We start from the raw sequence: 60,948 nt of genomic DNA, 5'->3' as shown, positions 1-60,948 counted from the left end.
GCTGGGCAACTGAGTGTAAATTTCTTTCTTGAAGATGGCATTTGCTGGGGCCATGCCAATAGCACTACAGTTGCTTAGGCAGTTGTACATTCATTACTTCCTGTTCTTTTTCTGCAACATTTATAGCTGATATTATTTTCCCAATAGCTCCAACAAATCATTTGCTTCTCCATCAGCAGTAATGGTATCATCCTTCAATGAGAAAACCTGGCATATTTTGCAAGTTGTTAAATTCCTGCCTGTGGAAAGTTGGACTGTTATCCCTTTGTAGTGCTTCTGAATTCTGGAGACGGAAAATATCTTATCCAGTGATGTGACAATGGTGCTGTCTGTTGTCTAGCATTTTGTTTCCACCTGGAGAACTGTAAACACCCATCACTAATGACTAAAGCATAATGCTAGAGACCCCTAAGCACAGACTTCTCCCACAGCCTACCAGACTGAAAGTAATAAGAATGAAATGAAAACTTTCCAAATTATTTCTCCATTTAGGATGCTCAATGCATCCTAGTTTTGATACTCTAGGACCATTCAGAGAAGTGTTGCCATTCCTTTTGATTTTTTTTTTGTTATGTATTAAGCCCTTTGTTCTTCCATAATAGTAACCATAACTGAAACAGATACTGCAAAATCTGCACATTTGTGCAAATGGACTTCTCCCCATGGCCTTGAGTTTCATCTTGCAGAATGGATGCACAGATAAACAGCAGCTATAGGACCTTAGCAAAACTAGTCCATGTCTCTGGGAGACTATCAAAGTGGAGTCTTAAATCTGGCCATTCTTTTCTTGAAAGACCTATGATCAGTTTTAAGTTTGTCTCTAGCATGTAAAATCTATTTGTGAAGCTTTAGAGGTTGGACTGGATGATCTTGGAGGTCTCTTCCAACCTGGTTGATTCCATGATTCTCTGATTCTCTTTCTGTGTCATTTCCAGCCATTTGCAAACCTTTATCAAAGGAAATCCAGTCCCTTACAAAGCAAAGAAAATGTCAAATTTTGTTTCATTCTGAGAGTTTGTGTACTGCAAGGCTTGTGAATCCAAGCTGACTGACAGAGAACAATGGATGTAAAATGTTTCCTGGTGTAACTCTTTCACTTTGGAAAGTGCTTGGTCATTCTGCTTTGCAAAGCTAATTGAGAAGGGAGTGTTCTGGTCCTTCCAGCACAGCACAACTCACTGCTATGTTTTGATTGCTTTTGCTCCCTAATTGTTTTAATTTAATGAAATGCCAAGTAAAAAATAGTTATGGCAGACCACCATTACAGGTTCCAAGGGACCACCACACCAATCCCACCTAGGGATGATAAAGGTTTGTGTCTCTGACAGACAGCAGTGTTATCAGCTATCTAGGGAAAAACTGAACAGTTCCACTTCCAGGAAATCAGGCTGGACATGAGGAGCAAGTTCTTCACCATGAGAGTGGTGAGACCCTGGAATGGGTTGCCCAGGGAGGTGGTTGAGGCCTCGTCCCTGAAGGTGTTTAAGGCCAGGCTAGATGGGGCTCTGGCCAGCCTGATCTAGGGTAGGGTGTCCCTGCCCATGGCAGGGGGGTTGGAACTAGATGATCCTTGTGGTCCCTTCCAACCCTGACTGATTCTATGTTTCTATGAAATGCTTTGGTACACATTCACAGAACATTTTAGCAGCCTGAACCTGTTTACTGATCAGAAACTTTGTGAGGCAGAGAAGGGATCTCTGTTATTGAATGGACTTCAACAGATTCTTCCTCTCTTAATGTATTGAAATGCACTTTGAACTTATATGAACTTCCAGCAACTGCAACATCCTGCAGCAAGTCAAACAACAGATAAAATGGTTTAATTTTGACACTAAAAGACCCATGCCATTTGATTTTATTTCAGAATTTAATTCCTCTTATCATTTTGGGTTTCATTCTATCATGGATTAGGATTTTTTAATTAAAGATTTTTCTGTAGAGGAGAAATCTGGTGCATGCCCAGCTGTATTTATGGGATTATACTACTTCATTTGAAGGAAAAAATAGGTAGTCTTATGATTACAGATAATTTGCTGTAATGCTCTTATTTTATAGCAGTCAATGGGAATAAAGATGAAATAAAATAACAGGCAGAAAAATCCTATGTCATAATTCATGTAATGGAGCAAATGGAAGAGAATTAACAGCTGACTTTGCCATAAATTTTCCTATTTCCTCTTTTTCTAAAAGCATTATTGTTTGTAATTTGAAGGTTACATGAATGCAAGTTTTTATACATTAGTCATTTCTATCACACATTAGATTTTACAGCTGCTTAATACCTCAGTCGGCAGTAACACAGAAGAATCTCAAAGTGGGCCAAAGTTTATACAAAGTTTTAATGAGCAGCACTCAGAAGTCCAAAGAAGTCCCACACTGTTCCAGACTTCTCAGGCTGAGAGTGAAGCTGAATACATCCCAGTAGAGCTCTGGCTTTAAGCTGCTGAGATTTCCTGATTTCTGAAGCAGCAGTCTTCTGTGATTTCATCCTTTTCTCTCCTCTCTCCTGAGTTAGAAGAGAAATGGAAGATCATAAAAACGTTAAAATAACAAAATGTAAGTGTAACAGGAAACTTATGTTTTGGGGGGAAATCTTCAGAGAAGTTGCCTTTTTTTCCAGAACTACTTTGTCTCCAGTGCAGAGCTGACATGTGAGTGCATTGGTTATAAACTGGCTGATGAAAATCCTTAACGTGCTTCAAATGTCAGCTGATGATGTCAAATCAACAGCTCCGGTTCATAATCTAGGCATTATTTTTCTTTATGGCACAGGGCAAGGACTGAATTTGAATTTCAACATATGCCAGGGAGAAAATACTGGTCAGGATTTTAGAACAACACAGTGCCTGCTGAGATTAAACGATTCAGTGAAGACCTGTAAACTGTGATTCAAAGAGACATGAGATTATCTGTGTAATCACTCAAATTTAAAGAAATAGCAGAACCATTTTTGGTTTGCCACTGTTAGCCTCTCCCACAGAATATATATAGTGCCCTGTCAGCACGACCTGCCTGCTTCTCTCACTCTTCTCATGGCAGAGGTGCACATCTGTCACTGCAACCACATCATGGGCAGCAGATACTGATATTTGGACACTGATGTTGTATTTCTCCACCTGCTTTGTCCTGCAAACCTGCAATCTTGAAATGACTGACAGCATCAAAAACCTTGGGGAACTGTATCATTACCAAGAGAAGAATTCAATTTTTGTCCAATTACTTTGCTTCTTTTATTTGTGGAGCAAATGAACTGTGCAGCAGGACTTGATTCACCCAAAATTGGAAGAGTGGACTTGGGTGCTGATACACCAGTCCCTCACTTGAAGCCCATCCCCTGCCCATGCAGACCCAGAGTTGATGGCTCAGAAGAGACATTGCCACATACTTTCTAATAACAAGACCTAGGGTATTAGGAATGCAAAGATCACCTATAATTTTCAGGTTACAGTCTTTGGTTCCCAAAATGACTGAGTTGCTTTCTGAGAAAGAGGAAGTCCTGTCTCAAATGTCTGCTTTTGAAGCAGGCTTTGGTTTCTCATGTGCTAGAAAAATGATTAACAGCCATTCTCCATGGGTATTCCCCCTGATGGAGCTGTTCAGCTAGCTTTGATTCAGGTCAACTCTAAGTTAAATACTAATTGGTCTGATTGAGTCTGTAGCCCTCTGGTAAGTGCACTCTGCTGAGATCTAGGAAGCTGAGGTCTCAGTCCCTGCTAAATGTTTAATGCTGTGTGCACAATGAATAGCTCCCACAGGAGGGATCCCCAGCACTGAAAAGGCAAAAATCAAATCATCCAGAAGAGTGGTTTGAACCTGGCTCTTTGACATCGCAGGGATGCTCTAATTGGATTATCAGATCCTGTGAGGTGGAACCTCCCTTCCTTTTCTTTTCACTAACTGGGTGAACTGATAGTCAGCATTGTGCTGTTTCCCTCTGTCTTTTACTTCTGACTCCCTGTTTGGTCTGAAAATGTCTGTATCTGCACACACCACTGCCCATAGCCCAGAGCTGCAGGATCCTGGGCAGAGTGTCACAGAGGAAGTGGAGAAAGCTTGGTGAATCCTGCTTCACTCTTTGCTCAGGAAAATCCTGAGAAATCTGACAAGGAACTAGTAGAGACTTCAGACTTTCCAGAGCCTGGAAACCAGTGTGGATTAACAAGATGGTGAAATTTAAAAAGGAGAATATATGGGAGATATCTCCCACCAAACACTGAAACAAGCAACTCATGACCTTTTATTTGACTATTTCTATTAATTAATGTTTTAAATGCTTTGAAAGATGCCTATCCTGGAACCTATTCATCCTTTCACCTCACATTTCCCAGTTGTTCCTACTTCATACCCTTTGATTAGTTATCGCAACCTCAAGGCATAATAATAGGGTCCTCTGAAATGAAATTTAACTGCAAGGTGCTCTCCAGAATCATGCCTTGCCCATTTTCATGAATGAGCCAAACTCATAGGGTCAGCCTAGAGCTTGCTGAAGTCAAACACCAAGATGCACATTGTGCAGCACTGAGTGATCTGCTCTGCAGATCAACTTCTGTTGGGCTCATAAAGCCATTTCAAACTTCACTCTTCCTACAGCCAGCTCACTGAGAAGCTCCTTGTGCTCTGAGCTCCATTAACAGACATGGCTTTGCTGAAAAAGCTGGGGACACTGTCCCCTTTATATGGATATTGCCTGGAAGAGTGGCAATAATTCTTTCAGTCACCTATGGCTATTAAGACTGCACATTTGCCTCCCTTGCTCCCTTTCCCTACACAGAGTAGCAAACATTTTTGGAGTCTACTGTGGTAGCAAGTTTGTTTGTACTCAGAGTTGTGTCACCTCTTCAAAACTGAGCTCCATCAACAGACTCTTCTGTCTGATTACCTGCTTCATGAACTTGCCCATCTTCCTCTCTGTGTTAAGTTTATATGCAGCTCAGTCAGACCTTATTTCTTTTTCATGAAGAAAGGGACAAGATAAGGAGGAATTGATCAGCTTCCTTGATACCCTTCTTAATTGTGTGGACCCAAATAAAATATCTTCCATTTTTTTTTGCTTTTATCTAGTGCAGATATTGAATGAATAAATTTCATCTTGAAGTGCTGAAACAAATGATTAGAGTGTTATTTAACAGGCACTGTAAAGGGTCATGGGATAATTAACACATAATCTGACTGTAAGTAGCATTTTGAATTATTCTATTGATATTTTTTATCCTTTTATTACTGCAAAACCTAGAAGGAGCCTTCCTCCTGCCTCTTTTATGTTGTAGAGTAGCTACATGCACAAAGTGTCTCTGTGAAACAGGCAATTTTATGATCAATCCTAACATGATATGCTGTTGATGTAAGTAAAGACTGTGAATGCAAGATGACATCGGGGTGGTATTAGCAGAATTTGTATTAAATTAAGAGTAATATGAATATTTATAATAATACAATGTAGAATACTTAACTGCAATACATGCATGATTCTGAGATTTGACCATTTGGGTAACCCATCAAATGTAGGTTAAAAAGAGAGGGGGTTTTATGTGTGTGTGTGCTTTTTTCCCACTCACTACTGCCATATAAAATTGCAAAATATAGCAAATATTGTATTATTATGGATCTTTCAAGAGACTGCATCAGTTTTGGAATGATTGCTGACTGTTACATTTGGGTTGAATTCAAGAGGGCACAGTACTTTAGAACCTGATTATCTCTCCTAACTTGCTCTTTATCTCAGCGGGTAGAATAGAGGTAATAATTAGAGAATTAAGCTTTGCTCACTCAGTCATGAAGTGCACAAATTCACTTGCTGTTTCGTATTTATTTTCCAGCTGGAGGAGTTTAATTTATTTTGCCTTCTGCTGTGTCCACACCTGACCGACCAAAGCAGCTTCACGAGGGTCCCACTGATCTCTACTATTTAAGCCTGTCTCTCTTCCTATTGCTTTGCAAAGCAAATGGCTTTGCACTGAGGCTTATGCCAGAGCTCTTTTGGTAGGGCTGCCAGTGACTGCCATCCCTGCTGACCCTGAATCTGACAGCACATCACCTTCGAAAGGGCAAGAAACCTGAAGAGGAACTTAGTACTGATGGTAGGGGCCGGGCTGCACTCAGTACCATGTAAATCTAATTGATATGCTTTTACCACCACCGTTTCTCATTGTCAGATTCATAGGTCACAGTCATTTTGCTTTAAAAACACAACAGCATTGTTTCCAATGGGCAGAAACAATAATACATCATTAAGTGATGTTGATGAACAACTATAATATGTTATTAAAAAAAAAAAATCTATCTGAATCCAGATGTTTGCTGTGGTCCCTGTGGGCAAAGCACTGTCTGTGAGAAAGTCCCTGCTGTCTGTCACAGTGCAATGTTATCTTATGAATGGTTCCTTAAATATCTGCAAGGTCAGAGAGATTAAATGTTCTCCTGGGAAGCTCAGGAAAAGCAGAATGTCAGCATCACCTTTTGTCCAAGTGAGAAGTTAAATGACATTTCCAGTGATATTGATTAGACCATTTCTGAGCGTCAAAACAGAACGGCGATTTCAATATCTGCAATGAAAAGCAAAGGTTGAAGTGGGAAGCTGTGAGAGTAGGCAGAATTTCATTTCAGAAGAAATTCAAGACTAGGAACCAGGAAATCTTGTTCCTCAGAGTGCTTGAGTCTCACTGCTGGGGAAATAGTTTTTTCTCTCCACTCATGCAGGGCAAATTGTGGACTGAGGGAGCCACACACAATGCTATCACCCTTCCCTCATTGAGGTATTTTCTTCCCTTGTTTCCCAGACTTTTGTGCTGAGGTAGAGAGCTTCACCTAGGATGCTCCTGGGCTGCATTGTCAAAGAAAGATAGTCCTAGCTGGCTGTGAAAGTCACTACGTTCAAGGTACCTTCATCTCATTTCGATTCACCATGAAAGACAAGTCACTCACAGCCTCAGAAAGCTGGATCTCTGGCTGTCAACACAAACAGACTGCTATTGCATTAGAGAGCTGACTTCTGAGCATTCTGTAGGACAGCCACTTTCACTGACTCAGGAGGATGTGTGGAAGGAAGGGCACTGACACTCTCTTGGCTGTTTAGCATGTAATTTGTCTCACATCATGTATTTCATACAAACAGTGCCCCTACAACACTTGCATTAAATAGAGCAGCAAAGGCAAAAATGACTAAAGTGGTAGGAGTGAAGAGGAGAAGAGAATGGAGAATGGCAGTTTTCATCTGGGATAAACTGACAGCTGCAATGAAGCTCACAGAGGTGTCCCGAGTCCTGCTGCAGATTGCCTAGCCAAGAAGAGATCACAAAAAGTGCTGAAATAAGGAGTTTTAGACTGACAGTTTTAGCTTGCAGAGCTGCAGAGGAAGTTTTGGCACCAGAGATGGTGGGGATTTTGCCAACTCACAGTGAAGATGACAGTGTTAGGGAAGGAGAAACAGAAAAATAGGCAGAAAGAAGAGATGCTGAAAGAAGTCTAGGGAGGACATTATTTTAGAAGAGCTTTGAGTGTGCCTCTATTCTATAATTAATACAAATTTATTTTATTCTTTCTGAAATACATTTCCTACTGCAATTCTGAAGCAGTAAAATTGAAACAAGTACATTTAACAATACAAAGAAATCATCTTCACATTCTAACTCCTTATAACTCAATTCAATTTCATTAATAATAAAACAATCTTAACTAATGTTCTCTGATTTTCTTTATCTTTGTATAATTGGTAGATGATCTTCTGTTCACTGAGCATTTCCAGGATTATCTCCAGGTTCGGCTCCAAGACTCTCATTTGATCTTTTGTTGTCCTTCTTGACCTTAGTCTTCACACTCAAATGGCCATTTAGATTCTTCTGATTGCAGCCTGAGAAAGAGAGGGGAAGGGAGGTTTATCTTTAGCCTGTCCCTTCTATAAACCCATATTGTCCCTTTGCTATTACAGAAAGAAATTGGGGTTGTAAAAGTCTGCATTACATTGATCGCCTACTGGGGTTCAGGGACATAATGGGTTTTATTTGATTTCGCTTACACCAATGTAAATTAGAAGGAGCAGCATTAAAGCTATCAAAGGAGGCAGCTGCATTATACTAGAGTCAGTGAAATAATCAGACCTCTTGCCTCTCCCACAGCAGTAACTTTTCCCCCATTGCTATAGCATCCTCTCTGCCGTTGAGTTAGAAAGGAGCCAGGTTTGTTGCACAGAAATAGCTTTTCGCATCCTTGTATGCATATGCAGCAAAATTTAGTCTAGCAAACTATCAGGGTGATTACAGAAATTTTATGCAGGGATGGCTGCAGCAAAGGGATGTGTTCTTGCCAAAAGCAAAACCTTGGGAATGAACAGAGAAGGGAACTGGCAGCCTGGCAAGTTGCCACTTTTTGTCTTCCTTGATTTTCTAGGACTTCAATAGTGGGACAAGTCTCTTTTTTAAACCCCAGATATCCTATTTAGGACACTTCCCTGAGAAATGCTGATTCCAATGGCTCTTCTTTCCCAGGGTAGGTATTGGCAGGCAGCAGGATGCAGGGGTTGTATTGCTGCACAAGGGTAGCTGCCTGGCCCTGTGGAGTGGCAGTGGGAGACAGCATCTTTCAGCTTCATTTTACTGGTGGCATTGGAAACAGAAACGAGTCTCACCTAAGTCTGTGACGTCTCAGCTCTGAGGAGACTTGAAATCTGAATGTGGTTATAGTGCCCAACCAAAGCCTTTTGTGTCTACAGTTGCATCATACTCTCTGAGGTTAAGGTTGAAGAGAGCAGATACTGAAGGGACTGCCAGAGAGTCTTCCTAGACACCTGGGATCTGTACATTGTACTAGTCCTGAAAAATAAATAATGATACTGCATCTTTTGCAGTAGAAAATCCTGCATGGAGCCTGTACTGAGTTCAGTACTGCACAATCAGGAGCCATTCTCATTCTGGCATATCTTGGACTTGTAACGTTGGGTAGTGACAGTAAAGGAAATCAATCTAATCTCAAAGAATGTACATTGCATAGCAAGCTCTGTAAATGTCTTGATATCCACTCGTAGTCATCAGTGTTTCCTAGCACTGTTTTCACTTGTTGCTTTGTTTTCACAGCACATTACAGGGTTTTTTTCAGCAATATGCATTGGTGTTTGTGTTGAAAGGTGGATGTTCTCTATTTTTAGAAATAGAATTCCCCTTTTGGTAAATATCAATGCTTAAGATAAATGTTTTTGTCAGATCTTCATAAACAATGAAGCCAGTGAAACTTTAATTGGATTATCCCTCTATTTGTCATTACCTGGTGTTTTGTTTTTCCCTGGAACAATCTTAATTTGTGCTTGAGGGAAACCAACCTATTTTAAAATCCAATCTTCCTCCTCACATAATTTCCATTTTCTATGAATAGCAGTATTTATTGATTTTTCTTCTTTAACTGAAGCTTATTAATTAGAGTGGTATTTGTGAAGTAGCATGGTGAATGTGCTGCCCTTAAGCAAGATTAGTGTGATCTACAAGCCATTTCTCCTGCTAGGTTTAATCACAATTACTTTGATATAACCGTTTCTCACAACCGTCCACACACTCCAAGACATAGCTTCCTTGAGTGCTTCTTATTTTTCTCATCTTGTGAAATGACAAAGCAGGAAAGATTAAAAGCAAGGTATTAACGAGTAACTCTTTTTTTCTCCAAGTTACTTTTCAACTAGGTTTTGCTCACTGACCAGCCACACGGGAATCACAGAATTAACTAGGTCGGAAAAGACCTTTGAGATCTTCAAGTCCAACCTATCACCTAACCTAATTAACTAAACCATGGCACTAAGTGCCTCGTCCAGCCTCCTTTTAAACACCTCCAGAGATGGTGACTTCACCACCTCCCCAGACAGCCTATTCCAGTGCCAATCACTCTTTCTGTGAAGAACTTCTTTCTAACGTGCAGCCTAAACCTGCCCTCGTGCAGCTTGAGGCTGTGTCCTCTTGTTCTGTCACTAGTTGCCTGAGAGAAGAGACCTACCTTCACCTGGCTACAACCTCCTTTCAGGTAGTTGTAGAGAGTAGTAAGGTCTCCCTGAGCCTCCTCTTCTTCAGGATAAACAACCCCAGCTCCCCCAGCTGCTCTTCAAAGGGCTGTGCCCCAGTCCCCTCACCAGCCATGTTGCCCTTCTCTGGACACACTCGAGCATCTCAACATCTTCCTTAAACTGAGTGATCCAGAAGTGGACACAGTACTCAAGGTGTATCTGCCTCATGCAGGTCAGCAGGCACCTGCCAGCAAGTTGCCAGAAAGGAAGCTGATGAAAACAACTGAAGCAGCCAGAAGAATGACTGCATAACCTTTCAGCTTATGTGCCACTACCTTCTACTTTTTCTAAAACACAAAACCCTGGTTTGAAAAATGTCTCTAAAGATATAGACCTTTAAAGGTCTTTACAGTCAAATCTGCAAAGGTAATTAGATGCCTAAGACTGGACCACAATGGACATTTAACTCTTAGTGAGATCAATTATTTTCTGATATGATTCCGGCCCAACAAAATCTTTCACCACCTAATACAGTTTTAGGGGTTGAGGCTTATCTGAATTTAAAAGCATTGAAATAGATCAAAAGTGCAGCTCCTGTGTGGTGCTAAAAGACTGAATCAGGGGAGATAAGAGATTGAATGAGGAGCATAGGGCAGTGCTCGGGAGAGATGAGCTTGTGTCCTGCCTTGCACCAGCACTGGTGCTCCCCTGGTCGATACCCACTCTGTAGGGGGGAAAAATCCTTTTTGTACATATGGGCATGCATGGGTAGGGGCAGGGTTAGTCTCACACTGTCTAAAAGCTGAACTGGCTCCCCAGGAGGTCAAATAGCTTTTCAGGGACTCAGATGAGCACTAGAGGATTTAAAAGTAGAACTTTAGAGCATTTAGGGAGCTGTAGCAATGTAAACAACTATGAACTGTAGCCTTAGAAGTGAGGCAAGGATTGGCTCTCAGACTTGGGTTTAGACGATTATGTAATATTCTTTATCATGTAGTCTTGCATCCTTGGGCTGCTTCCTAGGACCACATGTGGCCCTGTGCTCTTTGATGTGCTGAGTCTTGATGTCTTCACTACCTGCATGGAAAGCCCTGCGTGACTAGCTCAGGTACAGGCATCTGCTTTGCAGATGTCTGCATTTTGTCAAGCAAATCCTGAGATCTGGCTCTGTGCTAGGTGGCTAAAGTCATCACTTGGATCACCTCCACAAACACCAGTCATGCACTCTAGTAAGTGTAATGCAGATTTCAGGATAACAGAATCTGACAAGCAGAATACTTTGTGCAGGACTTGGCTTTCATTTCACTAAATCTGACTTACGTTACACAGATGCTAATAAAGGTGCCTTACAAATCTATTAAATGCAAATTAATCACAGTTTAAAACAGCCTGTCACGGCCTGGGTGATGTATTGTGGCTTTAATGTAGAGGAATAAGGAAGGTGTCACTCTGGCATGCTTGTCTGTTAAGAACAACAACCTGTTTCCCATGGCTGCCTGCCTTGTTGAACCTAATTAGAGCATATCTCTGCACTGTCTTCTTAATCCAAAGCATGACTCAGAGCACTGGCATATTTGCTCTCTGTCTCAGATGAGTAAGCTGAAGAATGACCATTATCTGTGAATGTGGGATAAGTGGAAGGAAATGGTGTGAGGCTGAGCTGCACTCAGACACTTATCTTTCACCTGTAGCTGTGGTGAGAAGCAGAATCAGGTAAGGACAAGAAACAGCTGCTGGAGACCTTGCACTGCATCATGTTAAGAGTCATTGGCTCAGACATGTCTGGTGAACAAAAGCTAGGATATGTACACAGTACTAAAAGGGAAAAGATGTCTTTTTCTTTCTCTTTCCCAAATTTGGGTAGGCTTTCTTGTTACTAAAAATAAGAGAACCAGGGTACACTGGGAATGTGATCTGTAACTGAAGCCTGTAAGTGGAAAATGACTAGCACTAAATTGTGGTTGAGCAGACAAAGGCTTATTTATTGCCACTGACTACATTAAAAATCTGCAGTGCACACAGAACCCAAACTTCAGATCTTGTCATGCTTAATAAAATATTGAATTAAGCAGAAGTGAAACTACCTGCCATATCTAAAAGATAGTCTCAATGCCCTTTCAATGCTTTATTTTAAGACCAAGTACAAAAGGTTTTCACCTTACTGTAATTAACTTTTTATCATTAAGATTCAGAAAAATTGAATTGTGTTGGACACAGGTCATCATAATGAGAATTTAATGGATCTGTATTACTATGCAAGTTAAGCTTTGAATATGTGCTAAATGCATTACATTAGCATTGACCTATGCAAATTTCCATCTCTGCGACTCTTTTTCTTCAATGCTGCTGCATTAAGACCCCCTCTCTCTCCACATCTCCTTAAACAATGATTTCCTCATTTTCATATTAATTGCATCAGTTAACTGAGATAATGCTCCCACTGAAATGAGCAATAGGATGAATCACTGAAATGGTGCAGTTATTCTTTTTGCTTAACCAATTTCACAGGACCTTCACAAAGAACTGCCTTAATTTGACTTTATATAATTGCTTATCATTAGGCACAGCAGCCCCATGAAGTACCTTTATTTATTTAAGTCTCATCTCTGATTGATGGAAAATTAGTCACTTGCATATCTGAGGAACACAGATTGTTCTGCTACCAGGCAACTTCGTGGTAGAATACCCTGGAGAACTTCAAAACAAGCAACTGCTAATGCATGCTGAATATAAAACGCAGGCAAACAAAGTTCAACAGCTAATGACATCCAGGAGTTCCTGTAGAAGAACCGTGATGTCACTGCTCTGCTTTACCTGCTCATCACTGAATTTCCTCCGTGAAAGGGGAAAGACAGATGTTGTTCCATGAGAGATTATGCATATGGCTGTAGCCACCAATAGACTCTGCCTGTTTTGAACACTGACAACCCCTGTCTGCCACACACTGTGTGAGCACTGAAGGTTATAACATCCCTCCCTTTTAAAATTAACAAAGCGCCCTACATGCTTTGGAATTCACTCAGAAAGCTTTAATCCACTTCTAATTTTTTAATATTCTTAAAGTATTTATTCAAGACAGCTCAAAGGAAATGTTCACGCTTCTCTTCTTTGTAAGGGAAAGGGTGTGTGAGAGGAATTAAAATTTCTGAGGCAAATTATGCTGTTATCATCAACTGACATACTCAGAAGGGATCTAGAAAGGATGCCACCTCCAGCATAAAAGGAGCCATAGCACATTATCCTATCATGGGATTTGAGTTGAAGGATTGCCTCCAGGTCTCCTCGAAGCACATTGTGTACTTTTGTCCCTGTGGATGAGACTACCTGTCACTGAACTAGCTATCAGCAATCATTAAATCCATATAGTCATAATATTGTTCTTTCCAGACATCAATACACTGATTCATTTCCCCCCTTATATTTGCTCCTACTCTAATTCTACATGCGAGTCTGCCATCTACCACCCCAGCACAAGCCTTGGTTAACCTCTCCCATCTCACAAAGGTGTCGTGGCTCCTGAACAGCACAGCACCTGAACAGCCCCTCCAATTGATGCCTCAAATAATTTTCAGCCACTGGTGCTCAAGTCAGGAAAAAAAAACCAAACAACCCTCCTAATAAGCTGAAAGCAACAGCAAAGATTTCTTTCTTTGAGGTACTGCGCTTGGAGCTGTATCAAATACAAACTGAAGACAACGTTGCCTTGGAGGCTTGCAGTCAGAAGTATTAACCTTGGGGTAAAGGCTGTTTTCAGTTGTTTAGGAGGGTTACATTTTGGTTTAATTCTGTCCTCACTGAAATCTGAACTAAATGAAGAGCATTTTTGTTTTGCTTTGTTTCCCTTACTTCTGCCTAGGATACATGCAGGCAGGAAAGTGCCCCTTGCCCTGGCCTGGCATTATATACGTGATCAAGAAAATTAGATTTTCTTTTGTGGAGTGACTGAGACCTTCAGAAAGTAGCTTTTCATATTAGCAGTGAAAAATCAGCACCACTTTCTAAACATTCCATGCTGCTCAGGATATTGTGCCTCAATACAAAACAAGACATGTCCCCAGAAACCCAGATAGCTGTGTTTTATTGAGTTAATTTCCAAGTTTGGAATAACCTCTGATCTCAAAGTTGTCAGACTCTTAGTTCTGGCAACTTCAAAGTGAATTTGAGAATCAGTGCCACAGAAAAAGCCCCATGTGCCTCCTTCTCACATTCTGTCTTATTCAAAGCTTCTTTGAATAAGTTTTTTCCTTTCTGAGTAAGTTCTTTCTTACTATTTGGCACGCTCTTCCACCTTGTACCACCAACAGTGTCATAGAGCAGGGGTATGAACTCAGACTCATTGTCAGCATAACCACAAGATGGGTGGGGAGCAGACAAGGATAGACCTCAGCAAGCTTTGTTCTTACCAACAGCTCCAAGAAGTCTTTGTGCCAGTTAAGCTGTGTGCATGCTAGCTGCCAGAGAACGCTCTGTGAGTCTTTGCCTTCCTCCTGAGTTTTCATGGCTCATCCTCACTTGTAAAACAATTTGCTGTCATAAATTAGGAGACTGTTTCCCTAACTGAGTGCAAGCCCATGGAGTTATTCCAAGAGGCAAGTATTTGCAATTAGGAGATATCATAGTCTTAGGTATGCTTAAGTACCCTGCTGCATACTGTCAGTTATCTGTAGCTGCTTATTTTAGTCCAAAATGGCTAAAATTAATACAGTTGCAGGAATCTTACCCTGACAAACCCTTAACAGCAGCAATAATGACTGTGTTAAATCCAACCTCATTGCAATGTAATGAAGCCTGACTGACATATTGCAGGTGTGATACTAAGTAATTTCATAAATTATTAAACTGTAATTGAAAGTAATAGTGCAGATTTACTTTTCGACACGCTTTAAAAAAGACCTTGGCATGAAAATAAGGACTCTAGCATGACTGATTGGAAATAATGATCAATACCTTAATTTTACAAATGGCCACAAGTTCCAAGTTTAAAATAGAAAAGAAAAAGTTAATTTTCAACCACTCAAAGCTACTCTTGACAGTTTGACTTCTGTTTAACTAAAGAAGACAAACAGAAATATATTTTACCTCACAGAATGGGAATCTCTAGCAATGTGGGATCAGAAATGCTGAAATACTTACAGAAAATGGAAATTTTAGAGGAAAACACCACTTTTCCTAACCAGTTTTTAATTTCTCTCTACGAGCAACCTCACAGGAACTGGCTGCACATAAAATCTGGATATTACATAAACTGTATCATTTTCTGCCTCTGGACATTCTGTGCTTCCTATCTCACCCTAGGAAAAGGTTATCTGCCATTATATGTGTTTATTCGTGCACATGCCTTCTGAAGCCACTCATACCCTTGCATCTCTCCTCACTTAATTATATTTACTCCAGACCTAGTGGCTTGATGCATTTAGGCAGGGATTTGAAAACAAGGTCAACCAACCTTTGGGTGTGTATTTTCGGATTGTTTAGCTTGGGATATGGTGGGCATGAACTGCATGAGAATAAAGGTATTTATTAGATTAACCTGATTGTTAGTACATTTTGTGAGGTGCTCATGGGGATTTTTTTCTGACAAAGCAATTGTTGTTAAAAATCAAATGTTCTAAAGGAAGAAAGTCAGATTCAGCAACACTTTTATTGACATGCTGAAATGTCAGGGAATGTGTGCGTGAAGAAGAAAGGGAGAGAGGCACTGCAGCTGAACGGTGAGCATAACAGGGCAGATACAGAAGGCCACAGGTTAAGCCTCCATTCCCACTGAAATGATTTTTTTGCCATCAGGAGGAGGAGTTCTGCCTTTCAGCAGTACATGGTGAGCTGAAACCACTGTCCTCATAATTGCATGGAGACCTATGGTATAAAATACCCAAGACATCCCACTGAAGACACAAAAAATATTGCCTATTTTAATGCAATCATGCTTCACAGTTTCTTGCTCACTTTATTCGGTTTCCTAAAGTGAAGCACTTTCAATTCAAGGACATCTTCATCTTTAGCTCTTGTTTATTTTTCTTGTCACTGGTCTATTGCTCTCCAGAGGAGCATTAAACACCTCAATGGCATGGCTTACACATGAAATATACAGTTGGTTCAGCACTGAGGGCTTCATTTTAGGGCTCATATTAGTGGGTCCCTTGTGAGTTGATATTATGCCATTTTTGTCCTTAGATCTTCTGGGGAAAGCTATCATCCAGTAAATTGCCTTAGTCAGATAAACATTACCAGATAGATCTCTTCCTGCCTCTCTCAGCAATGGGGTCTGCAGAAGGAAAGGTCATTTGTTCATTCTTTTTCACTTTATCTTGTTCAATTGTTTCTCACAGTATCAAGACAGAGTCACTTGGTTTTTACCAAGGTGAACTTGGTAATATAAACACACAGTTTAAGTGAACCAAAATATCCTATGGTTCAGGGAGAGTGCATTGATTCTTCCAGGAATGTTCTTGATTCACTTTAATTCTGCCCTGTGTTCACCAGTGTGTAAACCTTTTCCAGACTCTTAGTTGTCTTCCCTTGCTCTTCAAATCCTGAAGAACAGTTTTGCAACTATCCTTATGATTTGGAAACAGCTTTGCTCCACATCTATCTAATTGTCTTCCAGAGAAAGAAAAAGGATAAAGGGCTTCACAAAGACAGAGACAAAACAGAGCTGCCAGTTTTTAACTGGGCTACTTTGGCAAAGTAGTGTTTTTTCTTCTCTGCTCTAGCACTGCCATCACCTGCTCCTGTTGTTTCTCCAGCTTACAGCAGTCCCTGTCATGTAGGCTTATGTATTGTCTTTCTCTGTGGCATTTCTAATTGGCTGGTCTAAAATGCTCCCTGCCAATCTTACTGACTTAACCAAGACTAAAAACTCTTCAGGACAATGTAGTGCTTAGAAAGTTCAGGCCACAGCCAGTTCCTGGAATCTGCTGGTCTAAGTCTCCTGTACCTAAATCCATTCAATGCTCAGAGTTTTTTCCATTACAATCCCTATAGATATATCTTGGTGTGACATTTGAGATGAAATCAGCATCAACCAGGGCCTTGTTAAAGAAGCTGTCAAGAGCAGTTCTCTTTATGCTAGGAATTATTTCAATTTTATTAATTTGTACTGGAGCCAAAGTCTCTGCATTGGAATCTGTTTAAAATGCAATCCAGACTGGATCAGTTTAACGTAGAGATCATACAGGGTAGACTGATGCTTTCATATAATCAGTGTGGCATGTAGGGAGTGCAGTCACCCCTAAATACCTCGAGTAAAGCTTGAAATTGCAATGTGTATTAGAGGAACACATGGCAGCTCCTAAGCTACCCTAATGGAAGAGATCGTACCTTGGTAGGGTTTGAAGTGCAGATGGAGAGGAACTGCAGGGACAGTTTCAGACCACCTGATCTGAGGAGATTTTTCTTGTTCCTAAGAATCAGAAGGAAACTAAATAACAAATAGACCTATGCACAACTCACACATGCTGCATAATGTGTGCCTGATAGCAGTGCTTTTAATCTGCAGAAGAGGGTGTACAGCAAAGCCGCCTGCAGAATTGCTCCCATATCTGCAAACAAGTCAGTAAGTGTTCTGCTCTGTGGTTCTCTTTTAAGCCCCTGTGGTAGAGTACATCCAGAGCAAAACATACATATGAATCTGCCTGCCCTGCAGTATGTCTCTAATGCAAGAGAGATGCTACACTGAATCAAGCTGGGGATTTACTAGTCCAGTATTCTGATACTGACTGAAACTAGTTGCTCTGAAGATGCTTGAAGATATAACTGTGCAATAACCAAGAAGTTAGATAGGTTGGGGACAGGTTTTATATCCCCCTGTTGTGCTTTTTCTCACAAAAGACCACCTTCCTTTTATAGGAAGTGAGCACTCTTTTTCTTCCCAGCATCAGGTTGGGAAGCTCCCATCTATGTCTAGAGTTCAGAGTGGATATTATTCATCTCTTCCCTCTCTGGATGACTCAAAATTTCTCTCAGACATCATTACTAAGGGTAAAAAAAAGTATTGGAAAACTTGTGGTGTGTGTCCAGAGTTGAATTTTTGTCTCATCACAATAACACAAGGAAATTGCACTGCATGCACTTCTGTGGTCTTTGTTGCAAAAGGTCAGTCAGATTCTTTTGCATCTCCTTCAGTTGTATTTTGCCAAGCCTATGACAAATAGCTGTGGGAAGCCTCTCTTCTTAGAGTGCAAAGCTGCTGCTCCAAAGCAGAGAAAATACCTACAGCCTTGAGCCACAAAGCCTGCAAATTTCCATCACTCTCATAGCTGCTGTCCTCAAATACTGCCTCTGTTTGTACTTGGTGTGCTTCTTCAGTTGAGAAGAATCTTGGCATTACTAATTTAACTGCTTTGGCACCAAAATCCTAGAGATTCTTCAAATGTGGTGATCACTGTCCCTGTCCTTATTTGCCATCACTGTAGCACGAAAGAGAAAGCAATAGCAAGAGAAGACACAGAGTTTTGTCTTTTAAAAGGATACGTTTCGACGTCACTGCAGAGAGTGCACTTAGTTCTGTCATTCAGCATTCAACCACTCAGTCCACGAGCAACACTAACTCTGAACTCAGCTTTGCCTTGAATTCTCTAAGCAGAGCGTCCCTGGTGTGTGCAGCCCTCAACAAAGCCATCTTCAGGAGGTGGCAGAGATGCACCCTCGACTGAAGACATATTCCCACGAGCCACTGGCTCTGTCATCTCTGTGCTCGCAGGTCCAGGAGGGGCAGCCTGTGTCTGCTTACATACTGAGACCCTCCTCAGTGTCTGCATGGCCAGAATGGGTTATAAGCAATTTATAATGTTTTCCATCAGCAGGTGCATAGGAAAGGTCACAAAAATATAATTCTGTGCAGTTTTATTAATTACTCTTTCTCATCATAAACCACTGATTTTGGCATATATTTTTTTTTACCTAAATCAAAGAAGAAAAAACCCAAGGAAGAGTCCTCATAATTCAGTCCAGTATAATTTCTGGAGAAAATCTTAGATTTGGCATTTTTCAGAAAAGCAAAAACCAGGCATTTTGTCTTTCTGACTGTTGCTGGAATGAAAACTAGGTATGTTAAGATATCATGCAGGGAAAGCTGGTTGGCAGAGCTCACCTACAGTGGTCCAGGATGTATATGAAATTGCTCTGCAACTTTGTTTATATAATCACCACTGCATGCCTACACAGAACGTGCACACAAGGACATGGGCGTCAGTCTCCGTGGGCACAGCTAGGCACGAAGTGGAGAGTTTGAAAGGGAGATAAAACACACAAGCTTTTGAAATTTATCTGCCAGGAGCACAAGGCAATACATGAAAGCAAAATTCATTTTCTGTGCTTACAGTTTATGTTAAATGCCGCTGTAGATAGAATCTCAGCTCCAAAGCCAGACGCTGGCGTTCAGGGTGATTCGATTACCAGGCTTTTTTAATGGAAATGTCACCATTTCAAAGCAGAAACGCTGAGTATTAACTTCAGGCACGCCATGTAGCAACAACTTGGACTCTTCTGTCACAACCAGTTTGGCTCCTCTGTTCTTCGTTTTGTGTTTAAATGAGGTTAATCAAAGAAAGCTCAGCAGCTGCGCACAAACAGCAGCAAACGGGGCAGGAAGCTTGGTGTGCTCTCCCCCTGCCCCCTCCCCAGTCTAGTTCAGTGACAGAAGTGCATCAGCATGATACAACAGATCATCAACACTGCTCCACCAAGGGGTTTGTAAATCTCTGGTGACAGGCTTACAGCAGGTGACTTGCAAGCACCTGAGAATTTGCTACACTTCAGTCATTTGAAAGTTCAGAGGCAAGCAGGAAAAAAAAACCCCACAGAATCACAGAAACATTCACACTGGAAAAGACCCTCAGGATCATCAAGTCCAACCCATATCCCTACTCTGCAAGGTTCATCCTAAACTATACCCCCAAGCACCACAGCCAAATGACCTTTAAACACATCCAGGGGCAGTGACTCAACCATCTCCCTGGGCAGCTCATTCCAATGCCTGACCACTCTTTCCATGAAAAAAAATTTCCTAATGTCCAGTCTAAACCTATCCAGTCTCAGCTTGAGGCCATTTCCTCTCATTTTATCACTATTTACCTGTGAAAAGAAACCAGCACCAGCTGAACTGATAAAATTAGTCAATATTTGGTCTGAGAAAATTACTGCAGTATACATTTTTGTAAGGAAAGTGACTTTGTCAGCTTAAATACTAAAATCTTATGTTTCAGTTCTGAACGTACTTTTCTAGCCTAACTAAAAAAAAAATAAATCAAAATTGTAACAGAATTAAAAGGCATCGTTTAACTGAATATTCACTCCTCTGGTAAAGCTCCTGGCAAGGAATTTTCAAATGCCCTTTTCCTTGTGGGTTATAAATAATAGAATATCTGCCACTGGTAATTGTGTAGTTTATTTTCATTACACAACTGGAAGGTTTTATTGAGTTTCTTTTCGGAGCACATCAAGTAAGGTTGCGCACAAGGCTTTCCCAAGGCTATCAATATGCTGACTCAGTCACAAGGTGAGGCAGCAAGTAAGGAGCTCATGGGTCAGATGCTCCATCTGACCTTTGAGACTTTTCTTTGCACCAATATTACACCCCAGGAACATTTCTTTTTCCTTTGCAATGTAATCTCTGCTCAAAAATTACCACGTGGGACCAGATCGTCATTGGTGCAAACATGTTTTGAAAGCATTTTCGTATGGTTATTTTGTAAATCTTATCTACAAATCCCTTCAATGAAATATCAGAGAGTTGTTCAGCTGTGAAACTACATAGAGGGGACATTTTCCTTATCCTGGGTCAGCATTTTCTGACTTTCTGTAAACACTCACTCACATGATGCTTGTTAATAGGCTTCCTCATGCAGAAAATTCTTGGCAGCCGCTGGAAAAGTTCTCCAAAAGACTGATTACTTTCTCTTTGCCTGAGGGCAGGTGCTGATCATGTCCCTTACGTAGCATGGCAAACACAGTTAATATCAGAACATGCAGCCAGGACTGAAATACTCAGTCATACACCAGTTAAAGCTTGGCCTACCACTCCAGGATGTATATTAATATACTATGACCTGTTTAGACTAGCTTCCAAGAGTTTTAAAAGAGATGGGAGGATGGAAAGAGCAAGGGATGAATTTAGCTGGAGTTTATGCAAGGGCATATTGCCATGGCCTGAGGGCACTAATGTGCTGAACTATCCCTGCCAGACTCTCCCTGGGTTGTTCTCAACGTTTCCTGTGGCCCAGGACCCCATTTCAGCCCAGCTGATTGCCACTTGCAGGCTGACATCCCAGCATGGCCTCAACCCCATCTCCAGAGACGTACGTGATACTTTGGGATGGGGGTGCCTTCAGCTGCTCCCCAGCTGCCCTCATCTCTGATGAGATGTTGTGGTGGGCTCCAACTGCCACCCCTACGAAGCCCTTAAAGAGCATTTGTATTTAAGAAGCTCTTGGGCTGACTTTCCAGATTGCATCATTTTTTTTTGTCTGACCTAAGAACACAATTGCATGCTTGGACCATGATGAATTGTGCATCTTATTTCCTGCTCTAGACAAAATGAATGCAAGTATTTCTGGGAAGATGCAGAAGTTCATTAACTATTAGTAGAGGCAATAATCCTACACATGGACTGTGCTAAGGAAATGGATCCCTAACCACTTTGCAAATGTTAACTACTTGTGTTAGCATAAAAGAGAGTTCAGCAAAGCTGCAGAGAAGGATGAAATGCAATAATTGTAACAACAGTCTGTGGCACTACAGTAATTCAGGACAAATGAAATGTTCAGTGACCCTCTAAATCATGTAGAGAACAGGACAGAGGGAGGAAGGTGGAAAAGCCCAGTGGAATTTGGCTAAGACAGATATACTGGGCAAAAAGAATTGTTTTACAACAGTTGTTGAAATGTAATTCTCTTTGCATAAACCGTCAACTTTTAAGCTGTCACAAATCTGTCCAGTGGATTTTAGAGTGGAAGTACTTTATCTGGAGCCAAAATATAGGGAAAATCAGTATATACATAGCAATGAAAAATAAACCTATAACATACCCTTCCCAGGTCTTTTGGGTGAGACATTTACTGGATATGAGGACAAAAAAAAGTGGTAATATTCTTGCACGCAACTCCTAAAACTAGGACTAGAAACCAGATCACACTTTCAAAATGAATTTGGACAGGATAGGTCTACATTATCATGATCAGCACAGTGCCAGGAGTTCACACTAACTTATAAACCTGTATATGATATTGTCTCTTCACTAAACTCAGAATGAACAAGTTCAAGATCTCTGGACTTTGTCTTACCAGTAGTTTTCCTTCTGATCATCTGGTCCTTGTTTATCATGGCTGCAAAAAAAATCAATTTAATGATGTAATAAACACTTCCTCTAATCTCAATAAAAAAACACTATCAAGTTTTATAAGGGAAGCAGTGGCACAAGCTAGATATGCCCAGAGGAAACTTCATTGTAAAGACTCTAAGCCTTTAAACTTTTTTCCCCCCTTTTTTTTTTATTTGCAGATTTTAGCTGAAACTTCCATGTGCACACACAGATGTTGAATTTCACCTTCTCCTTTAGAAAATGATGGAAAAAAGTTATAGCTTAGACTCCCCAGAAGAGGTGTGTTATTACTGGTTGTCAGACAGAAAGCTCTTTCAGTTTCATTCTTACATCTCTCTGTACAGATTTTTTTTCCCCTGGGACACCATATCTTGTCTTTGTTCACACTGATATTTCAGTAGGACACCTCAATTTGGAAGTGTCCTGCTGGATGAAGCAATGGACATGCCAGCTTCTATATGCAGGCTTTGATGTGCTGTTTTCCTAGCAGTCATGGAAACATTGCTAAAACCACACCATAACTGAAAAGACAGATCTGAATGAAAATATGGCTTTGCTCAACCTGGATAGATGGTGAAATTAAATGCATGTCAAAATAAAGTGATGCATGTAAGAAAAAATATCACCCTAATTTAATTTTTAAAATGAGGGGTTCTGACCTAACCTTTACCAGTTTGGAGAGAGACTTTGGGGATGCGATCGATAATTCCATGAAAATGACAAGCCAGTGCTCAACACTGAACAACAACAACAGCAAAATTGCAAACGTTAGGAACTATTGGTAAAGCAATAGAGAACAAAACAGAGTTCATCATCATGCCTTTATATAAATGCATGGCATGTCTGTGTCTTTGTACCATCCTGTTCTTTTCATCTCAGAAAGAATGTAGTAGAACTGGGAAAAGGTTCAATTGTCCTTGATTGTCAAGGGCTATCAATATATGGGACGTGTGCTGTGCAAGGAATAACTAAACAAGCTAAGATTCTTCTTTCTGGAAAAGAGACAAATTACAGGGGACATGCTAGAGGGCTATAAAATCAGGACTGAAGTGGAGAGGATGGATGGGGGTTGATGGTTCACTGTCTCTTCCACTATATGTACTAGGGATCATCAAAGTAAGATAGGAACACACTTCAAAACAAACAGAAGTAGGTTATTCTTCATGCAGTAGGCAATGTGTCAGTGATACTGTCTGCCAAAGGATGCAGTGAATACTAAAGGTTTAGGAGTGACCAGGGAGAGACTGGACAGGTTAATGGAAAAGAAATACATTGAACAATACCAAGTACAGAAAAGTCAGACTTGACCCAGGAAGTCTCTGAGCTGAAAACAGTGATGGCTAGGAAAGTATCATGGAGGAGCACAGTACATTCTAATCTTTTGCTTTGTCCTCCCTACTTTACCCCTTTATGGCAGCTGTAGCCTCATATCCTGTCTTCTGTTGACCAGGTTCTCACCAGTTTGGCTACTCATTTGTTCACTGAGTAACACTGTCCTGGTGAAGTGAGGACTCTTCAAGTCTGGTGGACCCGACAGTGCTAGGTTAATGGTTCGACTTGATGGTCTTAAAGGTCCTTTTCAACCTAAGTGCTTCTAAGAGTCTATGATTCTTGGCCTTTTTTTTTTTTTTACCTTAATGCTCTTACTAGTTTGTATTTAATTCCTGTTGACCCATGTACTAACTAATATGCCCTTATGTATCAGGCCAATAAAGTTCTACTTCCAGAGGAGTTCTTGTGTCTGTCAGTATAAATACACCCTTTATGTTCACAGTCCAGATCTCCTGTCTTTTTTTTTTTTTCTGTATGTGCTTTTCATGCCTGTGCTATGTCGTTTCTATTGCAAAACAAAGGAAAGACCTTTGTTACACACAAGGAAATCCAATTTGCTTTTCACAATGGACCTAAAATCAGTGATTGATGTGTTGCAGTAATTAAATTCTGCTACCTGTGAATTGGTGAATGCAAGATTTAGGAAGGCAGGAGGGGATGGGTGAAAATGGAAAATATATTAACAAATGTTGTGTTGTGCTATAGTGTTCAATATTCCACCCATTTATGTTTGAATAGGTGAACAACTTTCAAATACGTGAATAAAACCTTATACACTGGGGAGGAAAAGACTGATAATTATGCTGCCTATTGAGAGAGGACTGACTGAGCACTGGATGTCAGTATATGTTGTCTCAGGAGAAGAAAGAAACAAAAATTGTGGATATTGGACAAGTCAGAAGTTGTAAGGAAGATTGAATCCTTTGCCAGTAGCGGTGCATTTTAAATCCACATCGCTGTTAGACCTCATGCTGTTCTCAGAGTACCTCTGCACTGCACAGAGCCTCATTGTACATAGGTACCCAAGGTAAATCTGACAGATGCACACAGGTAGCAGAAAGCTTAACTCTAGGAGTCTGCTGCTGTGTGAACACTCTATTGGAGCTTGCTGTGCCTCTGTTCAGAAGCCTGCTCAGTGCCCAGCAGACTTGCCTTTGTATTAAGTGAGGCAAATCATATGCATTATCCATGGTTCAGTCCTCTTAGCCTCTCTGCGGGGAAGAAATTGTATGCAGTACAGTATTTTATTTACCCATTTGAACACCTTAGACTGGTTTATGGTAGATGGATCTCCCCAGTTTGAAATCTTTCTAGAGGTACACGTCTTTCTAAAGAAAATTACGTGTTAGAGCTAGAAGCTACCTGGAAGTTCCAAGTTTTATGCAGACCTTGCTACATGAGACCTCCTGACCTCAGTAACACTGTAGATGTCAAGTAAATGGAGAACAAAATACCTTCTGGTCTTAAAAGCTACAAACAGCTGAACTACTTAACTGCCTGCAAAATCTTTTGACAGCCAAAATAAATGTCAGCATTTATGGAAAATATGTAAGCAATCTGCTCCTGAGCTGAATAATGGTGGCTTTTTCAGCCTTTCCCTGAGAGAACATCATCGACAGAATCACAAACTCTTCCCTACCTGGGATGGTTAGTGAATATTTATCTCGTTTCTGCCGTGCTCCACAGCTTTGACCACTGGAAGCAGAGGCATGTGGAGCCAGGCTGGAGACTGAATTCAAGAAGAAAGAAGTGTTGATTGCATTCTGCAAGCAGGATTCTTCCCACGGTGTTACCATGTTTATTTTGTGGCAGCTTAATTTTCTCACTGATGATCTAAGCTAATTAGGGCCACTGCCGTTAAATTAAAAAGTCATTATGATCTGCATCTGAGAGGGGAAACTGAAATTTTTGTCAGGATGCCCACACCTTGGAAACGTGGAGCTTCATGGAAAGTGGCAGTAATAGCCACTATGGGCAGAAGGGAGGAGACACCAAAACCGTCTCAGATTTACTCAGAACTGTGGCACAACCTCAACACCTTGTTACCAGCTGTGCAATTATTATTTTGAAATACAGCCTGATGCTCTACTTCCTTTCGGCCCAGGTTCGTCCCGGACAGGGTTGTCACTCGAAGCTGGTGGGGCCGAGCCCAGGACATCAGCTGAACCAGAGTGGGGCGTTCCACGCCAGGCTGCGTCTTGCGGGACGCGCAGGCGCCGTTTGCCTGGCGCGGTTCGAGGAGGAGCGCGGCTGAGCAGCTCGTAGTTTGTGTTTGTCTCAGTTTGTGTTTCTCGCTTTCTTTCTTCGCTGTCCTGTGTCACCTGCACAGCTTTCGGCCCCTCAGTTGTTCTGCTCAGCTCTCAGCATGCGGTTTGATGGTGCCTTCTGTTACCGCCGTGTGAGTCGGAGTGAGGCGGCAGTTCCCGTGAGGAGCCGATTTGAGCTCGACTGTGGCTCTGCCTGTAACCACTGCTGCTGTGTTTTGACACCCACTGTGGGGCCAGAATGATTCAGATAACAGAATGGAGGAATGTTAGAAGTTGGAAGGCCCTTAGCAAGATCACCGAGTCCAGCCTCCCTGCCAAAGTAGGATCCCCGGTGGCAGGCTGCTGCACAGGAATATATCCAGGCAGGTTTCGAAAGCTTCAGAGATGGAGACACCACAACCTCTCTGGGCAGCCTGTTCTGTCCTCCATCACCCTCAACACTAAGAGTCTCCTCATGTTGAGGAGGAACCTCCTGTGTTGTGGCTTGCACCTGTTGTTCTTATCTCTGGGTGCCATCACTTTCATCCTGACACCCACCCCTCAGATATTGAAGCCTGCTAAAACCATGGTTTGTGCATTTTTGTATTGGTTCAATAGTCCATGTTTGCAGCGTGGGTCCATCTGTTGGCACGGTAGTATTCCATAAAACTCTGTGCCATGCATTCCCTGTGATGACCTGACATGGATCAGGGCTGTCATACTGCTGTGTTTGCTGTTGGTGACATAACCATGGCCCTGGGCACGGAATGAAGCTGATGATGCATATGAGGCATGGCCACTGTTTAGTAAACTTATTCATTTTGTGGGTGAGACAAGAAAGGAGACATTTGCAGCTTTCGAGAGTGTTGACTATCCTTAGGATGTCCAAGCCAGCATGTTCTTGTTGCTGTGTCTCCTGAATGTGTCCCAGGCCTTGACTATGGGTAAATAATTATTTTCCAAGAATACTTCCCAGAGATGATCCTCGAGGCTGAATAGTTAAAAGTGGCAGGGTCTATGGGAAAATATGAGTGAGTGCCTGGGACAGTGGCCACCTCCAGTACTTTGGAATTTTGCCTCTACACAAGTGCAGAAGCCTGAAAAATTATTGCAATACTGGGGAAAAGTATATTGTCAGCCTGGCAATTCCCAAGAGACACAAGGCACTGCAATGTGCTTAGGCCTTGCCCATGCCTGCTGAGTCCTTTTCAACGTTGTTCAGTGGCCTGAAGAGGAAGAGGAGATTTCTGGACTGAATGACAGATGGGCAGGTACTATGGCTACTCAAACCCTGGCCACAGGCATGGCATCTGCACCAGAGAACCAGAACACATACACAAAGAGAAATGCACAAGAAAATCAGCTTGCCTCCTGAGGGATGATGATGAACCAGAGGCCATCCTGAGACAGGTAAAAGGATTTCAATACCCATCAAGGTGAGCACATTATCAACTGTCTCCTCTGATACTGAGATAGCTGGACAAATTGCTTGGAATTAAACAGTGAAACTTAACAGCTGGGATCACTGTCTAGAAAAGGGGGAAATGAACATGCAGCTGCTTAGACCTGGAGAAAGCTGCCTGGTGGGTGAGCTCAGCCTGGCTGCTTTTGCCTCAGTCCTACCACTGGCAGCTAAAGGTGTTGCCCTCCTCCAAATCCTGCGTGTTCAAGCTGACAGGCATCTCCAAGATGGACATCTGCACTGAGCTCTCCTTTGCAGTGCTGCTGGACAGCACAGGTGCCTCCCTGGTCCTTCAATAGCCAGAGGCCATCTTTACAGCCACAGAGCATGGCTGTTGAGCTGTGCACTTGTTGAGACACAGCTTTTCAGAGTCACGGTAAGGCACGTCCAGCAAGGACGGCGTCCTCCTCAGAGGTGGTCACAGGCTTCTGCCTCCCAGCCTGTGATCCTTAGGACCTTGTGTCATACTGGAGGCAATGAGCTTGGACACCAGAACTCAGAATCTGCTCTTCCTAGGGACAGCTGTGGAATCTGTGCCAGAGATCTGAGGAAACCAGGCATGGAGATGACAGTGCTCAGGAGTAGGTCCATGAAGAGATAAACAGGGGAGCAGGAGGAAGAACTGAAGAAAAAACACTTCCTTAAGAACTTCAGCTGTAGTGGTTTGGGCTAGTTGCCCCTTAAGAAGACCACAGAGTGGAGTTCTCCGGGAGGACCAGAAGGGTCCAGGAGGTGGACCTTGGAAGTGGCAATTTTGTTCTTGAATCCCACAGTTCTGCTCTCTCTTGCTGGCAGGAGAGCTGCTGGCCTTCCTGCTGGCAGGACTGGCAAGCCAGCCTCTTTTCTCCCTTTGTTTGGCTCTCCAGAGGGAGCCCCCATCTGCTGCCAAAGGGGCAGTAAACCGAATGTTTGCTGTGCAATCAAGACCTGTTCGGGCCTAAGGGGAGACGATGGTGGGGGAGGGGAAAAGGAGCACTGGCTGCAGGCATTCAGTGAGCCAGCAGCAGCAGTGACGATGTTGCCTTGGTGGCGGTGACACAACAATGGGAGTCACAGAGGTCACAATGGGAGCTGCGCCTATAAATGCAGCAGCCAGGGAGCCCCACTGCTATTGGATCTGCGTGACAGGTGAGGGCATGGTGGGGTGGAGGGCTTTGCTGGGTGGGGGTGGGGCGGATGCCCAGGAGGTTCCAGCGCGGTTTCTAACACACAGCAGGAGCCAGGTCCCTCAGAGCAGGGCAGCTCTTGTGGCTGGTGAGAGAGGTGCTTGGATCTCTCAGCTGTGGGGATGAATCGGTGGCTGTGGGTCGAGGGGACTCGGTTGTCTGTCAGGGATGGGGCCTCAGGAGACTACTCAGCTGTGCCTTGATGGAGCACAGCTCAGCCAGGGCTGGCCGTCAGACAGGCTTGAGCAGGATGGGCTCCACGCTGTCTCCATCCAGGGCCTGTCCAGACGCCTTCGTGGCACAGCCTGCGACTGCCCTCTGTGCAGTGCTCACAAACCCTGCCCTAGCTTTCTCTCACCTTCCTCACCTCCTCTCCTACCAGGCCCTAGCTCCCAAGCTATGGGCCCCTCCTGGCCCTCTTCCTCCAGTGCCATGCTTCCTCCCACCCAGCGCTGCTGACGTGTCTTTTCTCTAGCCACCTCCAGGCCATGTCTGCAGCAATCCTTCTACTTCTGGCCGTTCTGGCCAGCCAGTGTGGGTTGAATCACCACGAGCAGGTAGATGTGTCTGCATCTGCGCGCATGAAGCAGCATGAGGAGTATATGGAGCAGCAGATGACTCGACTGCTGCAGGAGATTGAGAACATCGGCAGCCCGAGGAAAGTTACACTCCTTTCCGTCTTGGCGTCCTGGCAGTTTCGAGTGGTTGCAACACTAGCCGCCATGGTGGGCGCTTGGTGGAATTGGAAGCGGAATCTTGACCCTGAGGACTGCAGTGACTTGGACAGCTCCAGCAGCACAGAGAACGAGGAGGAGGAGAGAGCCACCAACAGTGCACACCGTAGTACTGAATCTCTGCTGGTCACCCCATCGCCAATGGAAGATGTGCAGGACACGCAGAGGATGCTGGAGGCACTGTTTGATGACCTCCTTGGTGTTTGCCGAGTGCTTTGCAGGAAGACTTTCATGCCGCAGATGGAGCCAGCCAAAGCTAGGTCTGGCACCTCTGAATCTTGGGATGTCCAGGAGAACAGCATCACCTATTTCCTGGACGTGTCTCTGCGGCCACCCCACGGGCACACTTTCAGCCTGGAGCCAGACACCACAGGGCAGATGCCAGGGAGGTCTGCGAAGGTCCGTGTGGGGCTGGAGTGCATGTGCTCAAGGGAGCAGCTGCTGGGGGACACAGTGTGCTTTCTCCACCACTCCAGCAACAGCCTGCCGAGGCACCAGGGCTCGTACCTCCTGTGCAACCTCTGCACACGCAGCTGCTTGGACCTGGAGAAAGTGTCCTGCTGGGTGCAACACCTCGTGAGCTCAGCCTGGCTGCTTTTGCCTCAGTCCTACCACTGGCAGCTAAAGGTTTTGCCCTCCTCCACATCCTGCGTGTTCAAGCTGACAGGCATCTCCAAGATGGACATCTGCACTGAGCTCTCCTTTGCAGTGCAGCTGGACAGCACGGGTGCCTCCCTGGTCCTTCAATAGCCAGAGGCCACAGTGCATGGCTGTTGAGCTGTGCACTTGTTGAGACGCAGCTTTTCAGAGTCACGGTAAGGCACATCCAGCAAGGACAGCGTCCTCCTCAGAGGTGGTCACAGGCTTCTGCCTCCAAGCCTGTGATCCTTAGGACCTTGTGTCATACTGGAGGCAATGAGCTTGGACACCAGAACTCAGAATCTGCTCTTCCTAGGGACAGCTGTGGAATCTGTGCCAGAGATCTGAGGAAACCAGGCATGGAGAAGACAGCGTTCAGAAGCAGCTGAGCATAATTGGACCTTGGAGTATCTCTGCTGGCCCAGCTGAAGACAGCGATGGAACCCTGGCCGCAGGCATGGCATCTGCACCAGAGAACCAGCACGCATACACAAAGAGAAATGCACAAGAAAATCAGCTTGCCTCCTGAGGGATGATGATGAACCAGGGGCCATCCCGAGACAGGTAAAAAGTATTTCAACGCCCATCAAGGTGAGTACACATCAACTGTCTCCTCTGATACTGGGGTAGCTGGACAAATTGCTTGGAATTAAACAGTGGAACTTAACAGCTGGGATCACTGTCTAGAAAAGGGGGAAATGAACATGCAGCTGCTTAGACCTGGAGAAAGCTGCCTGGTGGGTGAGCTCAGCCTGGCTGCTTTTGCCTCAGTCCTATCACTGGCAGCTAAAGGTGTTGCCCTCCTCCAAATCCTGTGTATTCAAGCTGACAGGCATCTCCAAGATGGACATCTGCACTGAGCTCTCCTTTGCAGTGCTGCTGGACAGCACAGGTGCCTCCCTGGTCCTTCAATAGCCAGAGGCCATCTTTACAGCCACAGAGCATGGCTGTTGAGCTGTGCACTTGTTGAGACACAGCTTTTCAGAGTCACGGTAAGGCACGTCCAGCAAGGACGGCGTCCTCCTCAGAGGTGGTCACAGGCTTCTGCCTCCCAGCCTGTGATCCTTAGGACCTTGTGTCATACCGGAGGCAATGAGCTTGGACACCAGAACTCAGAATCTGCTCTTCCTAGGGACAGCTGTGGAATCTGTGCCAGAGATCTGAGGAAACCAGGCATGGAGAAGACAGCGTTCAGAAGCAGCTGAGCATAATTGGACCTTGGAGTATCTCCGCTGGCCCAGCTGAAGACAGCGTTGGAACCGAAGCTCCTGTTAGCCCCTATAATTGGCTGGGACCAGCCATCCTGTTAGAAATAACTGATCCCCTCTTGGACCTTTAAACAGTTTAAAGATGACAATAAATGATCTTGCTTGAACTGAGACTCTGTCTGTTAAGGTGTCTATGCAACACTTTGTTGAGGAATGTGGACAGGCAGCAGGTTGCTACCTGCTTAGATGCAGAAGCAATGGACCAGCACGTTGTCACAACAGCACAACAAACTGCTGTGCTTCCCCCGGCCCCCTTTGCCTTTCCCTTTCTTTCCTTGCCCTGCTTCCATTTTACAGGGAAGACACCCCTGTGTGTGTGGGCCGTGTGTGAGCGAATGAGGGCAGGGCAGGCAGACCTTTCTCAGTAACCACTGCTGACAGCACAGGAATGTATGGGAGTGACAGAAAAACCGTGAAGTTCCACCTGAACAGAAGAATCCTGAAGGACAAAATTGAGGTAAATTTTTCTCAGTCTTAATGTTGTGTACCATTCACTTGATGGCACTGACCATTAGCAATGGGAGGCAGCACTCTATATGATGAGATATAATTAAGATACACATAAAGTTCTGAGCCTATATGTACTGAGAAATGCATGATAATTGGAGAAAATTCAGTGCTACATTTTGAACAAGCTTATTCATACCATAATTCCACCTGCACAGGAGCTTTAATTTTCTCCCACCACAAGATTGGGGAAGGAAGTTCTAAGAAAAAAGCTGAAAGTCATACTAAGAAGGGCAAGATTAGATCAAGGGCACTCAGAACTGAAGGCATTAGCATTTAAACCAGCCTGATTTAGATGATACAGATGTAAAACTTGGTCTTTTCATGCATTGAAATCTCTTTTATTGTTGCCAGCTGTGGCACTGCAACTTGCTGTTATAAATGCTCTGTTTACTTCATTTCTCTGGGAGTGAAGTTCCTGTCTTTCACAGAGCTGAAATGACTGTCCTTATGTCCTTTCTCCTATCAGTCACCTATGTTCAGAGTGTGCTGAGACAGGGAGCAAAATTGACCAAACTCGAGTACCTTCTCTCTGTGCCTGAACTGGGGATGGCTCCTTCACTGGTGTAACCTAAGCCTTGGTCTAGGGTGAGGAAGAGTTGGGCAGCTATGGCCACAGCTGGGACAACTTCTGCTCCACCAACCAGGACATAGGACAAAAACTCAGGTGTAAAACCAGCTTATGGTGCTTTGCTTTTCAGTGCCAGAAGCAGGAGAACTGTGTCGCAGGGGAAAAAAAAACAGTGATGCTTTGCCTGCTGGCACTGGTGAGCTCTTCAGTCCTCCCAGGTGTTCATAAAGTTGCGTCCTGAGTCTGACGGCAATTACCTTTCCTCTTTGCTAATATTTCAGTGTTATGCCATGACATTACTTCACTGCATTTTTTCTCTGGTCTGATACATTGAAGTGTTTCGCTAAACTGTCCAAGATAATGTTTCGTAGTGTGAAAATAGTCTGTTAAGGTGAAAGACCACCTGTGTACAGAAATACCTCTTTTAACACAGACAAGTCTCTTCTACTGATTTAAGTAGTTCTTAATGTCTTGAAAACAAACAAAAAAATGTCTTAAATGACCCTTCATTTAATGGCTGGTAAACTGGCAAAATGCCAGAGTTTATTACAGACCCTAAATGACTGTACTTAATTTGTGCCATGATATCCTATCTATCATCCCCCTGAGCATTATCCAAGATTATTGCCTTATTTGGTTGTAGATTTTAAACTATAAGGTTATTTTAGTTTGAAAAGAGAAGAAAAATTACTGTAATGATCTGGGTATCCATACATTCAGATCTTATCTGCAGATAAGCTGCAAGGTAAGATTTCAGCCTGTAGACTTTGATCTATACTTAAGCATAGCAACAGCAATTAAAAATGTCAAAAGATCCCTATCCCTGACATAAAGGTCCCACGTTTCCCTCCGTGCTTCTCCTGGAAAGTTTACCAAGAGTCTGCTGTCACCAGGAATTGTCTGACCTGTGATATGTTTGCTGAGAAGATGGCTTGTGCCTGGGCAGCTGTCTGAGGCATCCTAGGCACTGATTATTCTACTATAAAGTGTGTCTATGCATATTCACTGACCCAGGAGTTTCAGATATATAGGAGTAGCTCTGATGTGGCTGCCAGACACCTGGAACAGCGAAACTATTATCCTCCTGAAGAAACTGCCATAAACTGTACTGTGACTCCCCAAGAGGTGTGCTGATATCAGTGTATTCACCTGCAAGCAGGTACTTAAGGAGTTCCTAGAGTTTTTCCAGTCATTTCAGCTTCTGGGATTTTCATTCTAAAATCCTTTTTTCAGATATCTAACCCCTGGACACTATGCCCCCCCCCCCAAAAAAAAAAAAAAAAAGTTTATTTTGAACTCCAAGACCACTAGAGGATTTCTGCACAACAACAATAATCAACATTTCTCTCAGTGTGAAATTTAAAACTGCCCAATTAGTCTGGTGCAGGGCAATGTTTATGTATGAATTATAACTAACATGGAACTCGAAGGGAATTGTTCTGTTCTTAGGTTAAGCACTGCTGGTGAAATTAGCAAATATGGTTCCTTTTTTCCCTCAAGGCATGAAGCTGGAGGAAAAAAAAGCAAGAAGAGAAGGAAGCAGCTTCTGCATTTTTCTTCTAATCAGCCATGCATATTAGTGTATAAGGCAAGACAGGAAGGTAATATGAGAATCAGGCAGGCAGCCAGATGACATTGTGTAAGGCATCTTTGTATAACTGCCAGCTAGTGTCTTATAATATTGAACACTGAAGTTTCTATTTAGCAGTGTTGATTGAATGGGGGAAAAAAAAAAACCAGGAAAGGATAATGTCTGTAATCAGCACTGCACGATTGCTATTGTCTATGCTTAGTATACTTAATGGAGAAGCTAATTACCATGTGTTCATTTTTTATTACGTTTACTATATTGCATAAAGAAGTAATAAGATTTTTTTCCCCTCCTCCATGGGTTTACAGAAAACAAACAATACGAACAAACACACGATGGATCCCCCTTCTCCACCCCCAGCCCTAATTAATACTCATTAGGGCCACTGGTTTTATTTCCAAGAGGAAGTCAGAAGGCGAGGATAGCATGCCTGATGAGTTTGCAAACCTAGCTCAGTGTGTGCTTGGACTGGGCTGCTGATGCGTTTGAATGTGACAGGAAGGAAACAGCACAAACCCAATGCACAGTTGTTTCATTTAACTAATCTGAGACACATTCATTTACCTACCACGTCCCATGCAGCTTTACAAAATCAAAAGGGCAAAGTACCCTTGAAAAGTGGTGCACTAACAACCTCTTTTTTGCATGTCTGAAGAGCACTGCTGTGGAAGCATACCCCCAGAATGACATGAGTGCCCTAAAACTTTTTTACTGTCTGACTACCTAGAAGTGAGAAGGTTAGTCCCTCTCTGAATCTCAGACCTGATCCTTTGTGCCTGTTCGGTGCAAACCATCTGACTTCACACTTTTTCTTACTGCTGTTGTGGGGCAGGTGCCATTGCCAGTGTAGGTAGAGGTCCTTCCAGGACACTGCCTATGACAATGGCTTCTTTTAACTCGTGGCCTCGTGGGTAGAGCCCACTTTTGGGTCAAAGCCTTCTGCTCCTAGAGGGAAGTGGATACTCACATCCTCAGCGGGCATCTCAGCTTCCAGGCTTGGCTATGAACCAAGGAGCTCTCAGTCTCCATTGGCAATGCTGTTACCCTTTGTGTAAAGTACTTGAACAGCTACTGTGAGAGGGACTGGAAATTTGCCCTGAAGGTCAGTCCCTTGATAATTTATCTATTGATTCCTTGTCCTCCTCTTGCCTTGCCAATGAATAATTATTCCATGAAAAGTGGGCATGGAGGGCCTTCTTTGAATTAATTCCCTGTGAATTGCTATCTCACCTAATGTCACTGTATGACTTTCAGTGAGGCCTTCTTTGAATCAAGTTCTTGTGAATTTCTATCTCACCTAATGTCACTGTATGACTTTCAGTGAAGCCTTCTTTGAATCAAGTTCTTGTGAATTTATATCGCACCTAATGTCACTGTATGACTTTCAGTGAGGACTATGCTCTTTATGGTCTGATTTTTAAACATGTTTGGGAACCATAAGATGTGGATGGTGATACTGAGTGGGATCTTTCTGAAGTGTCTTTGTGTTCCCAGCTCACATTGAGAAGCAGCTCCATGTAACTCTAAGAAAGGAATGATTTGCATTGACTATGCTTGCAGGGTTAACACAGGCATTAGCATAACCACTACCAAAACAGTGTTAATGCTACTGAGTGTCATGAATTGCTGCATGGTCCCTGGAAAAGGTTAGGAACCTGCTCAAATACTGTAACTTTTCCTGGAAGGACTGAGTTCCACATTTGTGCTGCATTTAGAGCATGCTGAAGGAATGGCGTCCCTGGGGACCTGAACAGCAATCATCAGATGCTGATTAGACCAATATTAATACCAAGTCAAACTGACCTCAGTGCTGATTTTAACAAGCAGGTTCACAAAGTCTGGTCCTCCCACGCTGAAGTAAATAGGGAGATGTTAGAGTATTTATAGACTGGATTTCCAAAAAGCAGAAGGGCTAATGCACTCTCTTTATTAGGCACACTCCCTCCTGCCTGCAAATTGCTGCATATTTCAAGCCTTATTAAATATTTAATAAAGCAATCCGTTACGTAATTGGATATCTTTTGAGGGAAACAGTATTGCATCTTTCAGTCTGACTGGTTTCCCCTTGAAGAGCTTGGCAAGCTTTTATGGGCAGGAACTCCTTTTTCACCACTGAAACTGAAATTAGAATGTCCTACTTGATGTATGAGATATATTAAGCACAAAGAAGCGCAGTGTCTGACAGGGTGGTGGGTAAGGGGACAGATCACTTCTCTATTACACAAAGAGGGAGTGAACATTTTCTCTTCTGATAACGATTTTGAAGTAAAAAAAGTGGCTGTTCCCCTATATAGTCCTCCATTGCTGCCACAAACTTAAGTAAGATATGTAGGAAAGACCACGTGAAGATAAAGCATTTTAGTGCTTCTGAGACATGAGTGGAAAGTCCCTGAAGAGTTTGGTTACTCCTAGGTTCATAAATCTTCAAAACATGAAATGGAGAGATGTAAGCCAAACCTGGTTCAGGATCCTGCATTTCTGCTCTCCCCTCTGATGCTGTGCAAGATGGGAGATGTTGGGAGAATGGATTTAAAAGTAGTCTATGTTGGAGGTTCGATTCCACTTCTATTCATTAGAAGTAAGTTTCCTTAAAAAACAGAATTAAAAATTTGAGAGAAGCTTACAGCAGGCTTCTGTCTCTGATTTGGTGTGCAGTGTTGAACTGAGAGTAAACTTCATCAATGCTCAATCCCTCTGTAGGGAGCAAATCCTCCTGCTTTTCTTTAGACTTCCACTGCACTTTTAAATCACCTTTAAGAGAGCATGAAGATTTTGTCTGACCTGTCTTCAGTGCATGACTTACAGGCTACTTATACATCTTCTTGCCTTAAACCCTCTGCCTGTGTAACCTAGTCAGCGTCCACAGTCAGGACACAGTGTCGGCCTAAGGTTTGGTCCAATGTTATACTCTGTACCAACACAATCATCTGTTAAGATGTGGTGACATTTTGGACTGAAGATCACTCATCATTGGCATCTCTGATATGTAAAGCTCAACACAGTCTCAAGTTGTGCCGGGGGAAGTATAGGCTGGATGTTAGGAGGAAGTTCTTCACAGAGAGAGTGATTTCCCATTGGAATGGGCTGCCCAGGGAGGTGGTGGAGGCACCGTCCCTCGAGGTGTTCAAGAAAAGCCTGGATGAGGCACTTAGTGCCATGGTCTAGTTGACTGGATAGGGCTGGGTGCTAGGTTGGGCTGGATGATCTTGGAGGTCTCTTCCAACTTGGATGATTCTATGATTCTATGAACACAGGCACATCCAGGATAGCTTCTTGTTACCCACAGACAGGAAAGCTTGGCTGTAAAGAAGTATTAAAGGGACAATAAGCTCTGATGCAAAAGAAAAATATCCTTCCTCAATAATAACAACAGCAACAAAAATTACATGAGTTATAGGTGGCCTGGCCATTTGAAATCTCTTATGGCCCACACGACATTTGATTTCCCTCTCTCTAAGGTTTTGCTAATGCTACAAGACATATTTTTAATCAGATTCCAAAATAAATACACTTTACGACAGAGCTGGTACCTTGGAAAGGATTAGTTCTGCTCTGCTGCTTGTGTGTCTATTAAATTTTATTCAGCCATCGTAGATCCAAGAATACTGTATCTTATGGATGTACTTTAATGCAGTAAATTAAAGTAGTATACACTAGTAGTGCCATTAATGGAAAATGTTGAATTCGGTGCATTTCTAAGCACTCCACTCTAACCCTCCTACCCCTATGCTGTGCACAAGACATTAATGTGTTGTTTTAATTTGAGACACAGACACTCAAAAAGCTCTCACCAAGAACATTTTCCAAGCCTTGCAAGATAGAGAAGATAAAATAAAGCACTAAAAATAAATAATTCAAGACAAATTTTATTCATTATGCTGTGTTTTCTATGGGCAATGGTTTGTATAATTTCTCCTGCAGTGCCGAACTGAGCAGCATCTCCTTGTGATGGGGAAGCTGTTTTTGCTTCACACAGAATGTTTGATATATGTATTTGCACCCTTTTATTAAGCTAAGTTTAAATCTCTGTGGTTGCATGTCCTTGTTTTTCACACCTTAAAAAAACCCACTTCCTACCGTGTACACAGTTTCTCAAGCCCCTCTTAAGAAAGGAACAGTCTCTTTGCTAATTAATGAAACATATTTGATTAATGCTGTTTGTACTACTCGCAAGGAATGTGGAAAACCCACTTGACTGCCAGTGTGAAATACTGAGTTTCTTTGAAATGGTAAGCTTCTGGCCTGATCTGACCTTCTTTGCAAAGGAAATTTACCTTGGATGGATCTTACCTACTGTCCTTTGGGTAGGGAAACTGCAGGTGTTTTAAGCATGCTGGTTAGCATTTTCAATTTCTAGAAATTATTAAAATGAATAGTCATCATAGTAAATTGGAAATTACTATCAGCTGGAATATAAAGTAACCCTGTCTTTTCCAGGAAGGGTTCTAAGTGCGCCAAATAATTTCAAGTCTTCATAGCTGCTCAGTTTGTTTTGCCTACTCATGGCTTCCTTCCTGCCTTCCTCAAATACTGCCGTCAGAGAGGCAAACTTCTGGCACTACAGGCTGAATGAAGCTTGGTCAGATGGAGACAGGGTCATTAAACCTAGTAGGTTTTCTAAGCTTATTTCTTACCAGCTAAGTAGAAAAAAGTGACCCTTTACAGAGACAGCTGGAAATACTTAGTCAGTAGCCGGTTCCAGACATATGAGTTAGGGCTTGCCAGATCCAGAGTAACATGTGGTGCAGGAGACTGGGCGCTGTTTGAGAAAGAAAGTCACAAAACCCAGAATCAAGTGACTGAGCAGCAGCAAGATGAGTGTAGCCTCAGGTGAAGTAGCATTCCTGATGGATGATGTGACTTGGATTTCTGCTTAAGACTGTGGCTCTAGCAGTTGATTGCCAACTCAGGAGAGACAGGACATTGCCAGGGCCTGGGTATTAATTAAATAGACCCCCCCCCAAAAAAAAAACCATAACAAAGAGATGTGGCTTTGTCTTAACGAGACAAAGAATAGGATGAAAAGGCTAACATACTGCTTTATGGCCACTGCCACAGTAATGAGTTTGCTGCAGAATAAAAGGGAAGTGGGAATCTATAGCTTCTACTCAACAAAAGCCTCTCCAAAGACAATTTAATCTTTATTACACTTTCAACAAAACAGTAACTTTCACTGCCTTTCCAGACAGAGGAAATCAAGCACCTCAAAAGGCTTGTCTGTGGCAGCCGAAATGGCATCTAACCAGGTCCTTGGGTCACACTTAGGAAGCAATTAAAGTGCTTCAGCTAAAAGCTCAGGGTCTTGCATCATATTGGATAGATGTGGTGGAAAATAGGTCACTTCCTTGGTATCTGCTCCCTCTTGAGCTGATCTAGGGAAAAATTCTTGACTTCTGTGTCCTGACAGAAACAGGCAAGAAACTATGCCATTGTATCCACCTTCCCAAGAGTATTTTTCTTCTGTGCAGACACTCTTCATCTTTGTGGAAATGATAGATTCTTGGATTTTTTGGTAAGGGCTGAAACTCAAGAACAGCATTGGGATAGTGTTTTTGTCTTAATGTTTAACCCAGACTCTTTAATTCAAGCCAATGCCTTGAGTGGGACTACTTCCTTGATATTCCGACTGAAACTGTGTGGGTGCTGTCTCACAGTCTTTATTGGTTAATTAGTAGTTTACAGGATCATAGGATGTCAGGGGTTGAAAGGGACCCAAAGAGATAATCAAGTCCAACCCCCCTGCCAGAGCAGGACCATACAATCTAGCTCAGACCACAGAGGAACACATCCAGATGGACCTTGAAAGTCTCCAGAGAAGGAGACTCCACAGCCTCTCTGGGGAGCCTGTTCCAGTGCTCTATGACCCTTAAAGAAGTTTTCCCTCTTGTGTTGAGGTGGAACCTCCTGTGCTGCAGCTTACATCCATTGTTTCTTGTCTTATTCACAGGGAGCAAGTGAGGAGAGTCTGTCCCCCCACTCCTAACACCCAGCCCTCAGATGTTTATAAATATTTATTAAATCCCCTCTCAGTCTTCTCTTCAGACTAATATGCTCCAGGTCCATGAGCCTCCCCTAATCATCCTTGTAGCCCTCTGCTGCACCCTCTCCAGCAGATCCCTGTTCCTCTTAAACTGAGGAGCCCAAAACTGAACACCGTACTCAAGATGAAGTCTTATCAGGGAAGAGTAGAGGGGGAGGAGAACCTCCCTTGCTCTGCTGGATACACACTTCTTAATATACCCCAGGAGCCCACTGGCCTTCTTGGCCACAAGGGCACATTGCTGTCCGATGGATGTTATCCACCAGATACGGTTAATGCAGGTCAGAAGAAGGACAAATATGGGACAAGATAGAAGTCCCTGAATAAATAAAAGCTACTGCAGAGAGAGAATAACTGCCTGCTCTACCTGTTGAGTAGTTGGGTTTGGTAGGAAAGAAGATTTATGTTGAACACGAAGAATAAATCTGATGAGGCTGCTAAAAGAATCCCTTTCAATGGGAGGATTTAAAAGCAGGCCATGCACACTGTTTAGTCTGCTCAAAGTGTAAGCTTAAACCTGTTCCTGAGAAGCAAGGTGGCCACTTGAGGTGCCTTCTTGCTGGCAGGGTTATGAGTCATGGTGGCAGCTGGAGAGCGGAATGAACAGGCACCTGTCAGAATTACCTCTGGGAAGAGCGTTTCTTATCCATCATCTAGAAATACCGTTGCTGTTGTGTCACACCAGCGTGGTGTTTTCTTTCTGTCAGTGGCTCACAATTTCACCACTGATGATTTCAGAAATCCCAAGGAAGTAGGAAGTTTCATGACTGCTTTTAACCTGGTAAGTTGTTTTGATCCAGCTGTCATGACCCGGTTCGGTTACTCTGTGCCAACCCTGGTCAGCAGTGGGGGTTGTGCTAAGATTCAAGTGAAAAGAGGCTATGAATTTGGTTTATTAGGTTGGACTGGAGCAGAGGGAAAACGGGAAAAGAGCAGGAAAAGTAGTGATAAGGAGAGGCTGAATGAGAGAAACTGGAAGAGCGAACGAAGGGCTATTCCTTGGATTCCTTGTACAGAATTAGAAACAAACAGCCCCGAGTTCTTGGCGGCAGGCGCACACGTGGAAAACCGGGACCCTCCACGGCAGCGGCGGAGACGGAGCCAGTGCGGAGTGGTGGAGCGCCATGGGCAGAGGGAGGCGTCCGAGTCGCGTCAGCAGTACGGGGCAGAGAGGCAGTGGGGGCCGTCGGCGGAAAAGACGGTTAGAGGGCCTGCGCCGAGGCCCTCGGTCCCGCCGCACACAGGTGCCCGCCCGGCCGGTGCCGGCCCCGTGCCCGCTCGCGGCGCAGGGCGGCGCGTCCGGAGCTGTGCGGGTGCGGTGCATGCACTGGCCTGCCAGCGGCGCTGTTGCGGAGCATGCACTGGCCTGCCAGCGGCGCTGTTGCGGAGCATGCACTGGCCTGCCAGCGGCGCTGTTGCGGTGCATGCACTGGCCTGCCAGCGGCGCTGTTGCGGTGCTGCGAAGCCGCGCTGTCAGGCCGCCCTGTCAGGCCGCCGTGCACCCTGTTTGAGACCCGGGAGCCACGGGCGTCTCACACCACCTTTTGAACCAGCTCTGAAGTGCCTCTCGCAGAGAATATTCCTGGTCTGCGTCATCAGAGGAAGCACAAGGTGAGCAGGAGTAATGGATATTCAACAGCAAAAGCAAACCGACCAATGCTTATTACCACCAACTTAATCAGAGGCAGTGTCGCAGGCCCAGATCTGGCAGGCTGCTGCCTGCTGTTCACAGCTAGGTACTTCTAGTGAGAAAGCCGTAGTGTGATAAAAATCATAGTCTTCTGGTTTACATCCAGACAAGATCTGAACATCTCAGTACCACTGATCACCATAGTGTAAAGCCATAGCCCATCACAGTGATGCACCCAGCCCAGCAGATTGTTTCTTACCAACAGCTCCCATTACAAATCTCCAGAGCGCCATCAACAAAGCAGCATTCTGCAGGCTCTCTGAATAAGAATGACTTTTACACACCTCTGTACACCCGTGTGCCTTGCTGTAACCATTGCTGCATACATGTGGAGTGCCAGGCAGGGTACAGAAGGAGAGGTAAAGTTCTATGAGACCAGTCATTACAGCTTGAAGGAATTCTTCTCACAGGCAGTGAATTCTTTCAGGCTGGCAGGCTGCTAGATGGTTTTGAGAATTGGGACTTTTTGCTTCAGATTTGACACAGAAATTCAGAAGTATCTTTAGGCCTATTAGTCACCATTTTTCTAGATGATGTCAAGGCACTATTTTAAAGACATTATTTTTGCTTTCCCAGCTAGTGTTTTTGTTCATCTGAAGGTTATTCAGACTGATAATGTGTGCTTGACCTTTAGTTTGGGAAGGCAGAAAATCGGCCCAATATCGCTACCTGTATTTGTCTCTCCATTAGCATTTCCTTTCCCTATAAATTGCAAGTCTAATGATGCCCTAACTGTTGAGAAAAGGCAGGCTGTAGAAATCAGCGAGTGATCAGGGAAGCACTTAAAGGTGATGGGCTGCTGCTTCAAAAAGCGCTTGCATAAATAGGATAGAAGGGAAAGGAAAGTGGAGATCTACCTGTCTGCCTGCAGTCACTAAGCGGTATTGCTTCTGAGTGGGAACAGGCAGACACAATTGTGTGGTTTTGCCTTTTTCTCTGCTCTTTGGGCATGCAATAGGAAACAAACGAGTCCACTCAATATAAAACTGGTGAACACTGGCAGAATCAGTGGCTCTTTTCTCCCAGATAGTGCAGAGTCAGGCTAGAGCTTAACTCCTCTTCTAGCCTTGCCCATGGCAGATGAGCTCTGATCTCTCTGGCTTTCCTCTGTCAGTGTCACTGCTTGGCCTCTGGCATGTAAAACCCTTTGCATGAAGATGGTTTCAAAGTATATAAAAGTTTATAAAGTATATAAAAGTTTATAAAGCTGGGTGGTTAAGACAGAGAAAACAATACATTGAGATCTCTGGCTACATGAAGGCATCAAACCTTCCCAGCAGAGACAGATAGAGGCAAGAGACAGATAGAGACAAGGGCTCTTGAAACCACTACATATGGAGAGAAAAACTCTACAGAGGATGTAAACTCCACAGGGAATAATACATGATCAGGGACAATTTAAGTACATATGACAACAAAACTGTCATAATAATGACTGTGGTGTCCAATCAGAAGAGCAATAGGAAGTAAGAGATGCAGAGGGCCGAGGAGAAAAAAATTAGGATGGTTATACAAGCTGGCACCATAGGGAAAAAAGAGTACATTATTGGCAGCAAGAATGATTAAAACCCAAAAGTGAAAGATTTTCAGAAAGTCTGGACTGAAATAAAAGCAAGCCAGATTTGGAGGGCATCAGACATCACTAAATTAATTAAACAGGTAATAGAGCTTCTGTAAGCATGCCATAGATTAGACATGGCATTGATGCCATACCAAACACAATCAGAGAGCAGATTAAGGAAGAGAGCGTAGTGTGTCAGGGAACAAACCCCCTGAAGATGTGTAAAAGCATGATACTAAACAAGAAATAACCGTGCTAGATGATTTCTTGAAAATACATTCAAGGAAGTCAATAAACAATAAGCTGAGTAAATAGTTGAGTGCAAGGTTCACATAATTGTTTCATGAAGGTATCTTTTGATAGCTACCAGCTCACAATGGCACTGTTAATGCAAACTGTGTGATTTCTTTCCATATTACTTTTCCATGTAATAGACATTGCTCTTAATAGAACTATCAGAGAAATGAAAATCCAATGGTAAGTGGAGATTTCACACTGTTATGGTGCTAAAGTAGTGTCAGCATCAATTTAAAAGTGTTCCCATTCGAAAATTAATACGGACAGATGCTGGAAAGGAACATAAATGCTGTGCTGGTCAAGTAGTGTTCAGTTTTCTTAATTGGCTTCAGGCCTGATTTAAATTCTCTGCAACTCAACTGGAGTCCTTCCATTCACTTCACTGGATGGCACCTCTGGTCCTCAATGCTCCAGTGATATGTGCATGGGAAATATATTAGATTAATGATAAAAGTTGTCATATATCCAAGGGATCACTTAGTTGTTTCTCATGTAAAGAGAGTTATTTTCTGAACATGAACAGGCTGGCCTTGTGAATGTTAAAATGACCATTAACCACCATAATTTTTAACTCAAATTTCACAAAAAAAAGTGTCCTTAAATCAGGACCCTTACAGTCCAAGAAGTGAGCCAATGACGGTGCAGCAGGTTCAGAAGTGTGCTACTGCCTCAGCAATATGCACATTTGACAAATTGTTGGTTTGTTTTAATGTTGTTGACATCTTGGCAAAGGTGCTTTGAAAGCGATCGGTGAAGGAGCTTTGGAGTTGTGTGCTGGGAACGCCTCCCATGTCCTGAGAATGCCTGCCGAGTGGTGGCTTGCAGGATGGGAGCTGAGGTGATCAGAGTGGGCAGCAAGCTTTCCAGCACTGAGTGAGTGCTGATAGATTCGATTGTAAGCTGTTTGAGATCCACATATGAGAAACACCATATGGATTCAAATAATCCTGAAAAGGAAATGCTGAATATCAAGCTGGTAGTGGTACTTCTGGAGGAGGCAGGAAGCAAGGCATGCACCACAAATTCCAGTGATGTAAGCCTGGTCAGCTTGTTCATCCCATGGAAGTGTTTCCTTTCCTGTCCTGCTTATTTTCATCTCCTGAACAGCAGTAACAGTTACCTTTTTTTTTTTTTAATTCTGACCCTCTCTGGGTTTTATTTATTTATCTGGTGTTTTTTAGTTATCTGGTCATTAAAATGTAGCTTACTGGGAATGTGAATGAAACACAGTAATGTACCTTGGATAGAAATCTATATTTTGTTTTTAACAGTTTTGATTCATAACCGTGGGAAAAAGGCAGCCTAGAGAAAGTCTTGGTATGAGGCCTGTCCTGCACCATGTGTAAAAAGCACTGATTATATATTTCAGCAGTTCCTGTGCAATACTTGCCAATTTTGACTTCTGTAATCTTTGGGAATCCACATGTTACATAGCTCTACATCACACATACTCTTAGGACCAAATTGTTCTGGCTGACCACCCTCCCAGTCCCGGTAAACTTTGCCCTGTACCTTCTCTGTACTTCAGGCCAAACCTAAACCAAACTGCTCTGAGCCTTGTGGGAAATGAACCTTACTCATGGCTATTCACTCTATAAGTAGCCCATTAACTCCAAGGCAAGGGTCTAACAGAGATATATGCAGTCATTATTATACTATTGGTATCATAATTCATGTGCCTGCTATGTAAGAAAATGTGCAGGAATATACATGGGCATATTTGCAGAAATTCAGCCCTTCCTAAATAAATGAGAATCTTACTTAAGATTTTAGTAGACATAGGTCTGTCATCATTCCTTAAGCTGATTGCCACCAGTCATACAGTGACAGTTTGCCACCCTGCTAGTTTCTCTGGAAAAGCAGGGTTGATAGATAGTCCCTCCATTAGCACCAACATCACACTTCTGGTGTGACTTTAAATGTACTTAGTCATAATTTTCTTCTCGTTGTATGATCTTAGGTGCAAGATAAAAGGAATTAAGTGTTTAATGAGGTTGAGAGAATGATGCACTTGGCAGGATTTCAAGTATCAAGCTTTGAGCTGTATGCAGAGGGTCCAGTCCTGAAGGACAGTATAGAATATATCTGTAATTCATTAATGACTTAGTCAAAATTCTTGGATACTCGCTTCTTAAATGGAACTGTCCCTTGGAAAGCATCAGCTTGGCAGGGCTGAGAGAGCAAGTACTTTGTGTAACCCGTTACCTACACAGGTTTGTTATTTTGGCTGACAGTAAGACTGCAGGAAGGAAATAATTAGACTAATCATGCTGAGTGTCCTCATCAAAGAGGAAAAAAAAACCCAAACAAACTACAAATACGCAAGTTTTGTGTTTGTTTTTTTAGCTTGTATCTGTCAGACTTACAGAGAGAGGGGCAATGAGAAAGCAGAGATTTGTGTCAGACTGGAAGCCCTTATTATCAGCCTTCTACCTTGTGATGGGAAAAAAAAAAAATCTGCACAGCTCTGTTCTTCACAGTATACTCTGATTGCTAATTATTTGCTAAATTTCCTGCTGATGTTCCCTGAGTGAAGTCGGGCTTGATGAAAGTTTCTGATGCTTGTCTTGTCAGCAGGAGAACAGAAAAAGTGGGCCAGCTTAGTTCAGAAAGGACCCTCATGGCTCATCACTTGCATTTCCACTGAACACGCATTGACATTTGTCTGCCACCAGCTCACAGCATCTCATCCACCTTCCCTCTTCATGGTCATTTGAAGTACAGCTGCACACTGTCTCAAAAAAAACAAACAACCTCATAGCAATATAAAACTACAAAGAACACATTATCATGTCACTCATCTTCTGCAGTCTCAGAGAGAGAGGAGAACTTGCATATCAGAAAATTATTGTGACAGATATTCATACAGTGACTTTTACATGCCTGTCACCACTCCTTGCACTCATAAGACAAACTAGTAGTAAATTATCCCTGTCTGGTGTTACTTCATATTTGGTATTCAAATGTTTCCCAGCACAGTGTTATCTGAGGAACTGCCAGATTTGTATTTCCAATACTTCTGCAAGTGTATGATATACTATATAAAGACAGGCCTGTGATATCAGAGAAAGGTCAGTTTTTCAATGACATTGAGTGATAACTGCAAGATTATATAGGAGGAAAAATTGCAGAGGAGCAGCAGAGACTGAAATCTGGGTTCTCTGTGCCACAGGGAGGACTCCGTGCAGCCTAAGTACAGGCGTAGCCACACCTGGTCTCCAATCCTCTCCTGATGAATGTTATTCCAAGTCGTGGAAGGATTTTAACAGGAGAAAATTAGAGGACCCTCTTCTCATTTTATGCCAACTACCATATTTAGGTGATAGTCTTATGGTTACCCATTCTTGCATAAAAGAATCGGCATCAGTATCTCAAAACTTGGTCAGTGCTTTAACTGTGGGTGAAAAGGGACTGTCTTTTACTACTCCAGCCCGGTTTTAAAGACAAAGCTTGTCTCCTTCCATTAGTGGTCTTAAAATTTGTCACTAAAGCAGATAACACCCCAGCAGTTGTGATTCTTAGAGCTCTACTCCTAAGTTTTTGGCTGAGGTTATAAATAGAGCTGATAACTGGACAGAGACAGTGTATCACTGAAACACATAATGTGAGATGAAGATTTATCCCCAAATCCAGAATTATTGCATAGTTTATTTCAGAATTACAGTTGAGAGATTTCTGCTCCCAAGCAGCAATATTTGTTGTACAGATCAGGAAAGCTTTAGGATGTTTGATCCTGTTTCCTTCTGGCCTCACTTTTGTGTCCGAGCAAGCTATCCAACAGCCCAGACAATGATTATGTGACGTTATTCAGTGCCCATTCCAGAGTGCATTGTTACTAAGAGCAATCCAGTGACCTGCAACCTGATTGAACCCCCCCTAATTTCCAGTCAAGGTTACATTTTCATTGGATTTGAGAAAGTCAGGGACCTGGTTATAATATCCAGGTACATTTGAAGAGTAAATCGAAAACGTGAAACGGAAGTTCAGCTTCTGATCAAAACCCAGATTTTTATTCTTTTTAAGCAAACTGATTACTTGTGATTTTGGAGGGAACTCCTTATAGATACCTGAAAGCTTCCAGAAATTGTATCCCACCCTTGCAGTTTTTATGCCAATAAGATTAGACAAGACAGATAAAGCAAGTAGCAGAAATTTGTACAACTCAAAAAATGTTGAGCTACTGAGAAGTGATGACACAGTGAATTATTATTATAGTTTTTCCTTATGACTTAGTGTTAGAGGGTCTAGCTCTGTAGACAAAATTTATTCTAATCATATAGTGTTCAGTGCATTAGGTTTAATGAGCCTATTTCAAATCAGATTAAGTAATAATTTAAAAATATGCAATAAATTGCTGCAATGATTAAAAACATTGAACCACCTTTTATTTTCCTTTCATGTATAGATTTTTTTTCTGATGTGAGAATGGAGAAGTGATTTTTTTTTTCCTAGTTATGTTAATTTTGGGGTTCTTAAGTAATGTATGTTGATCCTTCTGAAATATCCTGAATTCACTCCTCTTCAGTGCCATTACTTATTTCTGGGGTGTTAGATTAGCTCCAAGTACCACACCTGACATTCAGGGCAAGAGACCTGGGACTTCAGGTAAACAAATAACCCCCCAAAACTTCATAACAAGACTGTCTCATGATGGCTTTTGTGTCCAGATGTAATCCCTTGACAAACTCCAGTTTCTCCAGTTCTGTCTGCATCTTCTTTATCTCTGTTTTGGAGGTCATACTTTAACATAATTTTCATGGCATTAGAAGGTTTCATGGATAATTTCCAATGTTTAACTCTGCATGAGACAGATGTTACATAAAGATTTTTCCTCTGCAAAGATTTCCTTGAAAGCTTGAAGTGAGAATGTGCTACAGTTTTGAACAGAAGAAAAAAAATAGAAGGGGAACTAGTTATTTTAGGAGTTTGCTTACAAAATGCAGGCTTTCACTGTCATCTGAATGAAACCCAAGTGCTAAAATTCAGAGATAGGTCTTTAAGATGCTTCTTGCAGCAAGACGCTCTAAAACATAACAGTATTATTGGGCAAAAAAAGAGCGTTATTGTGATCTCATTTTGTGTTCTTGAAATTCACAGTTGTGAATTTGTGTAACCTACTGTAGCTGAGCAGTCAGGCCTGGTGTTTACTGAGGTGTTGTGGAAATCCCTTTAAAGCCACTGCCTGAAGAAGCCCATTTACAACATCACATGTTACAGCGCACCCATGTCTGAACACATGCAGCATGGTGCCTGGGATAATGATGCATACTTGAGAGACTCTCAGTAGCCTTTCAGAGCTTCAAAACATGCATATTTTAGCTAAGGCCAAGAAAAACAGTAACAGATTCTCTCTTCTCATACACAACTCATCAGATCCTTGTGTGCTTTAGTGACCATTCTTGTAGAGAAAACCTTTTTCTCTCATATGCAGCAAAGGCAAAATACTGAGTGTGTGTTCCTCCACACTGTGCAGAAAGCGTTGATAAGAGACTGAATGTTTAAGTCAGTTTTTCATCCATGCTTTTAAGGTGTTGTGTGCTTCTGTAAGCCTCCTAGTTCTCTAGCAGAGACCACAAACAATCTTGGACTATGTTCAGGAGTACCTGGGGAACCGTTTTGGTTTCTGACCCCTCACCCGGCACATCCATCCACTCCAACGTTTTGATCATAAGGCATGACCGACCTCATCAGGCAAACTGTGTGAACGTCTGCTTCCAGTTGTGTGTGTGTGTTCAGTCTATCCCACAATTGTGATGTTTATTTTTATCAGGGTAAGTCTTGGCTTCACCTGCCACACAAAGATTTTGTGATTAATCTTGCAAAGAAATTTGTAGGAAACTAATTCTTTCACTACCACCACAGCCTTTTTGTTTATTTCTGTCACTGCCTGGAGGAGGTTTTTGTTCCAAGCTAAGAAAGATCTCAGATCCCATTAGTTTTTCCCCTGCATTTTCCCCTCAGGGTTGCTCAAAAGTTCAGTGCCTAAGATGAGTGAAGCCTCAGGGTTCTTGGCAAAACCGGCAGAGAAATGTCACTGCACAAAAGCAAAGTGAGAGGCATGTGCTTGCCGATTGCTAGGCTTGTTACATACAAGTCATGCCACATAGCAACTAGAAAACTATTACTGTATCTAAGAGAAGAGAGAAATGACTTCTTAATTTAAAAATGACTTTTCTGTGGTAGGGATTTGACAGGGAGGATGAAGGACTAGAGGAGATAAAGTGTCACTCTACTGAAAAAAAATCATTTTGTAAACATGAAATATTGATCTGGCATGTATTGTGTGAGTGCTTGCTCGCTGTGTATATCGAGTTCCAAATACTGCATGCTCAGAAAAGCTAAGTTAGAAAAATCACTCACAAGCATACATAGACAGAGGTCCACAATCTCTGCTGTCTGGAATAGCGTGAAATGTTTATCTAGACAGGGAGAAAATTCTCTCCCATATTGCTGAATAAGGTTTTTGTGACCACTAGCTTTGTGTGAGGAGGATTTAATGTTATCTAAAGTACCCTTAATCTGCATTTTTATGGTTAATTAATAGAGCTAATCTGACAAGTGCTTTCACTAGAATCTATCTTCTGCTCTTTTCTGTTTCTTTTTTTGTTTAACTTCAATAGAAATTTCTTTTGCAGCCCTGAAAATGAGAACATTTATACCCGTGTCTTTTTATAGCTCCATAATTTATGTCTACTGCTTCTAATTGTCATTACTCCCTGGCCTCTTTGAAACATCTTCAAGACTTCCTTATATTACCAGAGTGACATAAAATGGTCATAGTCTAAATGCACATCAGACTCAGAACAGCTTCATTACGGAGGTGCCATTAATAGTACATTGATTTTCACTTAAGAAGAGGATTAATTCTTTGCTGTTTCTAAATAATGTGATGCAGCCTGCTCCAATTTACAGCTCTGCCCACATCTCTCACCATTACCATAAGAATGGCTAAATAATAAGATTGCCAAAACCCAAAAGTTGGTCTCTCTCCTCCTGGATTTTGAGGCTCTAGAATTTTTCACTTCCATCCTCTTCTTTCCATTCACAAGGCCTATATTCCTGTAGATAAGAGCTTTTCAGATTCTAAAAGAGTAAAGTAAGAGCTGATAATTTGAGAAAACAAGTGTTGCCAGAGAGCTGGCAACATACTGGGTAAATACAGTGAATATATTCAGGTAAATCTTTTTAGTTCATTGGCAGTAGAGGTTTTCTAACAGTTCACATGAGTTGCTGTTCTGGGGAGAGGGGCCATATGGAGGAGTGCGTGCATGGTGGCCTCTGTACCCCCGCTGTTGCTGCTGATAGTCAGATGAAGGTGCGTGCACTTCCCTCTGCCACAGTGATCACTGCTTGTGCACATCCCTGAGCTGGGAACTATGGGCAGGTACATCCTAGAGGCAGAGCCTTTGTGCTGCTTGCCTGGAGGTGGCATGAATCCTATCCTGGCACAGAAAGACTGCTTCTTCCTTGCTCCTCTGGAAGGCCAGGTGGGATATGACCCCAAGAACTTCCTCCTCCCTGTTTCACAATTAAAGTGAAGATCTGGAGTGGACAGGCAGCAGTCAAATTACTAATTAGCGCTCTGATGACTACATCTGCATTTTTAAGATTTCATTTTGATTTGCATGGGCCTGCACTGTCAGCTGTTAGGCTGCAGTTCAGCTAAGTGTTTACTTTGTTGTTTTTAAGAAAAGATCTAACACAATTGGGTCTTTTATTATTTATTAGACCTGGAAAGAAATATGAGCCAGGAGGCTTAATTCATTAGTAAAGTTCTAGGTCCAACACCGTTATATAAGAAAGGAAAAATGTTTTATGAATAGGAAAGGATCAAATGAGTGTTCTTCAGGAGTAACACTCAGATGAATGAGGCATATTGACATTTCACATGTTCACACTCGGGAAGGAACTGAGCCTGAGGTGCCTCACTCAGTTGCTGTTCAGCTGTCACTAAACCCAGCAGGGCAATTCCACCTAACCAATGTATGCTAGAATTTGATCATAGATTCACAGATGAAATTACATCTATGATTGTGACTTAAAAGTTATAATACAAAGTATGCTTTACACTTTGGTTACTACTGTAGTTGAAATAATAGAATCATGGAATCATTTCGGTTGGAAAGACCTTTAAAATCATTGAGTCCAATTTATAAGTGTTGATAGAGTCCCTCTCAGTCTTTTCTTCTCCAGACTAAGCAGCCTCAGGTCTCTCAGTCTTGTTCATAAGAGAGATTCTTCAATCCTTTCATTGCCTTAGTAGCCTCCATTGGACTGACTCTAGTAGTTCAGGCCAAAAGTTCAGGCAAAAGAACCCAACATGGTTCTCCTAGACACCCATGAATTCACTCTTAACCTATGGCTATTCCAAAATAATCTTCTTTTGGAATAAATTAGAGACTTTTCTTCCTAATCTGGAATGGGAAAACTTTGGAAATTCCAACATTTTACAAAAAAAAAAAAAAAGGAAGTTATCTTATGCCAGGCCACAGTTATGAGGAGAGCAGTATTAATTACTGAGAAACGCTCAAATGCTGTCTGTAGAAATAAAAATTCCTAGGAATAAAGACTAATTTGAAACTGCACCATGAATAAACTCTTTCATTAAACTAAAAGTCTTTACAGTCATCAGTATGAGTATTGCAGCAGGGGACCTGCATGGACCAATTCCAGCCTCATACTTGCATGCAGTATCACGTTACTCATTTACATTGAAATTAATCAGATTTACTCCCAAATCCTTACCTTCAGCACTGATTCCTGACAATACATCATTTATACACTTGATTTTTCCATACTGAACTGAGCTTAAGCATTCAAATCCTCACCTAGCTGAATATACAATTGATACATGTACAGCACTTTTGATGAACATCATTAAAATGCTTGTTCTTTTTAATCAATTGCTCAAAAAAAATCAAAGTGCTCTTGAGCTATAACACTCAGTTTCCCTTTGCTTAGGCAGATAAAACTACATGGGACAGAGTATGTAATTATTTACATGCTTATCTCAGAAATAAATTTCTAAAGAGGTTACTGTGTTATGTGAGTATTTAATGAAGTGCTTTCAGTTTTTGTGCAATTAATGCAAATTTATGTGATGATCTATGGTTTTAACAATCACTGACTGTTTGTATTTTAATTTTCTATTTTTTTTTTACCTGAAAAAAGTTGTTTGCATTATAGTCTTGACTGAGTTTAAATACAGCTGCTTTGAAATTTGCAGTTTGTGTTCTGTGGGATGACCTACAACACCAAAACAACAAAAAGAACTTCACAATGAAAGGGAGAACATCTCCAAATTTCTCTTGGATGGGGAGCAATGGCTGAGATCTGTATCTTTAAGTTGACTGTGTGGCAGGGTCACCTCAGAACACAGATGTTTGTTCTAACACCTTTTAAAATGTCATTTGGTTTTACTTTCAGTTTATCATGTTATCAACACAGCTTGGTGTCAGTAGATAGATGTGTTTGACTGAGAAGACGCCCGAGGAAGAAACGTCAGTGCTGTAACAGAGTTGGTGACTATGCTATGTAGCAGAGTGCTACATGGGCATGATGTAGTTAACCTGCCTTGACCTCACGGGTCTCTAGTGCTCTATAGCCACAGATGGCAAACCAGTGGCTTGCAAAGTGTGCATTGTGCATTCTGTTCAGATGGCTTCAGGTGGTCAGAATATCAGCATTTGTACCCACGCAAAGGAATCCAGCATGAATATGAGCAAGGTCTGACTTAACAGTGCTGAAATACATTTTAATGGCCACCATATATGTTGTCAGAGAAAGCCACATTTAGATTGACTTTAGGTCTGTAGTCATCATGACACAGCCTCTATTGTGCATCAACTGAGATGAAGCTTCTTCCTGGATTCTCAATACTTGTATCTTGCTTACTGCAAAGATGTTCTTTTGCTTTCTTATCAGTTCAGAAAAACAAAACAAAGATAAATTTCTCTTCTGGTATCTCAGGCACTCCCTTTCCAGCCTTTTCCCTGTGATGTGAAAGCAAACCACTTCTCTCACCTGACATTCTTCCATCCCTTATGCTTCCTTTTGAATTTTAATTGCAGCAACGTATTCCTAACTCATTTCCAGTTATCCAGCAACCTACACCTTTGATATATGTCTTAACCATGTCACATACTTTTCCTCTCCTGTTGACCCTTGCACCAGTATATTTATGTATTGAAACCCTTGGACTCTCAGGTCTTTCCTTAGAAGATCATCTTTTGCTGCAAGGCTTACAACACTTCTCTCTGGTTTGGCCAGTAGCAGGCTGAAGTCACTGCCTATTATCCATGCCAGAAATACATGATTCATACATTTATCTTTTAGTTTTTTGTCTATATGTCATCTTTTGTAATTAAAGTGCAGACTTATTAGGGTGGGAGAGCTTTGTTCTTTGTGTAGCATTTAGTACAAGGCATTTGGGGCATGTGAATGCCTAAATCTTGTGGTAATAAAAGAATAAACACAGAGAGGGCAAAGTATGACAGGGAAGGTAGAATTATCTCTCAAACATTATAGATCCCAGAAACATAAGGCTGTTCTCCACCTCAGAAAAATGCAGAAATATTGAGATACCAAACAATTAAGACACTAAACAATGTCTGTCTGTTTGAAAGACCTTAGTCCTGGTGTGACACTGTCTAATCGCAGTATGATTATGGCATTGCAGGGATTTAAGTTGTCATTGGATCAAACTGATTCATAGGTGGTTAATTTTCCTTCTCTCCCTCAAGAATTGTTGGAGCAAGAGTAACGACTTGCAGCAGCTAAGAAGAGTTCTTCTGAGGCCTCCCCCCCAAGCAATACTTTTCCTTTCTCTCCCTCTTAAATTAGAAACTCCCAGCTCTGATGAATAGCAGCAAAAAGGCACATAAATCCTGAAATAATTGCTTTGAAAATGTCTTATGGAAAGGCTTCAAAGAATTCTGATGATATATGAATAATGAAGGGTCTGTATTTTATAGCAAAATTCATTAGGGATAAATAAAAGTCTGACAGAAGGTGCAAAAGGACCTATTTTCAATTAACTCTAACTCAAACTAATTAATGGATTTACTTGCAATTTCTCAGAAAATCTATTTCATACTCAGTAAGTACTGTAATCTTATGAACAATACAGTATATTTTGTACATAGGAAAGTCACTAGATCCATCCTTTAAGTACAAACTTCAGTTCAGCCTCAACTTTGGAGCGGTGCCTGGCGCCTTCATAATTCTCCTTCACTCTATCCATAGTATGAAAAAGGAAGATGGATATACAGCAAGACTACAAAAAAACTGATATATCACCAGGGAAAAAAACTTGACACATAAAGAGTGGCCCATGAATCACGAGAATACATTTCAATAACTAAGCTGGAAGGAAAGAAACTCAGCAGTCTTGATTTACCAATTATTAAATTATAAATGGCTGCACTCTTGAGAATGCTCTGACAAAGTCAGCGGAGGTTCTTAACTATACCTGGTGAAATCCTGTCCTGCTTGTGCTGCTATCTAAGCACAGGTATTCTGTGCTGCCTGATGTTGTTCTTAGACTGCTGGGCATGTGGCAGAGGATGGTGTTTCTGTAGGAATCATGTTATCATTTGCTACTCTATCAAGTCTGTAGCCATAATATTTCATTGATGTAGGGCCTGAGTGTTTTTTTTTTTTTTAAAGATCATTTTAGCCTGGCTTCCCAGGATGATGAGACAAGCCTCAGTCCTTGTCTGATAGAACTGCTTGTCCATTCTTCCGTCCTTCAGAAAGAGATCCAGGATAGTAGTGGTAGAGGCAGGTTAGAGACAGCAATGGTATGTCCCATCTGGCAGTGCCCATCTTAATATTTGTCCACTGGACAGGCAATGGGCAGTTGCTGGCAGCCACCACACCACGACATACCACAAGGGATATGAAATGATAGAATGGGAGAGCAGTACCGGTGGGCGAAAGATGGACACCTTGGGTGAAACCAGACCTCATCAGGGTTTTTTTGCCTGTAACCTTTGGCTTGTTCTGAAAGCATCATGGATTCTTGTGTGATCTCCCACCCAAGGAACTGCTAGATCCAAAACTGCACAGGTTGCAAGACCAGAGAAGGGCAAAAAGGATGGTGAAGTGTCTAGAAAGCAAATCCTGTGAGGAACAGCTGAGGAAACTGGGGTTGTTTAGCCTGGAGAAAAGGAGGGTAAGGGGACACCTTCTTGCACTTCCAAATGACCTGAAAGGTGGTTGGAACCAGATGGATGTCAGTTTCTTCTCCCAAGAAGCTTGTGGCAGAACCAGAGGAAATTGCCTCAAGTTGTGCCAGGGGAGGTTTAAATCAATTTTCCTGAAAGGGTTGTCAGGTACTGGAACAGGCTGCCCAGGAAAGTGGTTGAATAATCATCCCTGGAGGTCACAGGATCACAGGATATTAGGGGTTGGAAAGGACCCAAGGAGATCCTTGAGTCCAACCCCCCTGCCAGAGCCGGACCACACATTGTAGCATAGATCACAGAGGAATGCATTCAGATAGGCCTTGAAAGTCTCCAGGGAAGGAGGTATTTAAAATCTGTGTAGATGTGGCACTGGTGCTTTGGCAGCAGATTTAGTAGTGTTAGATTAGTGGATGGACTTGATGATTTTTAAGGTCTTGCCCAACTGAATCAGTCCTCTGATTGTATGACATTAAAGGCATGAAGTCCAGCCTGGCTGTGGGCTATGTTCTGCACTCAATAAAAGCGAAGTATGTATGTAACTGAGAGCTATATTATTTCTTGATAATGAAAGGGTTAAAAAGAAACACATTTTCAGCACTGAGGCAGAACGACCTTGTGGGGAGCATTCTGGCCTGTGCCAGCAGTTCTTTCTTCCTTTGCACACAGCTTCTAATGGAAAAGTACTGCCTGCCCTCTGTAAATTATTAATTTCTCCATGTTATCAGATACAGTTGATAAAAAGACAAGTGGCCCCTGTACTGACTGTCTGGGGTAAAATGAATACTTGCTGATGCCCTTTAAACTCTGTATAGGTTTTCATCTACTTTCTACAGAGCTGGGCTTTGCACTGTGCAGTGGACTGTTACACACTTTTAGCTGCTCACAAGTAACTCCCTATGGGATAAACCATTACTGCTTTCATTTTAGGTGCTGACTTAGATGAATGACTTTAAATTACTTACAACCTTCAGCTGATCTAAGATGTCAAACAAACTTTAAACTAGTATATGTTCAAGGATGTGTGAACCTGAAAACAAGAAAAGGCAGAGGTGCTTTTTCATTAGCCGCTGCTTCATATGGGAGGGAAGGTCACCTCCTGGAGTGTCTGGCCACTGAGGCAACAGACAGTCAGTGCTCTTAACTATTATTAGTACAAACAACTCAAAGCAGTACCTCTGATAAAAGCTTGATAAAAGTGGCTAAGATGAGGGATCATGTTAACAAGTGACGATGGCAGAAATTATCAAGTGGAACAGCTCTAAATTAGAGCATAAAGGAACCCATTTAAGAGGGATTATACATCAGGCTCTAAAAGAATGTGGAATTGAAAAAATGAAAGCACATACCAGGTCCAACAAGTGGTAGCTTTTCCAGGGCTGCTGTATCTCAGAAGGCTATATTTAGCTTTTCAGGGTAGGCAGTGACAAGGAAACTGTAACAGGCACAACAATAAGGGCAAGCAGCTGTATAAAACACTGTAATGTACTGAAAATGACATGTAAGGCAGAGTCATCCAGGCAGCAGAATAGTCTACACTGCAGTTACACGCACTGGGACTATCAGCAGACAGTTCAGATGCTAAGGATTGTCTCCATAGTATTCATTTTGATTCCTCAGCATCCCTCAGAGGTTACTGTCTCATATTTGTTATGTCACTGCTGAAAGGTAAGAATAATTTCCAGATCAGATTAAGCAAGAAGACAAATAACAGATAGTTGGATTGCACTCCTGTCTTCCAAAGACAACTCTTAGAATGAGTGGCAGATCAAAAATGCAAACTGAATTAAACTTCTGCTTGAGTTTCTCTGTACATCTACATAAAAGATGAAGGACTAAGACAATGTCTGTGCAAACCCAGTCCTAAGCTGTAGGGCTTACTGTGCCATTTATAATTTTACTGTTCTCCCATCTAAGCCTGGTAGGTTTCTGTGAAGCAATATCTTGCATGTCTTACCTATACCAGCCTTATCCCACTATTAGTTCCTGCTGAATTTCCTCAGCATTTGGCAGAACTGGATGCTCTACTTTTTTTGGAACCACTTCAAACTGTGAGAAAAATGATTTGGAATATCACTGTGGAAAAGAAAGTCCTGAAGAAGACACAGTCATCAGAAAAATGAACATCAGAGCTGGTTGACATTTGTAACACTGATTTACCCACTTTACTAACCAATGACTTGTACTAGTAGGAAACTCAGAGCTAAACCAGGGTTTTCTGTAGCTAGACCAACGCTATTCTGATGGATTTCTGGGCAGCAGCTTGTAGGATTCTCACAATGCTTGTAGGTAATTAATTATTAATTATATTGTGTCCTCAAAAATAATATTGAGGTTGAACTCAAACTATCAGACAATTAAGAAAAGCAACTAATTTCTTTGAACAACAACCTTTAAACCAGGTCATAACCACGAAGGACCATAGTTACATTGAGTATTGCTTTGGATATGGGTAGTAGGAGGCAGAAAGGCAGGATGTAAAAGCAGGCTCAGAAATGTGTTGCTCTGGACAGAGGATCACTTGTGGTCTTTTGGGCTGAGTGCTGTCTGAATTAGACTTGGAGCAAAAGCTTTTCAAGTTGCTTGTCTCCAACTATGTTCAGAGAAACCAGATTGCATGGGTTTTTCATTTGAGTAATTGCTATAATGTCAAATACATCTTGAGCACTTAGCCCCGGTGCTTTGATTTCTGACCAAAAATTCACTGAGATAAAGAAAGATATAGATAACAGATGGCATGATTGCAAGTGTATTCCTCTTTGTGGAGAGGTCAAAGAAGTTGTATGGATGTGAAAAAAATTGTCATGTTTCAATATTTGAGTTAGTTTGTTCAGTGATATTTGAGGGAAATTCAGACTAAAATGAAGTTTCCTGTACCTTATCTTGGAGTTTTCATGAACACTAATGTATTTTAATGGTTATTTGTCAGCCTGGGCTGATAATGTTACCTCTGGGCAAACTGGTTAGGTGTCTACTACAGGGAACAAGCATTCAGTTCAGGTTAACTATGCAGAAGCAGACTATGCTGTCACCTTAATCCCCAAAATACTCTAATCTGTGTCTGAGGAGGATTCCTCAAAATCAAGATGAGAAGCTGAATAAGTTAGTGGACATACCACATAATAGATGGTCTGGAATCTGCCTTCACCTGGAAGTGTAGAAGCTTGTATCCACCTTCTCCGTTGCTTGTCTGCTCTAATCACAGAACCAATTAATGATGGAGTGATCTAGCCAGGTGCTGCCACTGGTATCTATTAGATTCCTTACCCCTTGATTTGAACAAGTGTAAGACAAATTGGAGTGCAAAGGAGGCCCTATTGGACTGCAGCATCACTGTCATAAGACATTATTCTTAAATTGATGATAGAGTCTAGAATATGAAAAATACTTGACAGGAAGGAATAAATGCTGCCAACATTGATTGTTTCACATTTCAAGGGCAAATCTGAAACTGTACTTTCACAGTGAGTGAACATAGATCATCACAGAGATCTTCTCATAAACACCTGCAAGAAATACGAAAATCTAGCTGCTGGCAGAATACATTAATAATCTGGAGATGCCCACATGCTACATGTGGGAGGATGTACTGTGCAGAAAGGGAGAGAAATAAAAGGAAAATTGGCAAGAAAGGGCAGAGGATTAGTAAGCTAGCAGAGAAAATAAAAAGTGTTTCCAGAATTTCATTTTGGAAGGAGGATTGCCAGGAGGGAGCTTTCTGTAAGAGAAGTTCTGGCTTATAACCCAGAGTGGATTTCTGACATTGAGAGAGTCCCAGAAATGAAGACAATCTCCTTGTCTAAATATGTGAGCCCTTCTCTGACCTACCTTTGCCATATTATTTGAGGTGCATCCCAGGTCCCACTTTGTGGAGCTGCTTTCTTACCACATGAATTACCTTTTTTTACATTGATACAGAAGAGACAGCAAAATTGATCTACTTTCCATTTTCTATTCCTTTCTCAGCTACATTCCTAACACAGTCTTTGTTTTCTCTCATGGAAAGCCTCACAGGCTCCTCTGCTGCTTTGTCTTCCTCTGCACTGCCTACCTTGCCATGCTGCTAATCCTAGCTCTTATGGTGTTTTTTGCTCAAAATACAGATAGAACAGAGGTTTCCATCTGTGAACAATGCAATGTATCACAGAATCACAGAATTAACCAGGTGGGAAAAGACCTCTGGGATCATTGAGTCCAACCTATCACCTAATCTTTCTAATTAACTAAACCATGGCACTAGGTGCCTCACCCAGCCTCCCTTTAAACACCTCTAGAGATGGTGACTTCACCACCTCCCTGGGCAGCCCATTCCAGTGCCAATCACTCTTTTTGTGAAGAATTTCTTCCTAATGTCCAGCCTAAACTTGCCCTGGTGCAGTTTGAGACTGCGTCCTCTTGTTCTGTCACTGGGTGTCTGGGAGAAGAGCCCAACTCCTGCCTGGCTACAGCCTCCTTTCAGGTAGTTACAGAAAGCAATAAGGTCTCCCCTGAGCCTCTTCTCCAGGTATTTAAAGAAAAAGCCACAGTAATAAGTGGCATCAAAGTGCTCAAAGGAAAAATAAGGGATTAGGGGAAATAAAGCAAACTAAAACTAGATTTAACATTTTTCTTTCTGAAAAGAAGGAACAATCTACCTTAAAAAAATAGAGAAAAAACTTCATAAAGTAAGAAGTGAGTAAGTTATTCCCTAAGGATTCATGTCACCTTTACTGCAAGTATTTCTGGTTATAGCATACCCATTTCCATGATTGCTGTGGCTGTTCTGTTTGCCTTTATTAAAATCTACTAAAAAATGTCTGCTCAAATATCCTTCATATTCTTCAGATAGGGAGTTTGTTATGGAAGTTTTCCTAGCTTAACATGCCTTGCCTGCCAGCACTCACACAGGCAGCCTTTGTTAATTAATTATTCCAGGTGGCTTAATTCTTCATGATAAATAATAGAAAGGTAGAAAAACACTTCTGATTCTTGTAACCATCGCAGAAACTGAGCTCGCTCTGAATTAACTCTTGTGTGGCTTTTTGGAGATTACAGACGTGCATCCTCTGAAGTGGTCTGGTTTTACATCCCAGCAAAGGAACTGAGACAATCCTTATTCTAAACTCAATGGCAAAGCTCTCTCTGACTTTCTTGGTAGGCTGAAGCTCCTCCAGCAGCTTGGTTGCACAGTTCAAAGGTGGTTTGATCAGGTTCCCACCATGAACAGTAAATAGTTTCTGCCTTGGTGTCACATGGACAGCTTGACTGTGCAATCTGGAGGGAAGAGGGATCGTTGTTCTCCAAGGAGTCTGGAGCCAGCCCAGATTTTAGGTTCAGACAAGATTAAGAGCTACTGAATCTCTTCTGCTCCAAAGCAGTACACAG

The 60,948-nt window shown here is 42.3% G+C and overlaps 1 protein-coding gene and 1 long non-coding RNA gene across 3 annotated transcripts; one reads left to right on the top strand and one right to left on the bottom strand.

Annotated features, from left to right (window-relative positions):
* Nucleotides 1–269: 269 nt before the first annotated feature.
* LOC135179517 (uncharacterized) lies at nucleotides 270–19,480 on the bottom strand. Its single transcript, XR_010304025.1, has 3 exons — nucleotides 19,297–19,480; nucleotides 6,454–7,846; nucleotides 270–2,506 (listed from the first exon to the last, which is right to left on the bottom strand). It is a non-coding gene; the product is annotated as an uncharacterized LOC135179517 (long non-coding RNA).
* Nucleotides 19,481–28,132: 8,652 nt separating this feature from the next.
* Nucleotides 28,133–31,255, top strand: LOC135179513 (inositol 1,4,5-trisphosphate receptor-interacting protein-like 1). 2 transcript variants are annotated; one of them, XM_064151426.1, is made up of 4 exons: nucleotides 28,133–28,463; nucleotides 28,977–30,050; nucleotides 30,191–30,866; nucleotides 31,007–31,255. In XM_064151426.1, exon 2 carries the CDS (start codon nucleotides 28,990–28,992, stop codon nucleotides 29,983–29,985), a length of 996 nt encoding a protein of 331 aa, XP_064007496.1. In that variant the 5' UTR covers nucleotides 28,133–28,463; nucleotides 28,977–28,989; the 3' UTR covers nucleotides 29,986–30,050; nucleotides 30,191–30,866; nucleotides 31,007–31,255. The 2 variants fall into 2 exon arrangements, with proteins under 2 accessions (XP_064007496.1, XP_064007495.1); XM_064151425.1 differs by having other exon boundaries at nucleotides 30,191–31,255.
* The last annotated feature ends 29,693 nt before the right edge of the window (nucleotides 31,256–60,948 follow it).

Source organism: Pogoniulus pusillus, chromosome 11, assembly GCF_015220805.1.
Source record: "Pogoniulus pusillus isolate bPogPus1 chromosome 11, bPogPus1.pri, whole genome shotgun sequence".
NCBI classification, from domain to species: Eukaryota; Metazoa; Chordata; class Aves; order Piciformes; family Lybiidae; genus Pogoniulus; species Pogoniulus pusillus.
This window is presented reverse-complemented; position numbering and strand designations above follow the sequence as displayed.

Coding starts and splice junctions, on each gene's coding strand:
- LOC135179513 (XM_064151426.1), top strand. CDS start 28,990: ATGTCTGCAGCAATCCTTCTACTTCTGGCCGTTCTGGCCAGCCAGTGT.